Raw genomic sequence first — 72,089 nt, forward strand, 5'->3', positions numbered from 1 at the left:
AGAGCTTCAAATAGAAAATGTGAAAAATAGAATGAATTGATTTCAATTCTGTGAGTAATTTCAACTCATATATCTGCTTACTCATCACTCTTGTTATCAGAAAAGATTCTAGTCACTACTCACTAAGCTTCTTACACAGTCTTATTATCTTGATATTCTTTACTGAAAGTAGTACTTAATTCTCTATCAAGAACTTCATTGAAAGATATTTTCAATTATAGTATTTTATCTGCTGCTTCTGAACATGATGAATGCTTTTCACTGTCTTCTCATGAATTTTGTTCAAAAGTTTCAATCTCACTTTTACTTCTAACACTGAGAAATACTTCATTCTCTGTACCTGTCTGATATTCTGACTGTCTATCTTCCCCTTTAAAATGTTATCTGTGATGTCACTGAGTAACAAAGGATTATATTTATAATAAGTATAAAAAGAAGATATCTTTAAGATTGCATTCTTTGCATTGTTATATATGAATTCAGTGATCAGAAGATGTTTGAGTCAATCATTCTGATAATATAAATAGAACACTCAAAGATGCTGTTCTAGTGTCTGATTCTGATATTCAGTCTGATCATCAGTCTGCAGATGAAATGCAGTACTGAGAAGACATCTTATTATAAGATGATAGCAAAAAGCTGATCAGTATTTGCTGATGAAGAGGGATTCTCAATCTATTATCAATGATTTCAGAGCACTGTGATCACAAATGATGATATCTAAAAACAGGTCAGTCAATTCAGAGGCTTTAACCTTTTTATGAGTAGAAATATATCTGATCATCTTTGTAAAGTGATCAACAATGACCAAAATCAAGTCATATTCTTTAACTCTTATTAACTTCAATAGATCAACTATGAAATTCATTAATAGATTCTGTCATGAGCTCTTTGAAACAGGCAGTGATGTCAACTTGCTGTATTACTTATACTGTGAGACCTTTATTCTTTGATAGATATTGTAAGTTTTAATATACTCTTTGACATCTGTCTGAAGCTTGTCTCAAATGTATTTATATTTTAGAAGCTTCTCAGTCTTCTCTAATCTGAAGTGCCCTGTATGAGAATTATCATGATGAATTCTTAATAACTCCTGACACACTGCCCTGCTATGAGAGATGAAGACTGAATCATTTAACAGTAGGAGTTTACATTCTTCTAGTTATCAGTGACTTGATTCCTTAGCAGCACTGTCTCACTCAGAGTCTGCCTCTTTCAAGTTCAAACTGAATTCTTTCTTCTTCAACTTTTGAATTTGAGCTGCAGTAGAGACATTTCTCTTCTATAACTTATCAATGAATTTCAAAAGTAGTTGAGTTGAAAGATTGTAGACTGTTTTGTTCTTTGTCAATTCAATAGTTGTAAGATGTGATATGAGAAGCTCATGATCTTCAGTGTCAGTTCTTCACAGAGACTCAGGTTCTCTTTCACCTTCTATACTGAGTTGTGCAGCTGTCTCTTCAGTGCTGTTCCTGAGCTTTAGAGAATCTCAACTCCCTACAGCCAGCTTCTTCTGCAGTGATGACAGAGATTCTTTTGTAGAATTCTTCTTCACATCAACAATATTATAATCAGGCTGCTTAGACAGTATATTGACAGGATTAAGCTGATCTGAATAGTATTGAATATAGAAATTATACTCTGAAAGCAGCTCTGCTCACCTGACTTGACATTCTGTCAAGCTCTTTGTTGTCAAGAAGTAACACAGATTTGCATGATCAGTGAGAACTTACACTGAGTACTTACTACTCTGAAGATAATGTCACTAGATCTTAAAGAATTCAATAATTACTAACATCTTCTGATCATAAATATCATATCTTCTCTGTGTGAGTGATAACTTCTTGAAGAAGAAGGTCACTAATCTTCATTTATGATATCTTGTAGACTCTGTGAAAAAGCCTTCTCTCACAGACAATTCATTGTCTGTTTTCTTAGAAATGATTATTCTCTGATTCTTTCAATATTGAAAGGTCTTCAATGTCAACTGTGAAAAGATTTCACAGATCTCATTCCTGAATACATCAGTCTCACACTGACTGAATAAGTCAGGGTTAAAATGATTCAGCATTGTGACATCTGTAAAAGCTTGTTTCAATTCTACAAATGTCTGTGCGGCATCTTGAGTGAGAATAAATGATTCTGTTTTTCTGTCTTTCACACTTCTCTTCAACAGATTTGTAAGAAGGGCAGTAATCTGTGAATATGCATAGATGAATCATCTGTAGAAATTCACAAATTCTAGAAACATCTGTATCTCGCAGTACATCCGCGGCGCTGGCCAGTTCTCAATGATGAAGACCCAGCTCCTGTTCATTGAAATGTCATTCACTTTAACAACATAATCTAAGAAATCAATCTCCTGCATGTAGAATGAGCATTTTTCAGTGTTTACATAGAGTTGATGCTGTCTCAAGTGACTCAACACTTCTTGAACATGAGTATCATGTTCTTTCTCTGATTTTGAGAAGATTAAAATGTCATTCAGGTATACTATGCAGGAGATGTCAACAAGGCCCTGCAGTGCCTCATTTATATAGATCTGGAAGATGGCTGAAGTGTTACAAAGATCAAAAGATAAAACAAGATATTCAAAATTGCTGTACTTGATATGAAAAGCTGTTTTTCAAATATTGTCTTTATTAACTCTGATTCTATGATAGACATTCTGTATATCAATCTTTAAGAACACCTTTGCTTCAGATAATCAATTGATCATCTTGTTAATTAATGATAATAAATAGTGATTCTTAACTGTCACCTTATTGAGGCCTCTGTAGTCTATGCATAGATGTAGCCTATCATTCTTCTTAAGTACAAAGAGTATAGACATCTCTGCTGAACTCTTTGATGAATATATTCAGTTCTTTGATTGTGCTTCTTCAAGATATTTGTGCAGAACATTCAACTTCTTTACAGACAAGTTGTAAAGAGGCCTGTACAGTGCTGTTACACTGTTCTCAAGGCAAATCTTATATCACATCTTGATGTCAGGAAACTTCACTGCTTCCCTTTCTGAAAAGACATTCTTAAAATCTGTAAAGAGACATTGTATACATCTGTCTTCAATGATAGATACTGCTGCTAATCTTGCAGCAAGAGTGATGACTTCTTCACCTGTTCTCAAGTCTCAATCACCTGCTACACAGTATATCAACTCAATCTTTTTCTCAAGATTCTTCTGATGAAACTCTTCAGATTTCTCTATCACTGTCTCTTTATCAGTGAGGCAGTACTGTTATGTCTGAGTGATTCAGTCAATGAGAGAATTGTTTTCTCTTAACTATGAAAGATCTAGAATGATGTTCTCATCTATAATATTGACTGTGTGAAGAAGCAGACTGCTCTTCTTGAAGATTTCTTCTAAGTCTGTAGTCACACACTTTGCTTGAATTATGTCAAAATGATGGTATTTCATTTCATCTGTAAATTTCACATAATCTGACAGATCTATCTTCTTTCAATTCTTCATTAAAGAAAAGAAATAGAATATGAAGTTAGCATTCACTCTGAAGTTGAGTAGGCATCTCACTGATATCTTCTCATTTGAGGTATACATTGTGATCATAACATGAACTTGAAGATATGAGAATTGTCAATTCTTTTCTTTCTCTTCTTTATCTTCCGTGAATACATTTATCAGAAGAGGAGTTAACTTTGAGAAGATGTCTTCTCAGTTCCTTCTCTTCTTCAGCTTCTTACAATCACTGATATAGTGATTACCAGCTCTGCAGTTGAAACAGAGATCTTTATCAAATCTTTTTTAATATTTCTTTGCAGTGAGTGAAGAATCAGAACACTTGAAATTCTTCTTTACTTTCTTCACACTGAAGCTGTCATAACACTGTTTAGATTTCATCATTGATTACTTAGAAGAGGTCTTATTAATCTTTTTCTCAGAGAATTGATTATTCAAATAGATTCAGAAAGCCAGGTTGACAAGCTCAGTGTGATTGATTGATGAACTCTGATACTGTGATATCATTGTCTGCACTTTGTGAGTCAGCTTCATGAGATAAAGCTGTGTTTTTAATTGATTCAAATCATTGATCAATTCCTCTCAATATTCTTCAAATCTTGTGTTGAAATTGAAAGAATTTTCATTATCTTATTAATGTAATGAGTTGAACTGCTGCACTGCTGTGAAGCTGCAATTGCAGTGATCTTCAATTTGATTCAGTAGAAAGTTCTTGAATTCTTTTCAAGTCATGACAGCATTGATATGCTCAAGCTTCCTCTTCTTAGTGGCCCAAGTAGTTGCAGAGATGCCTTCAAGAAGGTTGACAGTGTATATTACTTGTATCTCATGAGTATTATACTGGCTCAGGTTAAGGCGGAATTTCCATTCAAGGATACAGATAAAGCTGTGGAATTCAGACAAGATGTTTCTCTTATATCTCAGTGAATCTCCAATCTTAATCTCTCTATCTCCATGATAGATGTAGGTGTGTAGAGGCCACGGCGGTAGCAGGGCGGTTGAAGGGCCCATGTCAAAATGTGCAGCAGATTCAGAAATCTCGGATTCCTGCTGAGATAGAGATGTACACACTCTAGGGAATGATGTAGTGTTTCCCTCAGAGGGTGGGATTGAGTCAGTCTCAGTGTGAGTGTGTGGGGCCATATTAGTCTGTTAGAGCTTGACTGATTCAAACTTGTAATCAGGTTGAGTGATTTGAATTGTAATATAGCAGAACTGAAGCAGTGACTAGTCAGCAGTGATATGTAGAGAAAGTTGTTTGAGAAGCTGTATAAGTGAGCTTGACTATCTTGCTTAAATAGCAAGCTCATAGGCTACAGAGTTGTTGCAAGAATATCACAGATATAGTACTTAGTATACTAAGAAGATTGTATGAGACATGCAGTAACTCTTGTGTATATTTCAGTAGTAGCAAAACAAATCACTGACTTCTTTCATGAGAAGCCAGCATCTAGCTATTCTATATAGACAATGAGAGGATATCTTCTCTCATTTCTTGAGTGAGAATAGTCAGAGTGATATCTCAGCAGCACCTTACTATCAAGAAAAAGTAATCTGCTGACCTCATATAGAAGCGGGGTTCTCATATTCATCAATCAGATCTTTCTATGATATATCTGAATAATGTCATAGAGTGGTTGGAAACCGGTTCAGACAGGATGAAATCATTCGCATGAAAGCAATGAGTCGTGTGAAACCGCAACAGGGCCTTGGCGCGGCCGGGAGCGTGACAAATAGTTATAATCTACTATCTGATGATAGTGATTAGATTCTACTCTACTCTCTTTTAGTATGAGTATACAATAAAAACAACAAAAAAAGTTTAAAAACTCTTTAAAAATCACATTTATTCAAAATAATGTGAATAGAATCTCAAATTGCATTTATTCTTGTCTTCAAATTGCATTTTAATAAAAAGTTGATTTTATACTGCTTCAGGAGCTGAATTTTGATGCTGAGTAAAAATATGTCATTTCTCATTCAAGCTACTACTGCTTTTCACCTCAAAAGTCTGAGATAAAGTCAAGAGTAGTGATCTATGAAAGAAAGAGATCAAGATATTAATTTAATCTAAGATTTGATATCATGTCTGACCCTGATATTCTGATGAGTGATATTATAGATAAAGAGAATGAGTTTAATACTATACAGCTCATAAATATCTATAATGAAAAGTCATTGAAGAAAAATAATAACATCTGAACAATTGATAGAGAATTTCTGAACATAACTTCATTGCGAAACTCTATAATTGCAGGAGATTTCAATACACATCATCTCTGATGAAATTCAGAATGCAAAAGAGCAGTAAGAGCTGATAATCTGATTGAATGAATCTTTGAGCATTCAATAGATTTAGTTAACAAGTCTGATCAACAAACATTCTTTAGAAAAGGTATGAAACAGAAATCTATTATAGATCTAATCTTCATATCATCAAATCTAATAGAAAAGAGACTTGTAAACTGATTTATTAATTCAAATGAGACATCAGGATCAGATCATGAGATTATTCAATTTAATATTGAACTGAGTGAGGAATAAATGAGTGAAAATCCTCTTCTCTCTAATCAGTTTAACTTTGAAAAAGCTGACTGGAAGGCAGTTGAAGAAAGCATAAAACTGTTAAAATCTGAAAGACAGAGTGAGCTGTATTGAAATCCTGATCAAGATATCTCAAATGAAATGCTTGAGAATAGAGTGAAGCTCATTACATCTATTATTCTAGCAAGTGTTAAAGATAATATTTCAAAGAGAAAGTCTTCTGAGTATTTAAAACCTTGATGAAATGAGAATATCACATCTAAAAGAAAACAATTGACTACTGCTAGAAGAGATTGAAAGAATGATATAATTTCTGATAAAGAGTTCAAAGCTGTCAGAAATGAATATTTTTCAGATATTAAAAAAGCTAAAACAGACTGCTGAAATAAATTTCTTGAAGAAGTACAAGAAAAAGAAGTTTTTAAAGCTTTTAACTATACTAAAACAAGAAGTGTAGCAAAACTTTCAACCTTAGAATATGAGTTTCAGAATGAATCATATACAGCAAACTCTTTTAAGAAAAAATGTTAAGCTTTTATAAGAACTCTCTTTCAATACTCATCAGATTCAGATTCAGAGGAAGAGAATATATCACTTCTTAACTATATTGATGAAAATGACTGAGAATGACCTGATCTTACTCAAGATGAATTAGAGTCAGCTATTTTCTCAAGTTTAGTTAAGACTGCTGCAGAGCCTGATTCAATTAATCACTTGATTATTTAAAATACATACTTCTACTTAAAGAATGAATATTTTAAGCTCTTTTTCAATCTCTTGAAAAATGAATATTATTCTGAATGCTGAAGAGAAGCCACTGAAGTGATTCTTGCAAAACTTAATAGAAAAACTTCAATTCTTAAGTCATATAGAGTAGTATCTCTATTGAACTGTCTAGAAAAGGTTTTAGAAAAGATAATATCTACTCAACTATCTTTTATAAGCTCTGTCAGTAATTCTCTTTTATTCAGTGAATAAATGAGAGATAGAAAACAGTGTTCTACAATTGACACTGTTCTCTCAGTTGTTCATAATATTCAAATAGCAAAGCATGAAGATCTGGTCTCAACTGCAGTTTTTATTGATATAAAAGAAGCATTTGATCATGTTTCAAAGTCAAAGTTAATTCAGACATTGAAGATGTTAAAACTGCCACTTTCTCTAATAAAATGAGTTAACTGTTTTATATCTAAAAGAATTATATAACTTTTCTTTGATGGAATGAAATAAGACAAGACTGAGATAAAAATAGAAGTATTATAAGAATCTTCAATCTCACTCATTTTATTTGTAATATACACTGTATATCTATTCAAGAATAGAAATATGAGAATAGTGAGATCTCTGAGTTATGTGAATGATATTGATCTAGTCTACAGCTCAAAAACTATTGAAGAGAATTTGAAAGTGATTGAAGAAGCTGCAAAGAAAATCTTTGTTAGAGCAGATATCAATCAAATTCAATTTAATATGAATAAAACTGAGTTAATTCATTTCTTTTCTAGATTCAATGAGAAAGAACTATCTCTAACTCTTTTAAATAGAGAGATTAAACCCAGTGTAAATGTCAAATGATTAGAAGTATGATTAAACTTCAAGTTGAATTTTAAATATCACATTTAACAAAGAACTGTCAAGGCAGAAAGGCTATTAAACAACATAATCAGACTATCAAATACAGAGAGAGGTCTATTCTTCCAGGCTATGAGATAGTTATATATAGTCTGTATTACATCAGTAGCTGATTATGAAGTTCAAGTTTGATAAAATAATCAAGGAAATTTCACTGAACTCTTTCAAAGTCTGTAAAACAGAGTCTTGAGAAGAATTCTGAGAGTATTCAAATCATCTTCTATTAAAGCAATGAAAATTGAAGCTTCAATTCCTTCTTCTGCTATTAGATTTAAAAAGACCTGTATAAACTATGCTCTGAGAGTTATAAAGATGAGCTCAAATTATATAATCAGAGAAAGAGTCTCTTCTTCATTTTCATCAATTCACTCTGAAAATGAATTGAATTGAAATAGATTTCTTGATTGAAATGAAAATAATTCTTTAAAGAAAATGTCTTCTCAACTGTACAGACTATGCTCTCTGATTAAAAATCAATTTTCTTCTTTAAATATTGAAAAAGTGAATTATGAGAAGTTGTCTCTCTGAAGAGAAAAGCTTGAATCTCTTATAGACTTACAAATAAGTGAACTATCAAAAGAGAAAGAATATGAACAGTATTTAAAGAGAATTTCTACAATTAATATAAAAGACTCTATTCTGATTTATTCAGATGACTCAAAAAATAAGAATCTGAATAGATTAGACACAGGCATTGCTTATACTGAAGATAATATCAATTTTATCTCAGATTTCTGAAATCTAGGCTGTGAATCTGAAGTCTTTGATGCTGAACTATTTGTAATAGTGAAAGCTTTCAAACTCATAGAAATAAAATCTCATAAAAGAGGAAATAGTTTGAAAGAGATATGAATATTCTCTGATAGTCAAGCTGCTTTTAAAAGACTTAGAAATAGTCAGATTCATAATAATCAAATGAATCTTGAACTAATCTTAAACTCTGTTTTGAAAATTCAAAAGAGAAGAATATCAAATCTGATAATTCATCTGCACTAAGTTGCTGCTTATATGAATATTCATGACAATGAATTGGCTGATTCAGCTGTAAAAAAGAGTGCAGAATTAAGCAGATCTATTCAAAAAGTTATATTCTGATCTTTTATAAAGAGAAAAATAAAAGAATCTTGTTTAGATAAGTGAAATGAAAGCTGACAGAAACAAAAGAAGAGTATATATTATTCAAGATTTGAAATAAAACTCAAGTGAAAATCTTGTTCAATTAAATGTAAAAAGAAAATATTCTCATCTATAATACAGTTAAAACTAGAACATGACTATTTCAAATCTTATATACAAAGATTTGATGATAGATTTGACTCAATAGAATGCTCATTCTGCAATACAAATGAGAATGCTGAGTATATTGTAATGCACTGTGCATTATACAATAGTCTCAGAGCCAGATTGAAAGAGAAGTATGATCTAAATTAATTAAATATAAGATTCTTATTCTCAACTGAGACAGGAATTAAATACTTAATAGACTTTCTATCAGAAACTCAAGCAGCTACAAGAAAATAGCTAAATTCAGAATTATCTGAATATGAAGAGAGGGAAATCAATCAGATATAGTCTGTTAAAACAGCTATATACTATCTTTTAATAATTTGTTTTGTTACAGTCTTTCTTTACTTTATCTTTTTCTTTCAATTCCTTTCTGTCTATCTATTTAATATGTCTATCTTTAAGACTGTGTTCTCTTTTCCTTTGTCATGATATTGTCAAATGATTTCAAAATATCAGAAGATGTTAAAACACTGTAATTTGTAAACAGTTTTTGTATTCTGAGCTGAAATTTTCTGATTTTGCATATCTGAAATTGATGAATGTATTTAGTTAACTTTACAGATATAGGAAAAACTCTGAGAACTAAAAGTTCTCAGGTAGATGTCATAGTCTCTGACTGCATACATCTATAATTGAAGAATAATAATAATAATAAGAATGAGTATTAAAATACATTCTTAAAGTGAGATTATTATTATTTACTCATTATATCTGTTTAAAGTAAAAGCTTGATTAAACTCTATGTATCTTATTTCAGTCTGTAGTGATGTGAGTAGTAAATACAGAGATAATAAGAATTTACTCTTACAGTGTTAATACACTTAATTGAGAAGAAATTAAATTATGCTTATAAGTAATATAAATGAAATCTAAGTTTATACTTAGTTTGAAATTAATATAAAATATCTTAGCTTTATATTTCTTATCTGAACTAAAATTTGTAAGTTTTTCATTTACTTAATTTAATTCTTATTTAAATTACAGAATTCATTTCTTAAATCTAGTAACTAATTTATAAGAGAGATTTAAAGCTGTAAATCACTTTCTTATCTTAATTAAATAGATAGTGTAGAAAGATTCTTCTTCTAGAGTAAATACTACTTTAATATATTTAAAATCTGCTATAAAAGAGATTTTAATCAAGTGAGAATGTTTTTTATTCTGAAAACTCATTTAATATAGTAATATTATAATAGTATTAATTTTAAATTATATCTTAAAATAGAGTGATAAAACTAGAGAATTTTATTTTATAAGATTTTCATCTCTGTGAGTGAAAGATAAGATCATGAGAGAAAGTATATATAATAATTCACTACTCACTGTTAATATCTGAAAGAGAGATGAAGAAGCAGAGTAACTTCTATTTTTTAATATTTTAATTTAAAATATGAGATCTGATTAAGTTCACAGACTGAGAATAATAATAGTATAGTAATGTATTAATACAGATAAACTAAGTAGTGATAAAGATTGAGTGAAAGCAGTTAAATATATAATATAGATAATATTTTATAATAGTAATCTTATATTTATAAGTCTGTAATCTCTCTTTACTTTATCTTTTTCTTTATCTTTTTCTTTCAATTTCTTTCTATCTATCTGTTTAATGTGTCTATCTTTGAGACTGTGTTCTTTTTCTCTTTTCTTTTATCATGATATTGTCAAATGATTTCAAAGTATTAAAAGATGTTAAAATACTGTAATTTGTAAACAGTTTTTATATTCTGAGCTGAAATTTTCTGATTTTACATATCTGAAATTGATGAATGTATAATAGTTAACTTTACAGACATGGAAAAAACTCTGAGAATTAAAGTTCTCAGGTAAATATCATAGTCTCTGACTGCATACATCTATAATTGAAGAATAATAATAATAATAATAAGTCTGTAATCTTTATATAGTAGCTGTTACTAGAAGCTGTAATTACTATCTAATCTGAGATTTAATCATGACTTGATCTGAACACTAGGACGCGTATGTAGACATGCTATCATATATAATGTTATTCAACAAAGTTGAATTCCATTCTCTTCTAGCTAGCTAGGATGGGGGAGAATGAGAATATATAAAGGAGGAAAAAGTGGGCGTTCTGAGGATTACACAGGCATGATGGGAAATACGCGTATGACGCGTAACGTGGACGTGTAGCGCGTAACAGTGATAGAGGGATTAGAGAGTGAAAGTGGTAGAGAGCTCCACAAGCCACAAAGTGGGTGTAAGCAAGCATTTGATGTTTGTTGTTATGATGATCTATCTCTCTATTTCAACTATCCTACATAGTGTCAAGACCCTCAAAAAGGAAATTCTCCACCTTTAATGACCAGGGTTTTCATCATATATTTTGCTTCAAATATAAAACCTATTAACTCCAGTCGTATGATGCAATACAGACTTTTTCTTTTTTCTTTCCTGTAAACACCCCAATAATGTAGACTAACTACATGTACAATCCCAATATTTTAACCAATGGTCCAGCAAAATGAACAATCCTGAGACGTCAAAACAGTACGAACACAATATGCACACGCATAACTAACCCTGCACTTCCGATTGTTCGCCCGAAAATTGTAATTCCACCCACCCCCAATTTAACGACGCCAAAATGTAAGTCATCTTAATTTCCATACCCATGCCATCCTGGCTAATGAAGGCTACATACTGCCAGTTAAGAAGAAAAAAGAAAAAAAAGAATATATAAAAGCAAATAAAATGTAGCGTGTACGAAGCAGGAGAAGGAACCCAGCCCGACGTTAGTAGAGTAGTAGTCTTTTTTAAGAACGACGACGACGACGAAATAGGCTAGGAAATGACCAACTTGGGCCATTCAACAGTCCCATGTACGCAGGGTCATTCTTGAAATCCTCATCGCGGAATTTCTACCAATGCCCGCAGGAGAGAGCGCAGTTAGTAAAACTTCAAATACCCTAAATAAAAATAAATAAAAATAAAAATCGGGGGAGGGAGGACATCAATCATACCATCCCCGGCCACCTCCTAAAATCCCCACTATCCTCCGTCATCATATTCCACCCTTCCTCATAGTCATACGTGTTGCCCTCCGGATCCGTCGAGCCCGGTGGGTAAAACGCAACCCCATCCAGCGGCCTGGCATGCCAAATGCAGTCCGCGATCTTGCCCGGCGGGGTGGCCTTCAGCGCCTCCTCGTTGGACGACTTGAGGGCATCGATAGGGTTGTAGCTGTGGCAGGATCTGTTTCTGTAGGGGCTGGCGGCGTCGTAGGGGCCTTCGTGGTGGTAGTGGAAGGGGGTGATGTTGTCAAGGTAGTCGATGACGTCGGGGGGCACGTAGGTGCTGTTGTGGCGGGGGCGGGAGCGGTGGGTGTGTTTGGCGTTGGGGAGGGGGAGGGGGTTGGAGTGGGAGTGGGTGGGTTTGGGGGGTCTTCGGGGTGTGGTTTTTGCGTCTGAAGGGAGGGAGGGGATTGGTTGTGTCGGTGCTACGGAGGAGTATGGCGGTGGAGGAGGGGACCTCGTCGGAGCAGTTGGAGGTGGCATGGTTGTTGGATGTGCTTGTGAATGCATGTAACACTTTGTGGAGAGAAACAAACAAGAATAAATTAAAAGAAATGTTTGTGGGAATTTGATGGCAAGATATTATATTTGACTTGGGTAGTAGTAGTAGTAATTGAAGTCACCGGCGATGTGTAGGTAAACATGTAGAATTTATGAATTTATGGCTGTTGAAGAGTGGAACAGGAGAAAGGTACATGCACAGTACAAAGCTGATTGCTATATTTATTCAAAGTGACAGAAACCAAATTAGGCACAGCCCCTGGGCAAGACATGGTGCTGATATATGAGTATATATATATAGAATATGAGAAGTTTATCTGAGATAGCCATCGCCGCATCACTGTGATATCATATTTGCTTTTTCAAATCTAAGTTTATTAACTAACTACTAGTCTAGACAGAGAATCCAAAAGATTAAGAATTTAAGCTGCAATGCTGTTATTATTCTCATTCTTAAGCACTCTGAGGTTTAGGCTAGCTGACATCTGCATATATGAGATCTCTGATTGATTCAGAAATTAGCAAAATTTGATAGAAGTCTAAAGAAGTTTACTTGCTCATAGTAATCCAAAAATATCAAGAGAGGCTGAGCATGCGGAGGTAACATGGTACAGCTCCCTAATAAGCTCGGCGACCAGCTTAGCTCTCTCCCAGCTATTTGCAACACTTTACTCTAAGCGATAGACGGACTGACAATACAGGCATGGCATCTCGACTAAGCGCGTGGGGAAACACTCTGCGGCAGAAGCCTTCATCATCGAGAAAAACTCCGAACGTTTCGTATTCTACTCTACCGTTTGGGATCTATGTGGAGGAGGAGACTTTGCCTTAATATAAGCCTGTGCAGTTCCTCACAGTCAAAATTGGAGACATATTCGAGGCCAGATACCAGGTCTCAGGAAAGATTGGTAATGCCCCTAGCAACCGCTCCTCTAATAATTCAAAATGCTCAGGGAAAATAAATATACACTATTGAAGGTATCCACGTCGCTGCCCACATACCCAACAAGCAACCGATCGCGAGTTAAAGATCTATGAGCATCTGAGAAAGTCAATTCTTCGCATCCTGGTCAATCACTCAGCCGTGAGCTTTACAATTCATTTGATATTCAAGGTCCTGCTGGCAAGCACCGCTGTTGGTGCTACAACCAATGCTCATGACACTCCTTGAGATGATGAGACAGAATCCGAGGCCGCTTGACCTACCCCTCCTCAAAATGACTGTCAAGTGACTACCATTGGCCCTTGACTTTTTGCACACTGAAGCTGAGATAATCTATACTGGTATTCAGCCCTGCCACTATATCGCGCGAACAACTCGTTTCTGACTCGAACTACCTTTAAAAACTGACAATTTGATGCTCAGCCGGAGGATAACAGCATGCTAGCGGATTTAGCAGAGACAGAGGCCGAAAATCCAATCCTCGGAAGAAGATCCATGAGTCACATATCATCTACCAGAGTAGAAGATTCCGTCGCCCGGCTGGAGAGGTAAAAGTTATGCGCTCCCTATACTGTGTGACTTTGGCGAGGCACGAATTTGGAGAAAGACAGGAGTTCGGCCCATTCATCCAACCACATATTTATAGAGCACCGGAGATAATATTTCAGATGCCGTGGGGGAGTTCTGTCGATATTTAGAACCTAGCGGGTTTGGCAAGTAACTATAGCGCTTCCTTCTGTAGCCGCCATGGAGGTCCTTTGCTGATCACTCGGTAGATTTGGGACCTCTTTGAAGGGGGGCATTTGTTTGACGATAAATTTGGCACGAAGGGAGGCTATGACCCGATCAAACATTTGGCGCTCATGGTTGAGTTGATGTACCCACCACCACAAGAATTTGTCACACGGTGGTAAGTATCTTGTGTCTAACGTGTGGAAGGTGTAAAGCTTGCTTGATTGAAAAGGTTGCTGGCTAGGTTGGTGTATACAGAAAACTTGACCTCGCTAAGTGCGCCACTTGACCTCGTTACATAATCATGACCCCGACCTCGCATAATACAGTAATAACCGTGCCATGCTTACTCACTCTCTGTAGTGAGTGCGCCACAGTGTATGGAAAACCACACTGTAAAGAAAATATTTTCAATATCTTTATTCTTCATCTTCAAATAATCATCATTAATTATAACCATGTCTAAATCTTCTAATTACACTGAGAAGCAGTTGCAAAGAGCTGTTGATGTGTACAAAAGTAATTCAAAATTAAAAATCATGTCTCTGTCACAAGAATTCAAAGTCTCATATGTCACCTTGTATGAGAGGATCAATGGGAAGAAATCAAGAACTATGAGAGTTTCACTGAATTGAGTATTGAATGACAGTCAGAAAGAGACAATTAAGATATGAATTCATCAGTTGAACATTAATTTTTACTCACTTATCATCAAGTATATCAAAGCTGCTGTGAATCACATATTGAGACAGTATTATACAGATTCAGAGACTGCACCTCTTACAGTAAGCAAGATATGAATATATCAATTCATCAAATGCCTGTCAGATTATAAATGAGTTAAGCAAAAACTCATGAATTCAAAACAAGTGTCTTGTGAGAATATAAGCTTTATTATCAACTGATTTGATTAATATGAAGCTGTCTCAGTATAATGACAGACAATTTCTTACTAATCTGAAGAGTATCTGACTACAAGCATTCAAATCTGACACTGTGAGAGCTGGCTTTGCTGACTGTGAAATGTATCCAGTTAATCATGATATAATTCTCAATTGATTGAGACCTCTTATCATTGATGATGCTCTGAATCTCAACATATACAATGATGATGATAATGTATGCAATTACTTTACTCTGCCATCTGCAGATCAACTGTCAACTGCCTTCTCACAATTAACCTTCTCAGAGACAGTTGCAAAACTATGTCATTAAATTAATACAGCAGTCAAGATCTTAGAAGATGTGAAGAATACTCTTATATCTGATTTGACAAGGCAGTTGAACAAGATCTTCAAGAGTAGTATGATTCAGGCAGAATTGAATACATATCATGAGAATGAACTTGCAGATTATTATTAAACAAATAGATATCAGGTTATCAAATCCTCTCATAGACAGATACAAGTAGATGAAGTTCTCACTATTAAGAATGTCAATCACAAGATCACAATCTGTAGAGCAGATAAGATGAAAAAGACATTTAATAAGACTCTTTGATCAATTGAAATCAAATCTACAAAATCTACAGTCACTCAATCACAATAAGATAATTCTATAGAATCTTAACTTACAGTGAATTCTACATCTTCTAATAAGTATATAGATAATATTTATATTATAGATAGATGTAATGATGATTATTAATTAATTTTTGAAGATTACTATATTCAAAATATTTTCTTTACAGTGTGATTTTCTGTACACTGTGGCACACTCACTACAGAGAGTGAGTAAGCATGACACAGTTAATCAGTTGATAATTAACTTTCAACCTTTTAATTCACTTATTCATTCAGCTCATTAATTAATTAAAGCATGTATAGCTGATTCATAATCAATTAAATAAACAGATAAATTCATATAGAATATAAAGAGATGTTTTACAGAATTTTAAAATATATCAAGATAAAAATATTTAATAATTAATTTTAAATTGATTTTAAATTGATTCTGAATTGATTCTGAATTAATTATAGTAATAAAAATAGATTTAATCTATATATTTAAGTAATTAATAATTGATTGAAAATCAGTTAATAATCAATTCAGTATTATTATTAAATTCAAGAATAATTTCAGTATTAAATTGATTTTAAATTAATTTTGAATTGATTTTAAATTGATTCTGAATTAATTATAGTAATAAAAATAGATTTAATCTATATATTTAAGTAATTAATAATTGATTGAAAATCAGTTAATAATCAATTCAGTATTATTATTAAATTCAAGAATAATTTCAGTATTAAATTGATTTTAAATTGATTTTGAATTAATTAAGAATTGATTGTAGAATTGATGGTAAATAATTGAGTAGTTTCAAATTACAAGAAAAGATGTATTGAGCGAGGTCAGGTAGTGGCACGGGCCACATTTGCGAGGTCAGCTTACATAACGAGGTCAAGTGGCGCACTTAGTGAGGTCAAGTTTTCTGCTTCCTGCTAGGTTGTGGGAAGTTATATGGTGGAAGGATTAGTAAGCCGGATCATGTGACCTGACATAACGCGTAACTATGCACCTTTTATTAACCTCTGGCCGCAACCGCGAGGACACAATTAGCGTATTTTTTAGCGTGTACATTAGTGTATTAAATATACAAAAACTCCCGAATAATATGAGCTCCAGGTGAGCCGCGAGCTCGCGTTGTAATTGCAATCCATTCTCTGTGGCGATTTCTTCCGGGGTCATGAGAGAACGCCGCTCTTGCTCTGCATTATGCTCTGCTAGCCGCCTTTTCCAATATTCTCTGTCGGTGGCCCTTATGGCATTTGCCGGAAACTCAGATCTCCGGCGTTTGGGACGGACGGGTTTCTCGACCATTTTATCGAGCGAGGGGTAAAATAATAAATAAACTAGTTATGAAAGCTAGCTGAGCAGCAGCTCTCTGAGAGAATCATAATCTCTGAAACAGATCTGAGAGAACAGAAATGATAATCAGTTATATAAAGTGTTAAAATATGTATATAGTTTAAAGTATAAACTGCAGATACCTTGTTCTGTAGATTTTTAAAACTGTTTTCTTTTATTTATTATATCTGGAAAAAATGATTCAAGTTATTAAAATGTTAAAAATATTGTAATTTGTAAGAAGTTTTTATATTCTGAGCTGAAATTCTCTCATGTAAGAGGCCTATGCTGAATAGATCAGTATTATATTAATAGGTCTTATTAGACTGACCGTGTGACCATGTCTGAGACCAGAACCAGATTTTTTGATAGTTTCATTACCAATTCAACTGATCTTATTACACAGTTTTAACATTAGATAGTAGTCTCATACTGTCTCAGTGAGACTTACTGTCTACTCTTGTCACATTTTTCAAATGAGATCATGATTTCTACTTCTCAATTTAAATTATTTTTATTGCTTTAAATGACTTTAAATCTCATTTGAGTGTTATCAAAAAGCATTACTTTTTAAAAAATTAAAAATAGTCTAAAAAAAACCTTAAAATGTCTAAAAATAGTAACTTTATGTCAAGAATGAGACTAAATGAGATCAAATGAGATCACTTTCTCATTTTTTTCAAGTCATGGTCTTATTTTAAAATCTGATATATAGTCACTTTGTATGTTTTTTTGATAGTCAGTCCCAGCGGGATTCACATCAAGAAATGTATGAAATCAGATTAAATGAGATTAAATATGAAATTCATGATCTCAGCAGCCAGTCTAGGTCTTATATAATAAAGAGAAAAATGTTAGAGAAGAAAAGAAAGAGAAAGTATGAGAATCAGCAATTGAGATGAATATTTATACACATATGTGATGGCTGAGAATCAGTGATTAAGAATGGCTGAGAATCAGAGCATATGTACTTATAACAGCTAAGAATCAGTGATTGAGAATGACTGAGAATCAGAGCATATATATTCATGATGACTGAGAATCAGCAATTAAGAATAACTGAGAATCAGAGTATATATATTCAAGAGTGAACTAGAAGAATCTATGAAGTGTAATAAAATAGTCTATATAATTGATCAGATGCAGTCTGTCACATTAATTCTCTTCTTCTAGAAGTAGTTCTCATCAGTCAAGAGCTGCTGTTTTAAATAATATAAAACTCAGAGTTTAGATTAATTAATTATAGTTAACTCATTTTATGAGATATTTTCAGCTGCAGCTGTGAAGTCTCTTATTGAGAATATTTTCAATCTCTTACTCAAGCTCATTATCTTCTTCTATGATATCTGATGACTGTCAGTTAGAAGTTAGTTGAGAAGAGAACAGATCAGTAATAGTACAGTGAAATAAGCTTATATAAAATATATTATAAATCTCTGATGATATGTTAAGATAGTAGTTATAACTATCTAGAACTTCTATTACTTTATATCTGATATAACAGTAATTTAGTGTATAAGATAAATATATAATTTATATATTCTTAAGATTCAATTATATCAGATCTTCTATCTTATATTATTCAGCAGAGTCTCAGTAAATATTGATTTAATTCTCTTAATCTTATTTTACAGTTGTTATAAAGATCTCTGCTCAATCACAGATAGACTGGTCACTGAGATCATGAATTTCATATTTGATTTCATTTGATCTGATCTCATACATTTCTTGGCGTGAATTCTGCTGAGACTGACTATCAAAAAAACATGTAAAGTGACTATATATCAGATCTTAAAATGAAATCATGACTTGAAAAAAATAAGAAACTGATTTCATTTAGTCTCATTTAGTCTCATTCTTAGTATAAAGTTACTATTTTTAGACATTTTAAGGTTTTTTTTAGACTATTTTTAATTTTTTAAAAAGTAAGACTTTTTGATAACACTCAAATGAGATTTAAAGTCATTTAAAGCAATAAAAATAATTTAAATTGAGAAGTGAAAATCATAATCTCATTTGAAAAATGTGATAAGAGTAGACAGTAAGTCTCACTGAGACAGTATGAAATCACTATCTAATGTTAAAACTGTGTAATGAGATCAGTTGAATTGATAATGAGACTATTAAAAAATCTGGTTCTGATCTCAGACACGGTCACACGGTCAGTCTAATCACAGATAACTCAGAGCTTTATTACTAGACTGGCCGGTGAGACTATGAATTTCACATTTGATCTCATTTGATCTGGTCTCATACATTTCTTGGCGTGAGTCTCACCAGGACCAAGCCTCAAAAAAATCTGAAAATGAATCATTTCTGAGAGAAATGGCATGAAAAATGACCAGATTTAATTCAAGAACAGTGAAATGAGAGTAATTTTCCAGAATAAACTGTGAAAGATGATCATTCTTTCAAAATCAGAATGAGACTGAGACTGAAGATTAAAATCAGTCTCATTCAGTTCATTCAGTGATTACTTATATAATCAGAATTTGATAACAATTATTGATAACACTCATGAAACAACTAAATACATTCTTGTGCAAGTTTATTCTTCACTTTCTTATGAAAACTACACTTCTCTGATATACTGTGATCAGAGATATTAAACTGTCTGATAATTTCATATTTTACAATCATGAGTTTCTTGATTGTTTCTCCTTGTAATTGTTCTCAGTGATAGTGATAAATATCTTAACTTGAGTTGAACTTTCACTTCATTCTCACCTCTGTCAATGAAATTGCTAGAATATCATATATCATCAGTGCAACAGTTGAATATATACTCTCAACAATTTTTCATAACTCTAGAATTGATTTGATGTGTAAATTCATTGAATTATCTTGAAGATAGCAGTCAAATTCAGTTTTACAAGCATGTAGTTTTGCCTGATTTTCAGTTGCAATCAATGTATGCAAGTTCTGTTTCAAAGTTAGTATTATAGTTCTATGTAATATGAAGTATTATCAAAGATCATTACTTACTAGAGAATTGTATTTCACTGTTTTCACATCTTGAACATCTGCTCATTCAAATCTCTGATAGTTGACATTGTAGTAGTCTCAGACTAATTTAACATATGAGTCTTATTTCTCCTCTGTTCAATCTTGAGAAGTGTAGATATTAACTCAATGAGAGAGATCTAGTAGAGCTGCTACAGCATAGTACTCTGTAAAAGATTATTTCATTTTGCTGTAGTAATATGCCAGTTTATCTCTTACAGTAACAATAGCATGTGCTATAGTGTTATCTCAGACTGAATTTCTTTTTAAGTGATTCAACTGCTTCTTAAGATGAGTAAATAAACTGTTATATACTCATCAGACTGACTGCAGTATTGATATACAAGTGATTGAGACTGTCTTTATTATCTTATAAAACTGAAACAGTAAATCAATCACATATTTCAACTGAGTTCACTTTATATCAGAAAGTTTTAATATCTGAATCTTTTCTCAATCAGAGTGTTGCACTCAATGATTAATCATCTGACACAATCAAAGAGTCTGAATAGTTATCTTATATGTTGAACTTCACTGTGTTCTATCATTCTGTATCATATTCAGTGATGTGACTGATTTATTTATTTATTAAATATCATGAAATCATTATTATTATTTAGAAGAGGTACAAATTGCATTAGCAATGTTTTGAATCTATGATATTTAAATTATTAGTCAATCTATTCAAAATTAACAGTAGCATTATCAAAAAGTGTTATTAAAAAATAATATCAAAAAGTGTTGTTAAAAAATATTATCTTTTGCAAAGTAAATGTAAAAGTTACTTGAGTAATTACTTTCATCTCATTTTCATCTCAAGTATCAGTCATCTCATTATTCTTCATCTCAATGTTAAGATTCTTTATCAGTATTTGTATCACAAGTTGAACCACATGAGCAATGCAGGAAATATGACCTTGTTTATCATTTCAGAAATGCAAAGCCAATTTTTACTTCAAGCTCTTCATCATAGTGTAGTTATTCACAGCATTATCAGTTGTAATTGTAAGAAGACTGAGACTAATATCTCAATAGTTATTTTTAATCACAGTCATTAATATCTCTGCTATATAATCCTCAGTATGACTACTGATCAATGATTCAAATTCAATTAATATCTCTTGATAAGTTCAGTTCTCATCAATATAATAACATATAACTCTCATAAATGTAAGATTGTTTGTACTAGTTCATGCATTCACTGTGAGAGATACTCTTTAATGATTCTTCAACTCTGATTCTAGATATTGTATATTGACTTTGTAATATGTCTTGAGATTGAACTGAAGACAGAATTGATGTAAAATATGAAGATTTGAATTAAGCATTTGAAGAAGTGTTTGAAATTCGGGGTTTTCAATTGATCAAAGAGAAAGATTCAGAGATATACACATGTGAAGTAATTGTTCATGAAAGTTATCAGATAAGAGTTATGAAATCAGAGTACTGATACAGGGTTGTTTTTGCATGATTTTCTTCAAATTAGAAAGTTAGTGTTATCAAAAATTGTTATCTGATAGAGTAACTTATCAGCTCAGTAGTAATTTTCTAATTATTTTTCTTTTATTGTCTGCATTCTGATGACTTCAGATGTCAGGAAATTCCTTCAGAGTCATGATCAGTTCATGATGAATATTTCTGAATAAAGTTGCAGTGATTACAGCAAAGAGATGACTCTTCAGTAATCTGCAATATAATCTATTGATAATTATTTCATAGTTCATCTTGATATTTGTGTTGAGTTTTTCATAAATTTTGTGACCTGAAATCAGATGTGAAGAATGAAGTGATCATTCATTATAATGGAAAAAGAGTATTCTGTGTTGAATTATAAACAATGTAGACTTTGTAATTCACAGTGATTTCTTAAAGAGTTTATGAATCTTCAATAGAAGTAAAAGAAGTGAAAGAAGTGAATTCAGAAGATATGATAATAATTTAAGAAAGATAATAATTTATTTTCAATAACTGATCACTGATGTGTGTAAGAAGAATTAATATAAGAGAAAATAATCTTGTTTCTTAGCTTAGTTATAATTTTAGTACTAACTCAGATTGAATATTATTAATGTATAAAAGTAAATAAATAATCTTGATTAATCTCTGTCATATTTCTTGAAATATATTAATATTGTGAAAGAGAGTGTTATCAAATTGTATTATCAGATGATATTATTAAAAATATATTAATATTGTGAATATCAATGTTGAAAAAATGTTGATACTTATACATTATAGTGATTTGTGAATCATGATAGTTAAATATATATATATATATATATTATTCCTGACTTGATTACAACTTGTACAATAATTTTTGAAAACTTAAAATCAATTTTAATTATTAATAATTAAAAACTTAAACTTATAACTAACTAATATAAAAAGAAAAAAATCTACTTCTTCTCTTTCTCATTCTTCTTATTATTCTTCATAATTCACTTCTCATTCTTCTTCTTCTTCTTCTTCTTCTCTTTCTTTTTCTTCTCATCTGAGGTGATAATCACCTCAAAATCTCTCTTCACTATCTTCTCAGAGAAGGGTTTCTGCTGCTCTCTTTCAGCCAGGTCAATCTGTATCTCAAAATCCCACATTTTCTGATCTACTGTCTCAGATTTCATTTCAGCAGTAAGCAGATTGACATGCTCAGAGAGTAGAGCTGTCTTCTCAATATTCTGAATCATGAAGCATATTCAAGACCTGAATAAGACCTCAATTCTCTTCTTCTCTGTCAGCTTCTGCTAATCAATTAGAGAACAGAAGTATTATCAAAAATCATTATCTCTTAATAAAAAACTTATCAGTTTTGACTTCTTTATCTTCTGCTTTAATATCTTCTCAATCTTCTTCTGCTGTTACTTATTTACAGTAATACTCTTCTTCTTTCTCTCTCTCTTTATCTTGATCTTAAATTATTCTCAGAACTTCTTCTGATCTCACTGCTACTGTATAAGACTCTTCACTGTCTTCTTTTTCAATCTCTCACAGGTGATGTCATCTGCATTATTTCTATACTTAGTTCAGTCTAAATCTATCAGAAGTGTTACTTAAAATTGTTATTATTCTACTTTCTTATAAAGTCTCTTCAAGGCATTATAACATGTCTTACAATCTGTCTTCTCACACTTGAATATCTTCTTCTTCTCTCTCTTCAATCTGTAACAGCGCTCACGCGCCTTGATGGTCCGCAGGACCCCAGAATATTTGAAGAGAAATGACATAATTGATTTTAATGAGTGTTGAGAGAGAGGTGAAGACAGGCAATGATATAATAATAATGATGATAATGATGATGATGATAATAATGATAATGATAATGATAATGATAATGATGATGATGATGATAATGATGAAAGAGAGAGTGCATCAGAATATATTATTAACTTATCAAATATAAAGAGATAAAGAAACTATTAACAGCTTTCAGAGATGTACAGAAATGACTACAGTGTTACATAGCAACATTATCTTTATTCAATACATACACTATTGATATTCTTTGTATGCATTTATCATATAATCTATATCAGAGATATATGCAGAAAACAGATCTTTGTTACTAGAAAGAATGATTGCAGTGATTCTCTGTTTTCATATTATAAAGATAAGTTATTCTCATTTCTTTCTTCTCTCTTTTCTCTTCTTCTTCAACTCACTACTAAGTTCAAGCTGGTATGAAAACTATTAAAACACTCATAGAAACCCTCAAATTGAAGAGTATAAACTAATCAAATTTTAAATGCAGATGAATTAAATTAATTCAATAATACTAATTATTCATTTCTTCTTTAATAAAACAACAGTCATATCTTTCTTCCCTCCCTCTAAATGAAACATGGCTCGCGAAAAGCGAGTACCATGTCAGGCTATAATGACTAACACAGTCCCAGCATGCAGAGCTGTATACACACAGTGTGTACTGAATTAAGAGACTGTGTGAGTTGCAAACTGATGACAGCATCTCAGAGAGAGCTGTGCAGTGTGAGAAAGCTGCAACTCTCAGTCATGTATGCAGAGAATGAATTGCTGCAGTAAGTGCATGTGCATTGCATGAAAGTAATGCTTTTTAATAACACTCAGTCTCTGATATCATGAAAATAGAGTCTCTTCATGAGATTCATTTTTATCAGAAGTTGAGAGATCTTATATTTCTCAAGATCATCTTCACACATCTTGTCTGTGAAATTGATGAGAGAAATTATCAATTTCAGTATTCTGCTCTTGATATCATTTAAGTGACAGCAGAGTTCACCCTGGCCACACTTTTTGAGTGTATGTTTTCTAATTATTCACATTTATACAGATATATACTGATTATTTATTAAATGATGTTAAGATAATAACTCATCATGACTGTGTTATTCTCACTGTGAGAGATACACAGTTGATAATAAATATTATAAAGACTCTGAGAAGTGAGTATTTTAAGAGTGCTGCAGCTCTGTAATCTTGATTTTTTTTATTTTTATTTTTTATTTTTTTCTTTTTCTTTTATTTTTTTTTTTCTTAATGTGATTTTTTCTTGTGTTTGTTTTGTTTTTTATTTTTTGTTTTTTTTTATATTTTATGTTTTTTTCATAATTAAAATTATATGAATTATGATCTGTATTCACAAAAGTAATGATATTTAATAATACTCTCTGTTGAATTTTCAACAAATGAGTACTATGTTATGATATTATGTAAGTGAGAAGTGATTTTATAGTCTCATTTAATGTCATTCTCAATAATGAGATCAGAATGAAAATGTGACTAAGAATTCAAATATATTCTTTATTCAGAATTAGATTTTTATTTGAAAAGTGAATCTGAGATCTTTAATATTTGAAATAATGTGATTTGAAATCAATGTGATGAACACAAATCATGATCAGAAGTAATGCTTTTAGACAATATGACAACTGTAAAGTTTGATCCTGGTCTCAGACACGGTCACACGGTCAGTCTATTTATTACTATATTATCAGTGATCTGAATCAGACTGCAGAGATTCAGTGTGAACTATATAATCTCTAGAAGATTTAATATCTTTATATAATAACTATATATAAGAAAGAACAGACTTATATCTGTTAAAATAATATCTTATTCATTAATAGTAATCTCTGTATATAGAAGCAGATTATGTTAATCATCTTATAAGTAATTATAGAACTTATAAAGATAGTTCTTTATAGTCTGAATTATCTATTCTAATGCATTATCAGTCTCAGAGTGATAAATAGTTAATAGACAGTATATAATCTTAAGAACTTGATAGATTCTTATTCAGAGAGTACTCATGAATTAGTAACTTTAATTCAATACTATTAATCTCAGTAACTTATACATTTAATAGAATAAACTCTATAAGAAGACTTCAGTGACTTATTCAGTATTTATTTTATTATAAGATTTCAATATTATATCTTTACTTAGTTAGTTAATAATGATTAGAATGTTTCTATAACTCTTACTCTTAAATAGATTAATAGCAAAGTCAATCACTATATCTTATCAGATTCTATCAGAAATATTAAGTGATTTCAGTAGATCTTTTCTACAGTTCTTTTATAGAATAATAGAAGAATAGTAATTATAGTTTCAGATAAAGTATCTGATACTGTTTAATATTTTAGATTAATAGAACTCTTAGAAAATTATTCTATATAGTTATTCATAGTCTGAATAATTAGTTATACATAAATCATACATCTCTTATGTTATTCAGATGTGTAAGAGTTCAGAGTGAGAGACTCAGTGTTATTTATAGAATTATAGAGTGTTATTATTATTAATTAAACATTCTGAAATGTTAATTGTTACACATAATTCTGAGAGAACTCAGAGTGCTTCTTATTATACTGCTTCAGTGAGTGCTTGAAGAAGTTCATTAATTTAAGCTACTGTATACTATAGCTTATCTAATATAGGTTCAGAAGAAGTTGAGATATCAGTAACAGTTCTAATTGAAGAAGTATATATAGTATCATGAGCTGTTTTATCTTGATTAACTAGTATCTTCAGATTTAAGAGCTGATACTCTCAGTTCATTCAGTAAGTATCTATTACATCAGATAATATATCTTTCTCTTATTATAAGAGAGCATCTATCATTGAGTACTGACTGTCAGAATGATAGTGTATTATAAAATGAAAGTAACTTAAGAACTCAGATTATTATATCTGTTATTCAGTTAGTTTACAGATAGTTGTGAAGTATTTGAGATTCTTATAATCTATAACTATCTCAAATTCAGAGACACTTTGAAGTTCAGAGTCTCATTCTTCTAAACAGTGTATGATTGTAAGAAATCCCGCTTCTCGCGAATTCTTTACCTTTATTCCTATCTCTCATGTAATCAATAGAGTTAGTGGCCCTTGACTACACACAACTATATAGACTGAAGTTCACAAATACTATTCACAACTCAGCTTGAATACTATTATATATTTAATTTCTACATTTTATCTTTCTACTGTGACTACTTCTAGTAGTTAATAGTACATATTATGTCAAGCTGCAAACATCTGAATAATTGTCTGTAAGTACTTATTCTTACATTTCAAGCTCAGTCAGTCAGTAATCACTTATTATAACTGAAAGAACTAGAAACTTGTAAGCTTTAATCTCTGTGAACTCTACTACAGACACTCAGAAGCAGTCACTCAAATCATGAATAATCTTCATAAAAGAAGTCTCAGAGAATTTATTAATTACTTATAAGATATTATTCTCTGCATCTATGACAGAGAAACTCTTCAATTCAACAAATGAATTAATCTCAGTGAAGAACATTTTTAAGCATCTTCTGCAGAATCAAGCTATTTTTCTATAAGAAATACTTACTGTCTGTAAACACTCTTGAACTGAGTCTCTAGACATGATTTTCAGAAATATCTATGAACTGAAAAGAAACTTTCTTAAGCTGTGATCACTTAAGATCACTTATTGAATTACAATTAGACTGGCCGCTGAGATTATGAATTTCATATTTGATTTCATTTGATCTGATCTCATACATTTCTTGGCGTGAATCCCGCTAAGACTGGCTATCAAAAAAACATGCAAAGTAACTATATATAAGATCTTAAAATGAAACCATCACTTGAAAAAAATGAGAAAGTGGTTTTATTTGATCTCATTTAGTCTCATTCTTAGCATAAAGTTACTATTTTTAGACATTTTAAGGTTTTTTTTAGACTATTTTTAATTTTTTAAAAAGTAACACTTTTTGATAATGCTCAAATGAGATTTAAAGTCATTTAAAACAATAAAAATAATTTAAATTGAGAAGTGGAAATCATGATCTCATTTGAAAAATATGATAAGAGTAGACAGTAAGTTTCACTGAGACAGTATGAGACTACTATCTAATGTTAAAACCATGTAATGAGATCAGTTGAACTGGTAATGAGACTATCAAAAAATCTGGTCCTGGTCTCAGACACGGTCACACGGTCTGTCTAATTACAATCTATAAAAGCTTTTGCAAGTTTGTATTTAAAATTGACTCATAAGTCTGACTGTGTGATATAAAAGATGAAGAAGCTGTTATCTATACAATGACAGATCTCTACTACACTGAAGTCAAGAACTGGCTGAATTATCTAGAGAATGATTATAAGAGATTCTGCTGATCTGTTCTCAAGATCTATCTAGTGAATAAGTTGAGAGACTCTGTGAGTCAGACAGAGAATATCTGAGCTGTGATCATCAATATTAGAAAAAGAGGTGAGAAATCTGATAAAGATTACTCACAGTATTTCATAGAATTGTAGTATGAATTGACATCTGTAAAAACAGAGCTCTGAAACAAGATCTGAATAATAATGTTTATAAAGAGACTGAATAACAATACACAGAACAAGCTCATTGAGCAAGACTTTAAGTTCTTAACTCTGAAGAAACTGATAACTCTTATTCACTGCTTACAGATTACTGTAAGAGTCACAGACTTATGAAGAGTGAATTATCAATCAGTTCTGTAAGAATCAGAACAACAGAGAATAGATTTATCAGAGAAAGATAATAAGATATAGAGAGATTTATATCTGACTGCTAAGTAGAGAGAGAGAGCTTCACAAGCTTCTGTAAACAGAGTGTATAATAGAGAGATTAAGAAAAAGAGTCTCTGCTTTATCTATTCTAAATCAGAATATCTTCACATAAACTATTCAGATAAATTAAAATAGAAATTTGAGAAGTTATGAACAGAGTCAGTAACAGTCTTCTTAAGAGTCTTGAAGCTGATATCTGAATCTGTTACTCTCTTAATGAAAATGCTTACTTATGAGAAGAGACTGCACTGCAGTGCTACTGCTCTGCAAGTATGAAAAGTATTGATAAACTCAGAATCTCAGGTCACTGTAGTGTCTCTAAAGCTTACAGAGTAAATGAGCTGAATAATGAAACTGAGAATCTGCTCTTATAATAAGCAGAGTGTGAGAACTCAGACCTGAGAGCTGAGAGACTCACAAGAGTCATCTTTGAATTGCAAGATCTCTTCAGAATCTGAAGAAGATTTATGAAAACTGTAATTATCACAGACATCACAGATGATATATACTTGAGACTTGTATAACTTCAAAGACATAATTCACACATAGCTGTTCATAAGTCAGGTTTATACTTCTGATCAGTGTTGACAGACTCACTCACAGAGATAGAATCAGTTAATATTACAGAGTTAATTAGAGAAGACAAGCTCATCTATATAATAACTTTATAAATATCTGAGAACTTTGCAGTTATAAAAACTGAGCTTCAGATATCAGAGAAATACTGAGATCTTACAGAGATATTCAGCTTAGTAAAGATAGCTGAGCTTTCTTCTCACTATGAGAAGAATCTGATAATATATTTGATAGAAGAATAGAAACTCTTCTGAGAATCAATATATAAGCTCTCTCATCATGAGACAGAGGTCTTGTCACTTGTAAGCCTATATAAAGAAGAATCTGAAGAATAACTTTAGCTGATCTTCACAGATCTCTGTGAAAGCCTCTGTGATATTCATGAAGAAGAAGAATAAAGATCTTAGATTATATATAGACTACTGTGATCTGAACTTTAAGATAATAAAGAGTCACTATTCTCTGTCTCTGATTGAGAATGTAATCAACTGTCTCACAGAAGCTGTTATATTCACACAACTGAATATAATTAATATATATACACAGATGTGAATACAGTCTGAGAATGAATAAAAGACTGTCTTTAGAACTACACTGAAATTATTTGAATATCTAGTGAGGTCTTTTAATTTCACTAATACTTTCACAGTATTTCAGTCTTTTATTAATAAAACACTTTATACATATCTGAATATCTTTATAATAATATATCTGAATAATATGATGATATACTTTATAAAGAAGAAAGAATACACTGAGTATATATAAAGTGTGTTAAAGGCTCTAGATAAGACAGAACTGTATATTAAGCTTACAAAGTACAACTTCAGTACTTATCAGATTAATTTTCTAGAATATATAATCACTGCAGATAATATTCAGATGAAATCTTCACAGATTAAGACTATTCTATTATGATTAGAGTTAACTAGTATTCATGAGATTCAGATCTTTCTAAGCTTTGTGAATTTCTATAGACAGTTTATCTTTGTATTTATAAGAATCTCTTTAACTCTTACAGACATGCTGAAGAGTAGAAATAAGAAGAAGTCATTTTATAAATAGAGAATGAAAAGATTATTAAGAAGAAAGAGCTGTGAGAACTTTCTTATCTTAGAAGCTTATGAGATCTTTACAAGATTGAAACAGATATTCATGCACACAGTGATACTGTTTTACTTTAATCTCTTACTCTTAATCAGACTGAAGACAGATGTCTTCTTGTTTATAATTTCAGAAATAATCTTATAACTACAGTTAAATGAGAACTAAGTTTCAGTGATCTTTTTCTCATAGAAGATATAACTCACAGAGATCAAGTATAACATCTATAATCAAGAGCTTCTTATAATAGTCAAATTCTTCTATCACTAATATCACTACTTTGAGAGTCTTGTAATAGTGATTACTGTTAGAACTAATTATAACAGCTTATAACAGTTTACTTCAATCAAGAAACTCTTACAGTGACAGATTCACTGAGCTTAGAGACTGAGTAAGTTCTGTTTCAACATAGAGTATATTAAGAGAATTAAGAACTCAGTGAATGAACTCTCTCACAGATCAGACTATGTTAAGAAGATCAGAATAACAGATATAGAGAGATTAGAGAAGATAGAAAAGCTTCACAGAATGCTTAAACTGAGTGTTATAAAGAGATTGACTAAAGAGTCTCTTAATTCCCTGTAAAAGAAGAGAGAAGAGAGAGAAAAGAAGCCTGTACAACTACTCTGTATAACACTGAGAGTTAATACTCTGAAGATCTCTGTGAGAGTTCTTGAAGAGAGTATCTATAATCTGAAGAGTTTGCAGGCTTTGAGAAGTGCTGTGAAAGATCTGATGTAGAAAGAAACAGAGTATAAGTCTTTATAAGATCTTCTATTCAGATTGTTTGAACTGCAACTGAAGAATGAATATACTCAGTATATTTAGAAACTGCTCATAGCAGAAATTAATTCTACAGAAATAAAGAATTGAAGAGACTTAAATATTCTCTTATAAAGAGAGAGCTGAATTTATATACTTATAAATGAGTTTCTATACATAGAACTTATTAAAAAATATCATGACTCTTCTCTAATGAGTTATTTTACAGACACTAGAACTCATAAGTTGCTCATAAGAAAATACTTCTAACTGAAGATGTGAGAACTTGTAAAGAAGATAGTGAATTCTTATACTATTTATCAGAATTCACAGATAGTACAGTTCAGATTATATGAAGAACTTAATTCTCTATTTATTCTACAGAAACCTTGAAAATAGCTAGAAATGAATGCTCTTATAAGTCTCTCTAAAAGTAAGAACATATATGATGCCTGCTTTGACAGTGTGCTGATGATAGTGAATCACTTTATCAAGATAACACACTTTACACTCAGCTGCAAGAACTTGAAGTTAAAGAATTTAACTTATATCTTTATCTGTGATATGATCTGATTGCATGAATTATCTGTGAATATTATCTCAGACAGAGAATCAATCTTTGTAAAAGAGTTCTAATCTGATCTGATAATTATACTGAAGATCTTATGAGATCTAAGCACAGCTTTTCATTAACAGACAGATGATCAGATAGAATATCTAATAAGTATATTAAAATAGTATCTGCAGTGCTTTGTTAATTACAATCAGAATGACTGAATATATTAATTATTACTTATAAAGTTTGTATATAACAACTTAAAGCATGTTAGCATAGATAAAACTCTCTTTGAGATACTTACTGAGACTCACTTACAGATAATCTTGATAAACCTGTGAGAGTACACTATAGAGTGTGATAATATCTGTGATCAGACTGAGAGAATTCAGAATATCAGAGAGAAAGTCTGTAAATTCTTGAGAAAGACTCAAGAGTATCAGAAGAGATACTATGACTTTAAGCACATTATAAAGAGTTTTAAGAAAGATAATAGAGTTTGACTAAGTTTACAAAATATTATCATACAGAGATCTAGTAAGAAGCTGAATCTCTTATAGACAGAGTCTTATAAGATTATAAAGAAAGTTAACTTATAGTTTTACAGATTAAAACTGTTATCTGAGTTATAGATATATAATGTTTTTCATGTCTCTTGACTTCATGAATATAAGAAATTCTTAGAAGAGAACTCTGTGACTCATTACTCTGTTTATCAAGTACTAGAGAGTGAAAGAGAATATCAGATTAAAGAAATTATTAACTTAGAGAAGTGAGATTACAAGCTCTGATTCAAGATTCAGTGATAAGAATACTGTCACGCTCCCGGCCGCGTCAAGGCCCCGCTGCGGTTCCACACGGCTCATCGCTTCCATGCGGATGATTTCATCCATTCTGCAGACTGTCTGAACCGGTTTCCAACCGCTCTATAACATCATTCGGATATATCATAGAAAGATCTGATTGATGAATATGAGAACCTCACTTCTATATGAGGTCAGCAGATTACTTTTCCTTGGTAGTGAGACACTGCTGAGGTATCACTCTGACTATTCTCACTCATGGAATGAGAGGAGGTATCCGCTCATTGTCTATATAGAATAGCTAGATGCTGGCTTCTTATGAAAGAAGTCAGTGATTTGTTTTACTTCTACTGAAATATATACAAGAGTTACTGCATGCCTTATACAATCTTCTTAGTATACTAAGTATCATATCTGTGATATTCTCACAATAATTCTGTAGTTTATGAGCTTGCTATTCAAGCAAGATAGTCAAGCTCACTTATACAGCTTTTTAAATAACTACTTCTATGTGATGCTGCTGACTAGTCACTGCTTTGATTCTGTCACATTACAATTTGAATCACTTAACCTGATTATACATTTGAATCAGTTGAGCTCTAACAGACTGATATGACCTCACACACCTGTGCTGAGACAGACTCAACCTCACTCTCTGAGAGAAACACTACATCATCTTCTAGAGTGTGTACACCTCTACCCCGGCAGAAATCCGAGATTTCTGAACTGTAAGAAATCCCGCTCCTCGCGGATCCTTTACCTCTATTCCTATCTCTCGCGTAACCAATAGGGCTAGCAGCCCTTGGCTACACACAACTATATAGACTGGAGTTCATGAATACTATTCATAACTCAGCTTGAATACTATTATACATTTGACCTCTACATTTTATCTTTCTATTGTGAATACTTCTAGTAGTTAACAGTATATATCATATCAAGCTGCAAACACTTAAATAATCATCTGTGAGCACTTATTCTTACATTTCAAGCTCAGTCAGTCAGCAATCATCTATTATAACTGAAAGAAATAGAAACTTATATGCTTCAACTTCTGCAAACTCTACTGCAGATACTCAGAAGCAGCTATCTGAATTATGAATAATCTCTGTAAAAGAAGTTTCAGAGAACTTATCAATTACTCACAGAATATCATTCTCTGTATCTATGACAGAGAAACTCTCTGAATTCATGAATAAACTAATCTCAGTAAAGAACATTCTTGAGCATCTCTCACAGAATCAAGCTATTTTTCTATAAGAAATGCTTACTATCTGTAAACACTCTCAAACTGAGTCTCTAGACATAATCTTCAGAGATACTTATAAACTGAAAAGAAACTTTCTTAAGCTGTGATCACTTAAGATTACTTATCAAATCATAATCTATAAAAGCTTTTACAAGTTTGTATTTGAAATTGACTCACAAGCCTGACTATGTGATATGAAAGATGAAGAAGCTATTATCTATATAATAACAGATCTCTATTACACTGAAGTCAAGAACTGACTAAATTATCTAGAGAATAATAATAAGAGATCTCACTGATCTGTTCTCAAGATCTATCTAAAGAGTAAGTTAAGAGACTTTATAAGCTGAATAGAGAACATCTGAGCTATAATTATTAATATTAGAAAAAGAGATAAGAAATCTGATGAAGACTACTCACAGTACTTTATAAAATTATGATATGAATTAAGATCTGTGAAAACAGAGCTCTGAAACCAGATCTGAATGATAATATTTATAAAGAGACTGAATAAAGATATGTAGAACAAGCTCATTGAGTAAGACTCTAAGCTCTTAACTCTGAAGAAACTGATGACTCTCATTCACTGCTTACAGATTACTGTGAGAGTCACAGACTCATAGAGAGTGAATCACTGATCAGTCTCATAAGAGTCAGAATAACAGAGAACAGATTTATTAGAAAAAGATAATAAGATATAGAGAGATTTATATCTAACTACTAAGCAGAGAGAGAGAGCTTCACAAGCTTCTGTGAACAGAGTGTATAATAGAGAGATTAAGAAAAAAGAACTCTGCTTTATCTGTTCTAAATCAGAACATCTTCACACAAACTGTCTGAATAAATTAAAATAGAAATTTAAGAAGTTATAAACAGAGTCACTAACAGTCTTCTTAAGAATCTTGAAGCTAACATCTGAATCTGTTACTTCTTCAATGAAAATACTTACTTATAGAGAGAGATCACACTACAGTACTACTACTCTGTAAGTATGAAAAGTATTGATGAACTCAGAATCTCAGATCACTGTAATATCTCTAAAGCTTGTGAAGTGAACAAGCTGAAAGATGAAGACTGAGAATCTACTCTTATAATAAGCAGAATGTGAGAACTCAGATCTGAGAACTGAGAGACTTATAAGAGTCATTTTTGAATTATAAGATCTCTCTGAAATCTGAAGAAGATTTGTAGAAACTGTGATTATTACAGACATCACAGATGATATGTACTTAAGACTTATATAACTTCAAAGACACAATTCACATATAACTGTCTGTGAGTCAGGTTTATACTTCTGATCAGTGTTAACAGACTCACTTATAAAGATAGAATCAGTTGATGCTGCAGAGTTAATTAGAGAAGATAAGCTCATTTATATAATAACTTTATAAGTGTCTGAGAATCTCACAGTCATGAAAACTGAGCTTCAGATATCAGAGAAATACTGAGATCTTACAGAGATATTCAGCTCAGTAAAGGCAGCTGAGCTTCTCTTTCACTATAAGAAGAATCTGATAATAGATTTGATAGAAGAATAGAAACTCTTCTGAGAATCAAGCTATAAGCTTCCTCATTATGAGACAGAGGTCTTACAGATCTATATAAAGAAGAATCTGAAGAATAACTTTATCTGATCTTCACAGTTCTCTGCAGAAGCCTCTGTGATATTTGTGAAGAAGAAGAATAAAGATCTTAGATTGTATATAGATTACTGTGATCTGAACTTCAAGATAATAAAGAGCTGCTATTCTCTGTCTCTGATTAAGAATGTAATCAACTGTCTCATAAGAGCTGTTATATTCACATAACTGAATGTGATCAATGTATATACACAGCTGTGAATACAGTCAGAGAATGAATAAAAGACTGTCTTTAGAACTGCACTGAGATTATTTGAATATCTAGTAATATCTTTTAATCTGACTAATATTCTCACAGCATTTCAGTCTTTCATTAATAAAACACTTCATACATATCTGAATATCTTTGTGATAATATATCTGAATAATGTGATGATGTACTTTATAAAGAAGAAAGAACACACTGAGTATGTATGAAGTGTGTTAAAGATTTTAGATGAGATAGAACTGTATATTAAGCTTACAAAGTGCAACTTCAGTATCTACTGAATTAATTTCCTAGAATATGTAATTATCACAGATGATATTCAGATGAAATCTTTAGAAGTTGAGACTATTCTATCATAACTGAAGTTAACTAGTATTCATGAGATTCAGATCTTTCTGAGCTTTGTGAATTTCTATAAATGATTTATCTTTGTATTCATGAGAATCTTCTTAACTCTTACAGACATGCTGAAGAATGAAAATAAGAAGAAGTCATTCTATGAATAGAGAATGAAAAGATTCTTAAGAAGAAAGAACTGTAAGAACTTTCTTACTTCAGAAGCTTGTAGAGTCTTTGTAAGATTGAAACAGATATTTACAGATACAGTGATACTGTTTCACTTTAATCTCTTACTCTTAATCAGATTAAAGACAGATATCTTCTTCTTTACAATTTCAGAAATAGTCTTATAACTACAGTTAAATGAGAACTGAGTTTCAGTGACCTTTTTCTTACAGAAGATGTAACTCACAGAGATCAACTATATCATTTATAATCAGAAGCTTCTTATAATAGTGAAATTCTTCTGTCACTGATATCACTACTTTGAGAGCCTTATAACAGTGATTACTATTAGAACTGATTATGATAGCTTATAATAGTTTGCTTCAATTAAGAAACTCTCACAGCAGCAGATTCACTGAGCTCAGAGACTGAGTAAGTTCTGATTCAAGATAGAATATATTAAGAGAATTAAGAACTCAGCAGACAGACTCTTTTACAGACCAGACTATGTTAAGAAGATCAGAGCAACAGATACAGAGAGACTAGAGAAGGCAGAAAAGCTTTATAAGATACTCAGACTGAGTGTTGCAAAGAGATTGATTGATAAGTCTCTCAATCTCTTATAAGAGAAGAGAGAAGAGAGAGAGAAGAAGCCTGTATAACTACTCTCTATAATACTGAGAGTCAACACTCTGAGAATCTCTGTAAGAATTCTTGAAGAGAGTATCTATAATCTGAAGAATTTGTAAGCTTTGAGAAGCACTGTGAAAGACTTGATATAAGAAAAGACAGAGTATAAGTCTTCATAAGATCTTCTATTCAGATTATCTGAACTACAACTGAAGAATGAATATACTCAGCATATTTAAAAACTGCTCATAGCAGAGATTAACTCTGCAGAAATAAAGAATTGAAGAGACTTAAATAGTCTCTTATAAAGAGAGAGTTAGATTTATATATCTGTGAATGAGTTTCTATACATAGAACTTATTAAAAGGTATTATAACTCTTCTCTAGCAGATTATTTTACAGATACTAGAACTTATAAGTTGCTTATAAGAAAATACTTCTGATCAAAGATACAAGAACTTGTGAAGAAGATAGTGAATTCTTATACTATTTATCAGAATTCATAGATAGTGCAGTTCAGATTATATAAAGAACTTACTTCTCTACTTATTCTACAGAAACTTTGAGAATCACTAGAAATGAATATTCTTATAAATCTCTCAGAAAGTAAGAACATATATAATATCTGTTTTAACAGTGTACTGATAATAGTGAATCACTTTATCAAGATAACACACCTTATACTTACTTACAAGAACTTAAAGTCAAAGAATTTGACTCATATCTTTATCTGCAATGTGATTTAGTTGTATGAGTTATCTATAAATATTATCTCAGACAGAGAATTAATCTTTGTAGAAGAGTTTTAATTTAATCTGATGACTATACTGAAGATCTTATAAGATCTAAGCACAGCTTTTTATTAATAAACAGATAATCAGATAGAATATCTGATAAGTATATTAAAACAGTATCTGCAGTACTTTGTCAATTATAATCAGAATGACTGAGTGCATTGATTATCACTCACAGAGTTTATATATAATAATTCAAAGTATATCAGTATAGATAAAACTCTCTTTAAGATACTCACTGAGACTTATTCACAGATGATCTTGATAAACTCATGAGAGTATACTATAGAATGTGATAATATCTGTGAACAGGCTGAGAGAATTCAGAATATTCAGAAGAAAGTCTGTGAATACTTGAGAAAGACTCAAGAGTATCAGAAGAGATACTATGACTTCAAGCATATTATAAAGAGTTTCAAGAAAGATGATAGAGTCTGACTGAGTCTAGAAAATATTATCATATAGAGATCTAGTAAGAAGCTGAATCTCTTACAGACAGAGTCTTATAAGATTATGAAGAAAGTTAGTTTACAGTTCTACAGATTGAAACTGTTATCTGAGTTATAGATATACAATGTTTTTCATGTCTCTTTACTCTGTAAATATAAGAAATTCTTAGAAGAGAACTCTATAACTCATCACTCTATCTATGAAGTACTAGAGAGTAAAAGAGAATATCAGATCAAAGAAATTATTGACTCAGAGAAGTAAGATTATAAGCTCTGATTCAAGATTCAGTGATAAGAGTATTCTGACAAGATGAATAAGTTCACTTAAGAATCATTCAGACAGATAAGATATCTGTAGAAGCTGAGACATGACTTTTATACTGTAAATTCTGATAAGTCAGAATAATACAGTCTTTGCTAAGAACCTGATTATAATAAAGACATTAACACTGTTATTTGTGAATTCTAGTCTATAAGATGATGAGTTTCTACTGAGATGAACAGTCTGCAGTGTATGCAAGAGAAGAAGAAATCATATTCTCATTAAAGCTAAAAAATAAGAAAAATAAACAGAGTTATGAACACAATTTAGAGATTAATAAAGAAAAAACAAAGAAAACTCACACTTACATTCTTAACATCTGTAACACTCAACTCTCTTATAACTATCAATTTCTCTCTTCAAAGAAGTAGAGAGTATTATATCTATGATACAGATAATTATTACATTTGATGCAAAGACTGCTAGAAATGCACAGACTTCAGAGAAGCTGAATATCAGAATGTATACAGTTACAGCAGAGTCTTGAAAACTGATCATCTGTATATATGATCACATATCTCTTATAAAGCTGTATCTGCTCTCTCAGTTATACTGAAGTATTCAGTCTGAAAACAATTAAGATATGAAGAGAGAGCTTATCTGTTCAGATTAACTTCTGTCACAAATTCATGACATTTGCATTGTCTTGATTACCTGAATTTTACAGGTATCTGAGAACTCATCTCTCATTGATAATGAGATTGTGAAAATACACTGTGATGTGAGAATCATTGATAGAGAATCTAGATATATTTGCATATATCTGATCAGAAATTGTATGAGTAGGAAAGAAGTGATCATAGATCTGCAGAACTGCAGAAGACACTGACAACATCAGAAGCTTTATAAGAACTATCAGCTAGAGTCTGTAAGAAATTACTTATGAGAGAACTTACAGCAAAGAGAGAGACTATACTGCTTGAAGTCAGAGACTGATCTGAAGAAGGCAGAGAGTTGACCACTGATCTGAAGATCAGATATAGTAACAGAGCTGAAGAGAGTGAAGACACAGTCATGAGTAGCAGCACTTCTGCTTCATCAGCTAGTAAAAAGTGATTAGAGAAGTTATGAAAACACTCACAAGAAGCTCAGTAGCAGTCAGACATTGTTATGAAGATATTAAAATTGAAAAATTTTTATTCTTAAGAAGTTCTTGAATCAATATATGAATATTGTCAGAAACACTCTCTCTCTGTCATCTGAGTAAAAACACTTCATGAATAAATGAAGATACTCACAGTTTATAAGAATGAGAGCTGTTATAAAAAAAGAGAAAAGAAGATGAAATTCTATAGACAGATCTGAGATATTTATACTACTTTAGAGAGATTTACTTACACTGTGAGTGATTCTGTGAAACAGTCAGATTACTCTAGTAAATAAGAGTAATTGTAAATTACAGATCTGAATCTTTCTATATGATTATAAAGAGTGATTATAGACTGCAGACATCTTAATTCTACAATTCTATAGAGTTAGTAAAAGAATGAAAAATTCCTTACAATTCTACAGTGTTAAAGAACAATAATTTATAAGAATGAGTAAAAGATCAACTTATAAATACTTCTCTTTAATGAGAGTGATCTCATAGAGAGTGATTCATCTGTAAGATGAATCTATGTGATAGTTATATAAGAACTTTATGAAAATGATTAAGAGTCAACTGAAACTCTTCTGTATAAAAGATATAAGATGAATCTGTGTGATAGTCAGAGAAGAATCTGTAGACTATAAAGAATCTTATAAAATAAGAAACTGAGTGACAGACTCTTTTCTCTTCATGATAATAAGAAACTTTTCCTCACTGAGATTTTTATAGATGCAAAGAATTTTTAGTGAGTATCACTGCAGTGCTGAGCTGATTCTATGAGATTACTCAGTGAAAGGCTTCACAGACAAAGCCTTAGAGAGAAAGAAGTATGTAAGAAATCTCACTTCTCACAGATTCTTTATCTCTATTTCTATCTCTTATGTAATCAATAGAGCTAGCAGCCCTTGACTACACATAACTATATAGACTGAAGTTCACAAATACTATTCATAACTCAGCTTGAATACTATTATATATTTAACTTCTACATTTTATCTTTCTACTGTAAATACTTCTAGTAGTTAACAGTACATATCACGCCAAGCTGCAAACACCCGAATAATCGCCTGCGAGCACTTATTCTTACATGAACTCACTGTGTATTTTGGCATGAGCTCTTCAATCATTCTGCCACCGCCGCGGCCTCTACACACCTACATCTATCATGGAGATAGAGAGATTAAGGTCAGAGATTCTCTGAGATACAAGAGAAACATCTTGTCTGAATTTCACAGCTTTACCTGTACTCTTGAATGAAAATTCCACCTTAACCTGAGTCAGTATAATACTCATGAGATATGAGTAATATACACTGCTAACATCCTTGAAGGCATCTCTGTGACTACTTGAGTCATTAAGAAGAGAGATCTTGAGTGAATCAATACTGCTATGACTTAGAAAGAATTCAAGAACTTTTTACTGAATTAAATCAAAGATCACTGCAACTGCAGCTTCACAGTGATGCAGCAGTTCAACTCATTACATCAATGAGATGATGAAAATCCTTTCAATTTCAATGCAAGATTTGAAGAATATTGAGAGGAATTGACTGATGATTTGAATCAATTAAAAACACAGCTTTATCTCATGAAGCTGACTCACAAGGTGTGAACAATGATATTATAATATCAGAGTTCATCAATCAATTGCACTGAGCTTGTCAACCTGGCTTTTCAGATCTATTTGAATAATCAATTCTCTGAGAAAAAGATCAACAAGATCTCTTCTAAACAATTAATAACAGAATCTAAACAGTGTCATAATGACTTCAGTGTGAAGAAAGTAAAGAAGAATTTCAAGTGTTCTGATTCTTCACTCACTGTGAAGAAACATTAAAAAAGATTTGACAAAGATCTCTATTTTAACTGTGAAGCTGGTGATTACTATGCTAGTAATTGTAAGAAGCTGAAGAAGGAAAGAAACTGAGAAGACATCTTCTCAAAGTTGACTTCTCTTCTGACAAACATATTCATGGAAGATAAAGAAGAGAAAGAAAAGAATTGATAATTCTCACATCTCTGAGTTCATGTTACAATCACAATGCATACTCTGAATGAGAAGATATCAGTGAGATGTCTACTCAACTCTGAGATGAATACTAACTTCATATTCTATTTCTTTTCTTTAATGAAGGATTGAAAGAAGATAGGTTCATCAGATCATGTGAAATTTATGAATGAAATGAAATGCCACTGTTTTAGCATAATTCAAGCAAAGTGTGTGATCACAGACTAAGAAGAAATCTTCAAGAAAAGCAGTCTGCTCCTTCATGCAGTTAATATCATAGATGAGAATGTCATTCTAGATCTTCTATAATTGAGAGAAAACAATTCTCTCATTGACTGAGTCACTCAGATATGATGGTACTGTCTCACTAATGAAGAGACAGTGATAGAGGAATCTGAAGAGTTTCATCAGAAGAATCTTGAGAAAAAGATTGAGTTGATATACTGTGTAGCAGGTGATTGAAACTTAAAAACAGGTGAAGAAGTCATCACTCTCACTGCAAGATTAGCAGCAGTATCTGTCATTCAAGACAGATGTACATAATATCTCTTTATAGATTTTAAGAATGTCTTTTCAGAAAGAGAAGCAGTGAAGTTTTCTGATATTAAAATGTGACATAAGATTTATCTTGAAGACAGTGCAATGACACTGTATAAGTCTCTTTACAACTTGTCTGTAAAGAAGTTGAATGTTCTGTGTAAATATCTTGAAGAAGTGCAATCAAAGAACTGAATATATTCATCAAAGAGTCTGACAGAGACATCTATACTCTTTGTACTCAAGAAGAATGATAGACTATGTCTATGTGTAGACTACAGAGGTCTCAATAAGATGACAGTTAAGAATTGCTATTCATTACTGTTAATCAATGAGATGATTGATTGATTATCTGAAGTAAAGATGTTCTTGAAGATTGATATATGAAATATCTATCATAGAATCAGAGTTAATGAAGATGATGTTTGAAAAATGACTTTTCATATCAAGTACAGCAATTTTGAATATCTTGTTTTATCTTTTGATCTTTGTAATGCTTCAGCCATCTTTCAAATCTATATAAATGAGATGCTGTGAGGCCTTGTTAATGTCTTCTGCATAGTATATCTGAACAATATTCTAATCTTCTCAAAAACAGAGAAAGAACACAATACTCATGTTTGAGAAGTGTTGAGTTGCTTGAGACAGTATCAACTCTATGCAAACACTGAAAAATGCTCATTCTACATGCAGAAGATTGATTTCTTAGATTATATTATTAAGGTGAATGACATTTCAATGGACAGGAGCTGAGTCTCTGTCATTGAGAATTGACTGACACTGCGGATGTATCATGAGGTGCAGATGTTTCTAGAATTTGTAAATTTCTACAGATGATTCATCTATACATATTCATAAATTACTGCTCTTCTTACAGATCTGTTGAAGAGAAGTGTGAAAGACAGAAAAACAGAACTGTTTACTCTCACTTAAGATGCTGTGTAGGTATTTGCAGAATTGAAACAAGCTTTTGCAGATGTCACAATGCTGAATCATTTTAATCTCAACTTACTCAGTCAGTGTGAGACTGATACATTCAGAAATGAGATCTGTGAAATCTTTTCACAGTTGACATCAGAGGTCTTTCAATGTTGAAAGAATCAGAAGATAATCATCTCTGAGAAAACAGGCAATGAATTACCTGTGAAAGAAGGCTTTTTCACAGAGTTTATAAGACACTGTGAATGAAGATCAGTGATCTTCTTCTTCAAGAAGTTATCACTCACACAGAGAAGATATGATACTCATGATCAGAAGATGTTAGTAATTGTTGAATTCTTTAAGATCTGATGACATTATCTTCAGAGTAGTAAGTATTCAGTGTAAGTTCTCACTGATCATGCAAATCTGCATTACTTCTTGACAACAAAGAGCTTGACAGAACATCAAGTCAGATAAGTGAAGCTGCTTTCAAAGTATGATTTCTATATCTGATATCATTCAGATCAGCTTAATCTTACTGATGCACTGTTTAAACAGTCTGATTATAATATTATTGATGCAGAGAAGAATTCTACAAAAGAATCTCTGTCATCACTGCAGAAGAAGCTGGCTGCAGAGAGTTGAGATTCTCTAAAGCTTGAGAATGGCGCTGAAGAGGCAGCTGTGTGACTCAGTATAGAAGATGAAAGAGAATTCAGGTCTCTGTAAGAGACTGATACTGAAGATCATGAGCTTCTTGTATCATATCTTGCAATCATTGAATTGACAAAGAATGAAACAGTCTACAATCTTTCAATCTGACTACTTTTGAAATTCATTGATAAATTACAGAAGAGAGACATCTCTACTGCAGCTTGAATTCAGAAGTTGAAGAAGAAAGAGTTCAGTTTGAACTTGAAAGAGACAGACTCTGAGCAGGGTGATGTCACTAAGAAATCAAGTCACTGATAACTAGGAGAATGTGAACTTCTACTGCTGAATGATTCAGTCTTTGTCTCTTATTATTATTATTATTATTCTTCAATTATAGATGTATGCAGTCAGAGACTATGACATCTACCTGAGAATCTTTAGTTCTCAGAGTTTTTCCTATATCTATAGAGTCAACTATTATACATTTATCAATTTCAAATATGCAAAATCAGAAAATTTCAGCCCAGAATATAAAAACTGTTTACAAATTGCAGTATTTCAACACCTTCTGATAGTTTGAAACCATTTGGAAATATTATGACAAAAGAAAAGAGAACATAGTCTTAAAGATAGACACATTAAATAGATAGAGAAAAGAACAGAAGGAAACAAGTACAGTAAAGAGAGACTATAACAAAACAAAATTATTAAAAGATAATATATAGCTGTTTTAACAGACTATATCTAGTCAATTTCCACCTCTTCATATTCAGATACTTCTGAATTCAGTCATTTTCTTGTAGCTGCTCTAGTTTCTGATAGAAAGTCTATTAAGTATTTAGTTCCTGTCTCAGTTGAGAATAAGAACCTCATAATTAATTGATTTAAATCATACTTCTTCTTTAATCTGACTCTGAGACTATTGTATAATGCACAATGCATTACAATATGCTCAGGATTTTCATTCACATTGCAGAATGAGCACTCTGTTGAATCAAATCTATCATCAAATCTTTGTATATAAGATTTGAAATAACCATGTCCTAGTTTCAGCTGAATTATAGATGAGAATATTTTCTTTTTACATTTAATTGAACAAGATTTCCACTTTGGTTTTGTCTCAAATCTTGAATAATGTATACTCTTCTTTTGTTTCTGCCAGCTTTCATTCCACTTGTTTAAACAAGATTCTTTCAAAAAAACAACCGCTCCACCACGAACTCGCTCAATTTTTCGAATAAGAACCCGCCGATAGATCCATCGAAAAGCCCTCGATCATACGAGCATTCTGACCCCATCGCTGACCGCATACCCTGTGTGGTGGTGGAGTTATCCAGCCAAACGTGAACCGGACGTTGTTCGAAACTCCTGTGTGGGAGTATCCCCCGTTCTCCCCTACCACACCACAACCCCGGGCCAAAGTGCCATACAAATTGTAAGGTGAAGAGACCTAGCCATATGCACCAATCTTCTCGATTTTGGAAGATCCCCGATCTGTAGTTGTGGAGATATCTGAGGAGCGACCTCCGCGAAAACCCTGTCCATCTTTGATGTTCCAAAACACCAACGCCAAGTCCCACCGTTGTACCGCCCTTCCTAATCTGGCCCATCCCCGGCAGAAAAATACAAAAAGATACCTCGGCGATAATATCAAGCACATAACCAACGGCCACTTCTGAAGTGCAACCTCCGCGGTCTGTCTTCAGTGTATCTGGACATCAACGCCAAGTCTCGCCCTCGTACCACCCCTCTCAATCTGGCCCATCCCCGACAGAAAAGTACAAAAAGATACCTCAGCAACTGTACTCAATACATAATCAGCAGACACGACAACTATAAAATCAGTATACCCCAAGGTCTGACTGAGCCTTTGATCCCTGCACAGTGAGATATATTAAATCTAGTTTTAATACCTCAATATTCAATAGATTCTGCAAGGGATTGAGAACAGCAACACTAGATTTCTATTAAATTTGAGAATTAACTCTATATTGATATAATCATTGACAAAGTCTTCTATTTTGAGATATAAATAACCAGTTCCTCTACATCTCGCTGGCAATATTTATATTATCATATAGAAACAGACTTATATTCTCTATAATATCAAGACTCTGAAGAGGGAAAGTCTTGATAGAGGGTATACAGTAGTGCATATCTTAGCAGTTTCTATCTCATTCTTCTGCAGCAGTTAATGCAAAAAAAAGATTTTAGAAATAGTTTTTTACTTCTCTTAAAAAAGTAAGGTGTTTTTCTCTGGGTTTTATACAATATTCTTACAAAGAATTAAAAACAGAGTTGTTTTCTGTCATAATTTCATATTCTTTTAAGTAAGAATTACTTTTTCAGTGGCTGAAGAGCTTTCATTAATACTTAATTCTTTTTTACACTCTTTATTAACTGATTTGAGTTGCACACCTGTTGTGTGAGGAGAATTGGATAATTTAGAATAAAATTGAATAGTTTTAATCAATTTCTCTTCAAAAAATTGATTTATTTTTTGTCAGTTTTTCTCTCAAAAACTGTCATATCATCTGATTTACTATCAATTGATATCATACTTTTCCTCATTGTATCCCAAGAAAGAGATTGTAAAGATTTTATTGATTTATCTTAAAAATCAATTTTAGTTTATTAGATTCTCTTCAAAAATCTAACCTAGTTACTGAACTAGTGTGAAAAAAATCAGGTGTTTTATACACAAAAGTCTGCAATTCTTCTTTTGAAATAGTCTGACCAACTTTTCAATTGAAAACAGACTTAGAAACCTCTTAATTGAAACAGTCTGACCAACTTTTCAATTTAAAAAGAGTTTAATAAATATCTCAATTGAATTAGTCTGACCAACTTTTCATTGAGTAAGAACAATGAGTTCAAAAGTACACTCAGTTGATGTGAAGAAAGATGCTTTCTCAAATGCTATTCCTGAGATTGAAATTCTGAAGAGAAGAAAGAAAGAAGAGATAGAGAAACAACAAGTTCTTAAAATACAGAAACTTGAAAAAGTAAGTAAAATTCTTGAAAAGCAGTGTCTGAGTGAGATGAATGAAGAAGTTCTGTTAATTCTTCATACTCAGGCTAGACAACTACAGGAAGTGATCAAGTTCAAACTTGGAATTTCAAACACAGTTCAAAAAACTTTGAAAATTTCTAATACAATCACTGACTCTTCAGTTTGCTCTTCTTTCTTTTCTACTTCTTCTTCTTCTTCTTCTTTGAATCAGAAGAAAATGTATGCTCAAGCAGCTGAATCTGCTGCCTCTAAACCTGCTGTCTCTAAACCTGCTGTCTCAAAATCTGCTCAAAATCCTGAGAAAACTGAGAAGAATACTGCTCATGCCTCTATTCATAGAAAAGTGGAAAAGAAAATGCAAAAAGAGAAAAACTTTCAAATCTCCAGAAATAGAAGACTTATTCTCAAAGTCTCAAACCAGGACATTCTGCAAAGAAACAAGCTAAACTCAAATCTCATTTTCAGAATCAGAAATGAAATTAACCAGCAGTTCTTTTCTCAGTTAATGACTGATATTGAAGTTCAAAAACCAGTTATAGCTTCAATTGAATCATCATTCTTTAGAAACTTCATCATTCTGACTACAATGCCTGAATTCAGTGCTGAATTCATTATTCAGAATGAGAATCTCTGAAAGTCAGCAGTAGAATCTTTGTTAAACACAATAATTCTATCTGAAAGAGATGAAAAGTGGGACAAATTCATTCTTCATGATATTTCAGTTGAAATTTTTGACTGTGAAGAAGAAATGCTACTTCTTAAAAATGAATTGAAAGAATACAACTCTATTCAACTGAGAAAGAAGCCTGTATGACTAAATTCAATTGAGTTCAGACAAAGCAGGAGAAATGCCTCTGTTCTAGTATATACAAAAACACTTGAACAGTCAAAGATCTCTGAAGTAAGAGTAGCAGGTTTGAAAATGAGAGTTCATGAATACAAAGACTCAAGGATGAACCTCAAAGCTCAAACACAGTGTTCAAACTGTCAAAGATATGGACACTTTGCAATCTCATGTTTTAGAGACTCAAAATGTGCATTCTGTGCCAGAGATCACAAAACTAGTGAGCATAAATGTGAAACATGCTCAAAAAGAGATGAAATTTATCAACATACTCTGCTTAAGTGCTCTAATTGCAAAGAAAAACATGCATCTAGCTCAAAAGAATGTATATTTACTCCTAGAACTCAAAAGAACTGAAGAAAAGATGAAGCTCAAAGTCAATCTAGAACTGAAGAGAAGAGTCAAGCCAGTAAACTCACAACTGCAAGCTCAAAAAGAAGAAACTCTCAACTATCTAAGTCTTCAAACTCCAACTCTTCAGCTAAATGTAAACAGAACTTGAATTCTCAAACTCCTGTTAAGATTAGAGAATTGAGAAATGACTCTGATGATAAACTAGATATAATGCAAGCAGTTGAGATTCCTACTTTTCAGAACAGTTATAATCTACTATCTGATGATAGTGATTAGATTCTACTCTACTCTCTTTTAGTATGAATATACAACAAAAACAACAAAAAAAGTTTAAAAACTCTTCAAAAATCACATTTATTCAAAATAATGTGAATAGAAACTCAAATTGTATTTATTCTTGTCTTCAAATTGCATTTGAATAAAAAGTTGATTTTATACTGCTTCAGGAGCTGAATTTTGATGCTGAGCAAAAATATGTTATTTCTCATTCAAGCTACTACTGCTTTTTACCTCAAAAGTCTGAGATAAAGTCAAGAGTAGTAATCTATGGAAGAAAGAGATCAAGATATCAATTTAATCTAAGATTTGATATCATGTCTGACCCTGATATTCTGGTGGGTGATATTATAGATAAAGAAAATGAGTTTGATACTATACAGCTCATAAATATCTATAATGAAAAGTCATTGAAGGAAAATAACAATATCTGGACAATTGATAGAGGATTTCTGAACATAACTTCATCAAGAAACTCTATAATTGCAGGAGATTTCAATGCACATCATCTCTGATGAAATTCAGAATGCAAGAGAGCAGTGAGAGCTGATAATCTGGTTGAATGAACCTTTGAGCATTCAATAGATTTGGTTAATAAGTCTGATCAACAAACATTCTTTAGAAAAGGCATGAAACAGAAGTCTATTATAGATCTAACCTTCATGTCACAAAATCTAATGAAAAGAAGACTTGTAAACTGGTTTATTGATTCAAATGAGACATCAGGATCAGATCATGAGATTATTCAATTTGATATTGAACTGAGTGAAAAACAAATGAGTGAAAATCCTCTTCTCTCTAATCAGTATAACTTTGAAAAAGCTGATTGAAAAGCAGTTGAAGAAAGCATAAAACTGCTAAAATCTGAAAGACAGAATGAGCTATATTGGAATTCTGATCAAGATATCTCAAATGAAATGCTTAAGAATAGAGTGAAGCTTATTACATCTATTATTCTAACAAGTGTTAGAGATAATATTTCAAAAAGAAAATCTTCTGAGTATTCAAAACCTTGGTGAAATGAGAATATCTCATCTAAAAGAAAAGAATTAGCTACTGCTAGAAGGGATTGAAAAAATGATGTAATATCTGATGAAGAGTTCAAAGCTGTCAGAAATGAATATTTTTCAGATATCAAAAGAGCTAAAACAGACTGCTGAAATAAATTTCTTGAAGAAGCACAAGGGAAGGAAATTTTTAAAGCTTTTAACTATACTAAAACAAGAAGTGTAGCAAAACTTCCAGCCTTAGAATATGAGTTTCAGAATGAATCATATACAGCAAACTCTTTTGAGAAAAAATGTCAAGCTTTCATGAGAATTCTCTTTCAGAACTCATCAGACTCAGATTCAGATTCAGAGGAAGAGAATATATCACTTCTTAACTACATTGATGAAAATGACTGGGAATGGCCTGATCTTACACAAGATGAATTAGAGTCAGCTATCTTCTCAAGTTCTGTTAAAACTGCTGCAGATCCTGATTCAATTAATCACTTGATTATTCAAAATATATATTCCTACTTAAAGAATGAATATTTTGAGCTCTTTTTCAATCTCTTGAAAAATGAATATCATTCTGAATGCTGGAGAGAAGCCACTGGAGTGATTCTTGCAAAACCTAATAGAAAAACTTCAATTTCTAAGTCATATAGAGTAATATCTCTATTGAACTGTTTAGAAAAGATTTTAGAAAAGATAATAGCTACTCAACTATCTTTTATAAGCTCTATAGATGATTCTCTTTTATTCAGTGAACAAATGAGAGATAGAAAACAGTGTTCTGCAATTGATACTGTTCTCTCAGTTGTTTATGATATTCAAATAGCAAAACATGAGAGTCTGGTCTCAACTGCAGTTTTTATTGATATAAAGGGAGCATTTGATCATGTTTCAAAGTCAAAGTTAATTCAGACATTGAAGATATTAAAACTGCCACTTTCTCTAATAAAATGAGTTAACTGTTTTATGTCTAAAAGAATTATACAACTCTTCTTTGATGGAATGAAACAAGACAAGACTGAGATAAAAATAGAAGTACCACAGGGATCTTCAATCTCACTCATTTTATTTGCAATATACACTGCATATCTATTCAAAAATAGAAATATGAGAATAGTGCGATCTCTGAGTTATGTGAATGATATTGGTCTAGTCTACAGCTCAAAAACTATCAAAGAGAATTTGAAAGTAATTGAAGAAGCTGCAAAGGAAATCTTTGTTAGAGCAGATATCAATCAAATTCAATTTGATATGAATAAAACTGAGTTAATTCATTTCTTTTCTAGACTCAATGAGAAAGAACTATCTCTAACTCTTTTAAATAGAGAGATTAAACCCAGTGTAAATGTCAAATGATTAGGAGTATGGTTAAACTCCAAGTTGAATTTTAAATATCACATTCAACAAAGAACTGTCAAGGCAGAAAGACTATTGAACAACATAATCAGACTATCAAATACAGAGAGAGGTCTATTCTTCCAGGCTATGAGACAGTTATATATAGCCTGTATTACATCAGTAGCTGATTATAAAGTTCAAGCTTGATGAAATAATCAAGGGAATTTCACTGAACTCTTTCAAAGTCTGCAAAACAGAGCCTTGAGAAGAATTCTGGAAGCATTCAAATCATCTTCTATTAAAGCAATGGAAATTGAAGCTTCAATTTCTCCTCCTGCTATTAGATTTGAAAAGGCCTGTATGAAATATGCTCTTAGAGTTGTAAAGATGAGCTCAAATCATATAATCAGAGAAAGAGTCTCTTCTTCATTTTCATCAATTAACTCTGGAAATGAACTGGATTGGAATAGATTTCTTGATTGGAATGAAAATAATTCTTCAAAGAAAATGCCTTCTCAACTGTACAGACTATGCTCTCTGATTAAAAATCAATTTTCTTCTTTAAATGTTGAAAAAGTTGATCATGAGAAGTTATCTTTCTGGAGAGAAAAGCTTGAATCTCTTATAGACTTACAAATAAGTGAACTATCAAAAGAGAAAGAATATGAACAGCATTTGAAGAGAATTTCTACAATCAATATAAAAGACTCTATTCTGATTTATTCAGATGGCTCAAAAAATGAGAACTTGAATAGATTAGGCGCAGGCATTGCTTATACTGAAGATAATATTAATTTTATCTCAGATTTCTGAAATCTAGGCTCTGAATGTGAAGTCTTTGATGCTGAACTATTTGCAATAGTGAAAGCTTTCAAACTCATTAAAATAAAATCTCATAAAAGAGGAAATTGTTTGAAAGAGACATGGATATTCTCTGATAGTCAAGCTGCTTTAAAAAGACTTAGAAATAGTCAGATTCATAATAATCAAATGAATCTTGAACTGATCTTAAACTCTGTTTTGAAAATTCAAAAGAGAAGAACATCAAAGCTGATAATTCATCTGCACTGAGTTCCTGCTCACATGAATATTCATGATAATGAATTGGCTGATTCAGCTGCAAAAAAGGGTGCAGAATTAAGCAGATCTATTCAAAAAATTATGTCCTGGTCTTTTATAAAGAGAAAAATAAAAGAATCTTGTTTAGACAAGTGGAATGAAAGCTGGCAGAAACAAAAGAAGAGTATACATTATTCAAGATTTGAAACAAAACCCAAGTGGAAATCTTGTTTAATTAAATGTAAAAAGAAAATATTCTCATCTATAATACAGCTGAAACTAGGACATGGCTATTTCAAATCTTATATACAAAGATTTGATGATAGATTTGACTCAATAGAATGCTCATTCTGCAATACAAATGAGAATCCTGAGCATATTGTAATGCACTGTGCATTATACAATAGTCTCAGAGCCAGATTGAAAGAGAAGTATGATCTAAATCAATTAAATATGAGATTCTTATTCTCAACTGAGACAGGAATTAAATACTTAATAGACTTTCTATCAGAAACTCAAGCAGCTACAAGAAAATGACTAAATTCAGAATTATCTGAGTATGAAGAGGAGGAAATTAATCAGATATAGTCTGTTAAAACAGCTATACACTCTCTTTTAATAATTTGTTTTGTTATAGTCTCTCTTTACTTTATCTTTTTCTTTATCTTTTTCTTTCAATTTCTTTCTATCTATTTATTTAATGTGTCTATCTTTGAGACTGTGTTCTTTTTCTCTTTTCTTTTGTCATGATATTGTCAAATGGTTTCAAAGTATCAAAAGATGTTAAAACACTGCAATTTGTAAACAGTTTTTGTATTCTGGGCTGGAATTTTCTGATTTTGCATATCTGAAATTGATGAATGTATAATAGTTAACTTTACAGACATAGAAAAAACCCTGAGAACTAAAGTTCTCAGGTAGATGTCATAGTCTCTGACTGCATACATCTATAATTGAAGAATAATAATAATAATAATAATAATAATAATAAACAAGATTCTTTTATCTTTCTCTTTATGAAAGACCAGGACACTGTTTTTTGAATAGATCTGCTTAATTCTGAACCCTTTTTTGCAGCTGAATCAGCCAATTCATTGCCATGAATATTCATATAAGCAGGAACCCAATGCAGATGAATTATCAGTTTTGATATTCTTCTCTTTTGAATTTTCAAAACAGAGTTTAAAATCAGTTCAAGATTCATTTGACCATTATGAATCTGACTATTTCTAAGTCTTTTTAAAGCAGCTTGACTATCAGAAAATATTCATACCTCTTTCAAATCATTTCCTCTTTTATGAGATTTTATTTCAATGAGTTTGAAAGCTTTCACTATTGCAAATAGTTCAGCATCAAAGACTTCAGATTCACAGCCTAAATTCCAGAAATCTGAGATAAAATTAATATTATCTTCAGTATAAGCAATGCCTGCGTCTAATCTATTCAAATTCTCATTTTTTGAGCCATCTGAGTAGATCAGAATAGAGTCTTTTATATTAATTATAGAGATCTTCTTCAAATACTGTTCATATTCTCTCTCTTTAGATAGTTCACTTATTTGTAAGTCTATGAGAGATTCCAGCTTTTCTCTCCAGAGAGATATCTTCTCATGATCAATTTTCTCAACATTTAATGAAGAAAATTGATTCTTAATAAGTGAACATAGTCTATACAGTTGAGAGGGCATTTTCTTTAAAGTATTATTCTCATTCCAATCAAGAAATCTATTTCAATCCAGTTCATTTCCTGAGTTAACTAATGAAAATGAAGAAGAGACTCTTTCTCTGATTATATGATTTGAGCTCATCTTCATGACTCTCAGAGCATAGTTCATACAGGCCTTTTCAAATCGAATAGCAGGAGGTGGAATTGAAGCTTCAATTTCCATTGCTTTAATAGGAGATGACTTGAATACACTCAGAATTCTTCTCAAAGCTCTGTTTTGTAGACTTTGAAAGAGTTCAGTGAAGTTTCCTTGATTGTTCCATCAAACTTGAACTTCATAATCAGCTACTGAGATAATACAGGCTATGTATAACTGTCTCATAGCCTGAAAGGATAGACCTCTCTCAGTATTTGATAGTCTGATTATACTATTCAGTAGTCTCTCTGCCTTGATGATTCTTTGTTGAATATGATATTTAAAATTCAGCTTGGAGTTTAATCATACTCCTAGCCATTTGACATTTAAACCGGGTTTAATCTCTTTATTCAAAAGAGTTAGACTTAGTTCTTTCTCATTAAACCTGGGAAAAAAGTGAATTAACTCAGTTTTATTCATATCAAATTGAAATAGATTGATATCTGCTCTAACAAAGATTTCCTTTGCTGCTTTCTCAATCACTTCTAAGTTCTCTTTGATTGTCTTTGAACTGTAGAGTAGACCAATATCATCTACATAACTTGGAGATCTCACTATTTTCATCTCTCTATTCTTGAATAGATATGCAGTGTATATTGCAAATAAAACAGGTGAGATTGGAGATCCTTGTGATACTTCTATTTTTATCTCAGTTTTATCTTGTTTTCTTCCATCAAAGAATAGTTGTATAATTCTTTTAGACATGAAACAATTGACCCATTTTATTAGAGAAAGTGGCAGTTTTAACATCTTCAAAGTTTGAATCATCTTAGACTTTGACACATGATCAAATGCACCTTTTATATCAATAAAAACTGCAGTTGAGACCAGGCCTTCATGCTTTGCTACTTGAACATCATGAACAACTGAGAGAACAGTATCAATTGCAGAACATTGTTTTCTACCTCCCATTTGTTCATTAAATAGAAGAGAATCACTAATAGAGCTTATAAAAGATAATCTAGTAGCTATTATCTTTTCTAGAATTTTTCCCAAACTGTTCAACAGAGATATTACTCTATATGACTTAGGAATTGAAGCCTTTCTATTAGGTTTTGCAAGGATTACTCCAGTAGCTTCTCTCCAGCATTCAGAATGATAACCATTTTTTAAGAGATTGAAAAAGAGCTCAAAATATTCATTCTTCAAGTAGGAATATGTGTTTTGAATAATTGAGTGATTAATTGAATCAGGCCCTGCAGCAGTTTTAATTGAACTTGAGAATATTGCTGACTCTAGTTCATCATATGTAAGCTCAGGCCATTCCCAGTTATTTTCATCAATATATTCATGAAATGACATATTCTCCTCTTCTAAATGTGATGATGAGTTTTGAAAGAGAATTCTCATAAAAGCTTGACATTTTTCCTCAAAAGAATTTGCTGTATATAATTCATTCTGAAATTCATATTCTAAGGTTGGAAGCTTTGCTACACTTCTTGTTTTAGTATAGTTGAAGGCTTTGAAAAGTCTTTGTCTCTTATAGTAGAGTGATATGTCAGAAGTTATTAAGAATTCATTATAATGATTTTCATGCAGGGCACTTCAGATTAGAGAAGACTGAGAAGCTTCTAAAATGTAAATACACTTGAGACAAGCTCTGAGCAGATGTCAAAGAGTATATTAAAACTTGTAATATCTGTCAAAGAATAAAGATTCTGCAGTATAAGTAATACAGTGAGTTAATATCACTGTCTATTTCAAAGAACTCATGATAGAATTTATTAATGAATTTTATAGTTGATCTGCTGAAGTTAACAAGAGTCAAAGAATATAACTCAATTTTGATCATTGTTAATTACTTTATGAAGATGATTAGATATATTTCTACTTATAAAAAGATTAAAGTCTCTGAATTGACTGACCTGTTTTTAGATACTATCATTTGTGATCACAGTGCTCTGAAATTATTGATAACAGATCAAGAATTCCTCTTCATCAGTAAATACTGATCAGCTTTTTACTATTATCTTATGATAAGATGTCTTCTCAGTACTGTATTTCATCTGCAGACAGATAGTCAGACTGAATATCAGAATCAGACATTAGAACAGCATCTTTAAGCATTCTGTTTATATTATTAAAATGATTAGCTCAAACATCTTCTGACTGCGGAATTCATATATAATAATACAAAGAATGTAATCTTAAAGATATCTTCTTTCTATGCTTGTTATGAATATAATTCTTTGTTACTCAGTGATGTCACAGATGACATTTCAAAGAAAGAGATAAACAGTCAGAATGTTAGACAGATACAGAGAATGAAGTATCTCTCAGTGTCAGAAGTAAAAGCAAGATTGAAACTTTTGAATAAAATTCATAAGAAGACAGTGAAAAGCATCTACTGTGCTCAGAAGTGATAGATAAAATACTATAATTAAAAACATCTTCTGATGAAGTTCTCAATAGAGAATTAAGTACTACTTTCAGTAAAGAATATCAAGACAATGAGATTATATAAGAAGCTCAGTGAGTGATAACTAGAATCTTTCTCAGTAATAAGAGTAATGAGTATGCAGATATATGAGTTGAAATTACTCACAGAATTGAAATCAATTCATTCTGTTTTTCATATTTTCTATTTGAAGTTCTATAAGCAACACTTCAGAGCAGAGCTATCTTGACTGAATAGTATTAAGATTGAGAGTGATACTGAATATCTTGTGAAGAAAATATTGAATAAGTGAATATATTACAGCAAGCTTCAATATCTTATTAAATAAGAAAATTATTCATTGTCAGAGAATTTGTGAGAATCACTTAAGTATTTAAAGAATGCTGAGAAAGAGATTGTAAGTTATAAGACAGTTAGTAGAGATCACTCTGTTATATATCAGAGACATTGAGTAAGAAATACTGCTTAAGACTTCTTATTTTTCTTAAAGAGTTTTTTAGAGATAATCTTACAGTAATAAGCTGATATCTTGTAGACTCTGTAACACTCTTCTTCTATTTTCTCTTAAAGGATTTTTTAGAAGTTTAATAAGACTATACAAGTATAAAAATTCTGAAGCAGTTAGAGAAAAGAGATATTGAAAACTAATAAAAAGATTAATATTATTAATCTACAGACTACTGCTATTCTAATAGAGCTGCAGCCTGCTGAAAAAGTAAAAAGAAAGAATCTCAGAGTCTACTTATTAATAATTACATTCTTATTAAACTCATTCTTCACTGTTGAAGTCTTCAGTACTGATATCTTTATCTGCTGAGAAGTTAGCACTGTGACACTGCAGAAGAGTATAAGAAATGTATAAAATATCAACTTATTAACTTATAAAGTATCTCAGTTATCTGCTTCAGTTAAAATAAGATTCTCTTCAATCAGTGATTAATCTCTGCAGTACTTTCAATGATGATATCAGCTGATTTCTTCTTAAGATCAGCTATTCTGAGATGTTTTTTCATCTCAGAGATTCATACTTTCATCTTCTTTTACAGATGAGTAAGAGAGATCTTCTCAGTCTTGATAGAATCTGTCAATACTTAAAGCTCTGAGACTCTCACTCTGTACTGCTTAAGTATCTAGACTTCTTATCAGAGCTGATATAATGTCTTTCTGTGAGATAATACTTACAGAGAGATAGAAGTTATTATTACAGATATAATAGAAATAATGAGAGTAAGAGAAGAAGTGAATATATAAAATCTCTTCTTTCTTCAGCTGCTTAGCATAGTACAGATAAGTGACAGTGCTGAGCAGAGACTGCATCAGAGCCTTCTCACAGAGAGAAGATAAAGAAATCACAGAACTCTGCAGACTCAACTCAGCAGTATTCTGAGCAGGGCTCAGACATATCATGAGAGAGAAACTACAGATTAGACTTCTCAGAGTCACTGTTCTCAGAATTAAGCTCTTTCTGAGATTCTCTCTGAATGATCACATGAGATCATACATCACTGTGTTGATTGAAAGAGGGGGTGATGTCACAACAGTGGTGAGAGAGGCAGAGGAAGAACCAGACACAGATGAACCAGCTGGCAGAAGAGACAACACCTCACTGCAAGGCACAGCTGCTACCACCACAGCTGTCAGAGATGTCAGAGAGAAAGAAGGTGTAGCAATGAGAGCAGTGCTCTCACAGCTCATTGACACTGCTGTCTCTGCCTTCAATCAGACTTTCTTGACAGTCACAGAGGCCGCAGCTGCATCATGAAGATGTTTATTTACTAGAAAATGTCAGAATAAGTTCTTTATTATTCTTCAAGAATGATACTCTCATGCACTCACTGTTACAATTGAGAAAGAGGAAAGAAAAATATTTCATAAAGAGAGAGAATCTTTTTGAAAAAATCCTGTCACTACTGTTAACTTTGTCTCTAAAATACATCACTTTTGTAGAGAATTCTATATATAGAATGAAATATGATGAAAGATCTGTAAGTTACTTATTAACTACATTTTTCACATTTTAAATTGATATATAAGGAACTCACTTATCACATATTTGATTTGAATGAAGATGAAAAAGAAAGATCTACACAGTTAGTAGAAAAACTCATCTATTTCTTTATATCACACACAGTATATGTACTGTGAAATCAGTTGATAACTATTACTATATAATAAAGATAATTTCTAATTTAGTAATTTTAAGAGTATAGAGACTATACTCTTAAAGAAAAGAGCATTGTCACACTCTCAGCTGTATCAAGACTCTGCTGCAATTTCACACAGCTCATTGCTTTCATGCAGATAATTCCATTCATTCTGTAGATTATTTGAACCAGTTTTCAACTGCTCTATGACATTATTCAGATATATTATAGAAAGATCTGATTAATGAATATGAGAATCCTGCTTCTATACAAGATCAGCAGATTACTTTTTCTTAGTAGTGAGACACTGCTGAGATATCACTTCAGCTATTCTTGCTTATGAAATAAGAGAAGATATCTGCTCATTGTCTATATAGAATAGCTAGATGCTGGCTTCTCATAAAAGAAGTCAGTGATTTGTTTTACTTCTACTGAAATATACACAAGAGTTACTGCATGTCTCATACAATCTTCTTAGTATACTAAGTATCATATCTGTGATATTCTCACAATAATCCTGTAGCCTACGAGCTCGCTATTCAAGCAAGATAGTCAAGCTCACTTATATGACTTCTCAAACAACTACCTCTATGTGACGCCGCCAACTAGCCACCGCTTCGGTTCCGCCACGTTACAAATACTCTGATAAGATGAATAAGTTCACTTAAGAATTATCTGAGTAGATAAGATATCTGCAGAAGCTGAGACATAACTTTTATACTGTAAATTCTGATAAGTCAGAATCATGTGATCTTTGCTAAGAATCTGATTATAATAAAGATATTAACACTGTCATTTATAAATTCTAGTCTATAAGATGATGAGTTTCTACTGAAATGAACAGTTTACAGTGTATATAAAGAAAAGAAGAAATCATACTCTCATTAAAGCTAAAAAACAAAGAAAATAAAAACAGAATCATAAACATAATTTAGAGACTAATAAAGAAAAAACAAAGAAAAAACAAAGAAAATTCCTACTTATATTCTCAACATCTGTAACACTCAATCTTCTCACAACTATTAATTTCTCTCTTCAAAGAAGCAGAGAGTATCATGTCTGTAATACAGACAATTGTTATATTTAATAGAAAGATTATCAGAAATGCACAGACTTCAGAAAAGCTGAACATCAGAGTATATACAGTTGCAGCAGAGTCTTGAAAACTGATTATCTGTGTGTGTGATCAGATATCTGTTATAAAGCTGTGTCTACTCCCTCAGTTGTGCTGAAGTATTCAGCTCAGAAACAATTGAAATGTGAAGAGAGAGCTTATCTATACAGGTTAACTTCTGTCATGAATTCATGACATTTGTATTACCTTAATTATCTGAATTTTGCAGATACTCAGAGACTTATCTCTTATCAACTATGAGACTGTGAAAATGTGCTGCAGCATGAGAACTGTTAATAGAAAACCTAGACATATTTGCATATGTCTGATCAGAGATTGTGTGAGTAGAAGAGAGATGATCATAGATCTGTAAAGCTGCAGAAGACACTGATAACACTGAGAGCTTTATAAGAACTGTTAGCTAGAATCTGTAAGAAATTACTTATAGAAAGACTTACAGTAAAGAGTGAAACTGTGCTACTTAAAGTCAGAAACTGGTCTGAGAAAGACATGAGATTAGCTGCTGGCCTGAAGATTGAATGCAGTGATAAGACTGAGAGAGATGAAGACACTATTATAAGCAGTAACATCTCTGCTTTATCAGCTGATAAAAAGTGATCAGAGAAGTTATGAGAACACTTATAAGAAGCTCAGTAATGATCAGACATCATTTATAAAGATATTGAAATTGAAAAATTTTTATTCTTGAGAAGTTCTTGAATCAATATATAAATATTGTCAGAAAAACTCTCTCTCTGTTATCTGAGTGAAAATACTTCATAGATGAATAAAAATACTCACAGTTTATAAGAATGAAAGCTGTTATAGAAAAAGAAAAAAGAAGATAAAGTTCTATAGACAGATCTGAGATATTTATACTACTTTAAAGAAATTTACTCACACTGTGAGTAATTCTATAGAACAGTCAGATCACTCTAGTAAATAAAGAGTGATTATAAATTACAGATCTGAATCTTTCTATATGACTATAAAAAGTAATTGTAGACTGTGAATATCTTGATTCTACAATTCTACAGAGTTAATGAAAGAATGAAAAATTCCTCACAATTCTACAGTGTTAAAGAACAATGATTTATAAGAATAAGTGAAAGATTAACTTATGAATACTTCTCTTTAATGAGAATAATCTCACAGAGAGTGATTCATCTGTGAGATGAATCTGTGTAATAATCATACAAGAATCTTGTAAAAATAATTGAGAGTTCACTAAAACTCTTCTATATAAAAGATGTGAGATGAATCTGTGTGATAGTTAGAGAAGAATCTATAAACTATAAAGAATTTTATAAAATAAGAAACTAAGTAACAGACTCTTTTCTCTTTATAATAATATGAGATTTTTTCTCACTAAGGTTTTTTTTTATAGATGTAAAGAGTTTTTAGTGAGTATCACTGCAGTGCTGAGCTGATTCTATGAAGTCACTCAGTGAAAGGCTTCACAGATGAAGTCTTAGAGAGAAAGAGATATGTAAGAAATCTCACTTCTTATAGATTCTTTATCTCTATTTCTATCTCTCATATAATTAATAAAATTAGTGACTCTTGACTACATACAACTATATAGACTGAAGTTCATGAATACTATTTATAACTCAGCTTAAATGCTATTGCACATTTGATCTCTACATTTTATCTTTCTTACTGCGAATACTTCTAGTAGTTAATAGTACATATCACACTAAGCTGCAAATACCTGAATAATTGCCTGTGAGCACTTATTCTTACAATAATTATGAGAAGTTTCTTATCATAGATCTCATAATTGCATTCAGCAGGACTCAGTTTCTTAAACATGAAGACACATGATTATAGAACACTTTCATCATTATATTATAATATTGCTTCTTCTGTCATATAGTCAGAGAAATCAGCTTTAATAACTATTTCATGATCAGAATTAAATGTTATCAGTAGAGAGATATTAATGAACATCTTCTTTATCTATGTAAATGCAGTGTCAGTATTCACTGATTATTGAAATACTGAGTCTTTCTTAGTAAGTTCTGTAAGTGATCTCATGATATCTGAGAAGTTTTGTATAAATTATCAATAGAAGTTAGCAAGTTTCATGAAGCTTTATACATCTTTCATAGTGTGCAGAGTCTTTCATTCAAGAATAGCAGAGACCTTCTCAGAATTCATTCAGATTCTCTTGCCAGCTTCTATGATGAAATCTAAGTATTTAGTACTCTTGACTTTGAAATCACACTTGTCAATATCAATTAATAGTTCTGCTTCTTGTAGTTATTATAATATCTTTTGCATATACTCCTGATATTTCTTTCTGAATTCATCAGTGAAGATGAGAATGTCATCTAGATAAGCAGATGCAAATTCATCAAGAAAGTCTCAGAGTGTTCAGTTGATATACTTCTGAAATGTACTGAGAATATTAATCAGTTCAAAGAGTGTGACTACTTATTCAAAGAGATCATATCATGTTCAGAATACTGTAAACTACTCATCTTCTTTACTAATGTGAATCTTATGAAACATGATGATGACATCTAACTTTGTAAATTATTGAGCTTGTTCAATACAAGCTAGAGTTTCATTGATAAGAGATTAAGAATAACAGTCTTTCTTTGTTAATCTGTTCAATTCTTGATAATTCACACAGAATCAGAGTTCTTCATCTGGTTTCTTTACAAAGAGAATAGCGGCTGCAGCAGAAGAGTTACTAATATATATGAATTCTTTATTCAACAGATTATTGAGTGTCTTTTAAAGAAGAAAGAGTTCATCTCAGAATATGTTATAAAGAGAGTCTCATGACAGTTCAGAGTTCTTATCATTCTTTTTCTCTAACTTGATACTGTGATTCACTTCAGAATCTTGTAAGAGAGGTATGTTTGTAATATTGTCTTATCAGAAGACATCTAGATATTCATGATATTATTGAGAGACTTTTGTACAAGAATCTGTTGTTGTAACACAGAATAACTTTTCTAGAGTCTTTTTAATATTGATCAGACTAGTGGAATAGATTGCTACATAGTTCTGCTGTCAGTGACTTCTTTTTCAGAGCATTTTATATGTGTTACCAGAGATCTGTGTCAGATTCATGATCTTGTGAATGTCATCTTTATGAATTCTATCATTATTAGAGAATATCAAGCTTCTGTTTTAAGTGTTCAATAAGATGCCTTGTTCAGATAGTCAGACAAGTTCTAACATAAGATTATAATCAAGATTATCAACTTCATATGTGTAGACATCTTCATGTTGATGTTCTCTCACATCTATGATCAACTACACTATGTAACAGGTATAAATATCTTTTGAATCATCAAATTTTATGAGAAGTTGAGGTTTTGATAAGAGAATATGCTGAAGATTATAATATCTTATGACTGAAGATTTTATCATTGCATAGTGACATAGACCACTGTCTACCATGACTTTCATATTATATATGTTATCAATCACAGTAGATACAAGAATTGCATTTATTATTATTTTCTCTTCAAATTGTTATCATCTGACCTCTTCAAGCTTCTGTTTGTGAATTTGAACAGAAGCTAATCTTTTCCCTGTTTCATCAGAGTATTTTTATAGTTATCTTTCAAATCTTCCTCTAATGTAACATGATTGGTGTGGACAGACACTAATTCATTCTTTAAATAAGAAGACATGTAGACTGATCAGCAGTTGAAAGTAATGTATTCTGATTGATTACAGTTGATGCACACTTTATATTGACATTGATCAGCTACTTCTTCAGAAGTGATTTCAGAGACTCAGAAGCCTGTTCAGACAGCAGAGACTCTTGCTTATGTATAGATATTTAAGTCTACTCAGTTCATATCATCTGCATCATTATTGTTATTCTTCAGTGCGGGTGTATAAGTGACTGAGGTGTAATATCTTCTGCCACTGTTCTGTATACTCTTAAGCTTGATAAGATAATCATTCAATGTTCAGAGCTGTTTGCAGAAGTCTTTATAAGTCTGATCTTTGTCTACACTTACAAGAGTCTGTAAGAGTTTGAAAGTTAATGTCTTCTTGAGCATGCTAGTCTTCATTCAATTCTCTCAAGATTGATCACCTGCTTCTAGAAACTTGATATTGAAGTCAGAAATGAATGTTGTAAGAGAAGTATTTCTCTGTTAAACACTCTATAATCAATCTAATACTTTCTGTTGTATGGCAGTGTCTTGAAACAGAATATCAAGATATTTGATAATATTATCAGGTGTTTGCAACACTGATTCACATGCTTTCATTCATGAATGAAACTTCTGTTTCATGTGATTCTTCAATTGTTCATTGATATATCAACTTTGATTGATTAATAAACTGATAACATGTTCATCTACTCTCAGTTTTGTGAGCATTTTTATTCTTTATGATGAGTAGAGAGTGAGATCAGAAGTATTGAAATATACAGAAGCATTTAAGTGTTCTTTCAGTGCTTCTATATTTGATTGTGTAGATGTTGAAATTGCATGAGTTAATTGTTGAATGTCTTCATATTGAAGTTGTTGAGTCGCGTGCATGTCTGCTATCTATTGTTGTTGTAATTTCAACATTGCTCGGAGCCACTGTTGCATTGCATCTATGCTCGTGTTTGAGAGTTTCATATTATCATTAAACATGATTATATCGCTTTGTTGAATGTGTGATATCTGTGAAATGTGAAGAAGTGTAATCATATTCTCATATATCTGAGTGTCAGAACTCTCGGGTCATTCACTAACATTCTTTTGTAAGATCTTACTCTCTTCATAAGATCTTATTACAGGGTCAGAATGACTAGCAAGCAAGCTTCTATCTGAGAACTCAGTGTTTACTTAACTGTTTGACTGTTTCTCTATTTCTTATACATTGTTATGCGTTCAGATATCTCTCAATGAATAATCATTTCTAATGAGAAGATAATGTGTGAATAATCATTTCTAATAAGAAGATGATGAATGTTTTTCTAGTGTAAGAGACCTACGCTAAATAGATCAGTATTATATTGATAGGTTCTATATAATAAAGAGAAAAATGTTAGAGAAGAAAAGAAAGAGAAAGTATCAGAATCAGTAATTAAGATGAATATTTATACACATATGTGATGACTGAGAATCAGTGATTGAGAATAACTGAGAATTGAAGCATATGTGTTCATGACAGCTGAGGATCAGTGATTGACAATGACTGAGAATTGAAGTGTACATGTTTGTGGCAGCTGAGGATCAGCGATTGAGAATGGCTGAGAATCAGAGTGTATGTGTTCAAGAGTGAAGTGAAACAATCTATGAAGTGTAATGAAATAGTCTATATAATTGATCAGGCGCAGCCCGCCACATCTCATTTTATATATCTGAAATTGATTAATATATATTAATTAGTTAAATAATTACTAGAAAAATCTGAGAACTTTCATATTATAGTCTCTGACTATATACATCTATAATTGAAGAGGAATAATAAAACTGACAAAGTGAAGTGTTAAAAACAGCTCTTTTTCCATCTTTCTAAAAACAAGAGTAGTGAGTGAGTGAGAGTAACTAAGAGTGATTAAAAGCTATAAAAATAAACTTCTAAAATTATAGTTATATATGAAGAGAAGAGTAACAGCTGTAAGAATAGATTTATATAACAATTAAGATTGAGTGATTAGTAGAAGTCTGAAAGTAGCAGTGAAAATATTAATTTTCAGCCTCTAACTTTGACATTATTATTATTATTATTCTTCAATTATCAATGTATATAGACTAGCTGCCAGAATTATGAATTTTATATTTAGTCTTATTTAATCTGATCTCATACATTTCTTGACATAAATCTCACTGAGAATAATCATTAAAAAAACATGTAAAGTGACTATTTATCAGATCTCAAAATGAGATCATGACTTAGAAAAAATAAGAAAGTGATTTCATTTGATCTTATTTAATCTCATTCTTGATATAAAGTTACTATTTTTAGACATTTCAAAGTTTTGTTTAGACTATTTTTAATTTTTTAAAAAGTAATGCTTTTTAATAATACTTAAATGAGATTTAATGTGATGGGCTGTGTCTGATTAATTATATAGACTATTTCATTATACTTCACAGATTTCTATCAAAGCTCTGATTCTTAGTCACTAATTCTTAGTTGAAAACTCACAGAATTTCCATTCTTCTGCTCTGATACTTTACTATATATATATATAAATATTTACTCTGATCACTGATTTCTGCACTTTCTATTTCTTTTTCTTCTCTAGCATTTGTCACTTTATTATATAAGACTTATAAATATCATACTGATCTATTTAGCGTAGATCTCTTACACTTGAAAAACATTCATCATCTTCTCATTAGAAATGATTTTCAACATTTATTATCTTCTTATTAAAAATAATTACTCACTGAGATATCTGAACATGTAAAGATGTGTAAGAAATAGAGAAACAATCAGTTAAGCAGACACTGAGTCTTAATCAGTTAAGTAAATATTAAGTCTCTAGATAGAAGCTTACTCATCAGTCACTTTGACTCTGTAACAAGATCTCATAAAGAGAACAAGATTTTACAAAGAGAATAAGATCTCACAAAGAGAATAAGAGAATGTCAGTAAAAGACCTGAGAGTTCTAATATATAATGACTTATCAAGATATCTAAACACATAACAATGTGTAAAAAATAAGAGAAATAAACAATCAGTTAAGCAGACACTGAGTCTTAATTAATTAAGTGAATACTGAGTCTCTAAATAGAAGCTCACATATCAGTCACTCTAACTCTGCAACAAGATCTCATGAAGAGAACAAGATCTTAAGAAGAGAACAAGATCTTATAAGAGAACATATCACACATTCAATGAATAATATAGCTATATTAACTGATAATATGAGAGAAACCTTGAATATGAGCATAGATGCAGTGTCATAGTAGCTTTAAGCAATGTTGAAATTACAACAATAACAGATAACTGATATGCATGTAACTTAACAACATTAATATGAGAAAATTCAATAATTATCTCAACTAGAAATCTCTGTACAAGCAATTTCAATACTGATTAAATCAGATATAAATATGTAAGTACTGAAGAAATATCTAGATACTTTTATATATTTCAATACTTCTGATCTCACTCTCTATTCATTATAGATATTGAAAATGCTTGTGAAATTAAGTATGAATGAAGATATCATCAGTCTATTAACTAATCAAGATTAGCATATCAACAGTTGATTGAAAGATTACATGAAACAGAAGTTTTATTCATGAATAAAAGCGTATAAATCAGTATTGTCAATATTTAATAATATTATTAAATATCTTAATATTCTGTTCTTATTATTATTATTATTCTTCAATTATAGATGTATGCAGTCAGAGACTATACATCTATCTGAGAACTTTTAGTTCTCAGAAGTTTTCCCATATCTGTAAAGTTAACTATTATACATTCACCAATTTCAGATATGCAAAATCAGAAAATTTCAGCTCAGAATACAAAAACTGTTTGTAAATTGCAGTGTCTTAACATCTTCTGATACTTTGAAATCATTTGACAATATCATGACAAAGGAAAAGAGAACACAGTCTTAAAGATAGACACATTAAATAGATAGATAGAAAGGAATTGAAAGGAAAAGATAAAGTAAAGAGTGACTGTAATAAAACAAATTATTAAAAGATAGTATTTAACTGTTTTAATAGACTATATCTGATTGATTTCCTTCTCTTCATATTCAGATATTTCTGAATTTAGCTATTTTCTTGTAGCTGCTTGAGTTTCTGATAGAAAGTCTATTAAGTCTTTAATTCCTGTCTCAGTTGAGAATAAGAATCTCATATTTAATTAATTTATATCATACTTCTCTTTCAATCTGACTCTGAGACTATTGTATAATACATAGTGTATTACAATATACTCAGAATTCTCATTTGCATTGCAGAATAAGTATTCTATTGAATTAAATCTATCATTAAATCTTTGTATATAAGATTTGAAATAGTCATGTTCTAGTTTCAGCTGTATTATAGATGAGAATATTTTCTTCTTACATTTAATTGAACAAGATTTTCACTTGAATTTTATTTTAAATCTTGAATAATGTATGCTGTTCTTTTATTTCTATCAGCTTTCATTTCACTTATCTAAACAAGATTCTTTTATTTTTCTCTTTATTAAAGATCAGAACATAATTTTTTAAATAGATCTGCTTAATTCTGTACTTCTTTTTACAGCTGAATCAGTTAATTCATTACTATGAATATTCATATAAGCTGAAACTCAGTGCAGATGAATTATCAGCTTTAATATTCTTCTCTTTTGAATTTTCAAAACAGAGCTTAAGATCAGTTCAAGATTCATTTGATTATTATAAATCTAACTATTTCTAAGTCTTTTCAAAGCAGCTTGACTATCAGAGAATATTCATATCTCTTTCAAACAATTTCCTCTTTTATAAGATTTTATTTTAATAAGTTTAAAAGCTTTCACTATTACAAATAGTTCAGCATCAAAGACTTCAGATTCACAGTCTAAATTTCAGAAATCTGAGATGAAATTGATATTATCTTCAGTATAAGCAATGTCTGTGTTTAATCTATTCAAATTCTCATTTTTGAAGTCATCTGAATAAATCAGAATAGAGTCTTCTATATTGATTATGAAAATTCTCTTCAAATACTGTTTCTATTCTTTTGCCTTAGATAGTTCACTTATTTGCAAGTCTATAAGAGATTCAAGCTTTTCTCTTCAGAGAGATATCTTCTCATGATCAACTTTTTCAATATTTAAAGAAGAAACTTAATCTTTAATCAGAGAGCATAGTCTATACAGTTGAGAAGCCCCGGTGGCCGAATGGTTAATGCGGCCACCTGGTAGCGCCTTGGCGTGGGAAACCAAGGCGTGTGGGTTCGAAACCCGCAGGGGATACATTAAATCCGGAACTCAAGCACCTCAGGTTTCTAATAAATACAGAGGTGTACAAATCGCTCCAATAAATCGCTTTATGTTCCTGGGCTGGGAAGTTATTATCGCATGTATCTAATTGTCACTCCTTTGTATTTCCTATGTTCTTGTTATCTTGACGTGGTTTCAACACCTGTATTTCCTCCTGTATAACCAACACTTGACCTGTATTTAACATCACGCAAGGACTCATCATAAGCTCCGCTTGCATATGAGTATAATGGAAGAATAATAATAATAATAATATACAGTTGAGAAGGCATTTTCTTTGAGAAATCATTTTCATTGCAATCAAGAAATCTATTTCAATTCAGTTCATTTTCAGAGTTAATTGATGAAAATGAAGAAGAGACTCTTTCTCTGATTATATGACTCAAGCTTATCTTTATAACTCTCAGAGCATAGTTCATACAGGTCTTTTCAAATCTAATAGCAGGAGAAGGAATTGAAGCTTCAATTTTCTTTACTTTAATCAAAGATGATTTAAATGCTCTCAGAATTCTTCTCAAGGCTCTGTTTTACTGTAAGAATAAGTGCTCACAGGCGATTATTCGGGTGTTTACAGCTTGGTGTGATATGTACTGTTAACTACTAGAAGTATTCACAGTAGAAAGATAAAATGTAGAGATTAAATGTATAATAGTATTCAAGCTGAGTTGTAAATAGTATTTGTGAACATCAGTCTATATAGTTGTGTGTAGCCAAGAGCCGCTAGCTCTATTGATTATGTAAGAGATAGAAATAGAGATAAAGAATCTGTGAGAAGCAGAATTTCTTACATACTTTCTTCTCTCTAAGACTTTGTTCATGAAGCTTTTCACTGAGTGACTTTATAGAGTCAGCTCAGCACTGCAGTGATTCTCACTAAAAACTCTTCATATCTATAAAAAATCTCAGTGAGGAAAAATTCCTTATCACTATAAAGAAAAAAGAGTCTGTCACTCAGTTTCTTATTTCATGAGATTCTTTATAATCTACAGATTCTTCTCTGACTATTACACAGATTCATCTTACATCTTTTATATAGAAGAGTTTCAGTTAACTCTTAATTATTTTCATGAGATTCTTATGTGATCATCACACAGATTCATCTCATAGATGAATCACTCTTTGTGAGATTATCTTTATTAAAGAGAAACATTTATAAGTTGATCTTTCACTTATTCTTATAAATCATTGTTCTTTAATACTGTAGAATTATGAGAAATTTTTCATTCTTTCATCAACTCTGTAGAATTGTAGAATCAAGATATTTACACTCTTCAATCACTCTTTATAGTCATATAGAAAGATTCAGGCCTGTAGTTCACAATCACTCTTATTTACTAGAGTGATCTGACTGTTTCATGAAATCACTCACAGTGTAAGTAAATCTCTCTAAAGTAGTATAAATATCTCAGATCTGTTTGCAGAATCTCATCTTCTTTTCTCTTTTTCTATAACAGCTTTTATTCTTATAAAGTGTGAGTATTCTCATTCATCTGTGAAGTGTTTCTACTCAGATGATAGAGAGAGAGTGTTTCTGACAATGTCTATATATTAATTTAAGAACTTCTCAAGAATAAAAAATTTTTCAATTTCAATCTCTTTACAAACAATGTCTGATTACTGTTAAGCTTCTTATGAGTGTCTCTGCAACTTCTCTGATCACTTTTTACTGGCTGATAAAGCAGAAATACTATTATTCACAACTGTATCTTCACTTTTCTCAGCTCTGCCACTGCATCTGATCTTCAGGCCAGTGGCTAACTCTCTGCCTCTCTCAGACCAGCTCCTGACTTCAAGCAGTGCAGTTCTTCTCTTTACTGTAAGTCTTCTCACAAGTAATTTCTTACAGACTCTAGCTGACAGTTCTTGTAAAGCTCTCTGTGTTATCAGTGTCTTCTGCAGCTCTGCAGGCCTATGATCATCTTCTCTCTGCCTGCATAATCACTGATCAGATATATACAAATATGTCTAGATTCTCTATCAATGATTCTCACACTGCGGTGTATTTCTGCAATTTCATTATTAATGAGAGATGAGTCTCTGAGTATCTACAAAATCTGAGTAATCAAGGCAATGTAAATATTATGAATTCATGATAAGAGTTAATCTGAGCAGATGAGCTCTCTCTCTATATCTCAATTATTTTCAGACTGAATACTTCAGCATAACTGAGAGAGTGAACACAGCTTTATAAGAAATATCTGATTACACATATAGACAGTCAGTTCTCAAGATTCTGCTGCAACTGTATACACTCTGATATTCAGCTCTTCTGAAGTCTGTGCATTTCTGACAGTCTTTGCATCAAATGTAACAATTATCTGTATCACAGATATGATACTCTCTGCTTCTTTAAAGAAGAAAATTGATAGTTGTGAGAGAATTGAATATCATGAGTGTTGAGAATATGAATTTGAGTTTTCTTTATTTTTTCTTTATTAATCTTCAAATTGTGTTTGCAGCCCTGTTTATTTTCTTGTTTTTTAGCTTTAATGAGAATATGATTTCTTCTTTTCTTGTATACACTGCAGACTGTTCATCTCAGTAGAAACTCATTATCTTATAGACTAGAATTTATAAATGACAGTGTTAATATCTTTGTTATAATCAGATTCTTAGTGAAGATTACATCATTCTGACTTATCAGAATTCATAGCATGAAAGTCATGTCTCAGCTTCTGCAGATATCTTATCTGCTCAGATAATTCTCAAGTGAACTTATTCATCTTATCAGAATACTCTTATCACTGAATCTTGAATCAGAGCTCATGATCTCACTTCTCTGAGTTAATAATCTCTTTAATCTGATATTCTCTTTCACTCTCTAGTACTCTGTGAACAGAGTGATGAGTCACAGAGTTCTCTTCTAAGAATTTCTTATATTCACAGAGTAAAGAGATATGAAAAATATTATATATCTATAACTTAGATGACAGTTTCAATCTGTAGAACTGTAAGCTAATTTTCTTCATAATCTTATAGAACTCTGTCTGCAAGAGATTCAGCTTCTTACTAGATCTTTATATAATAATATTTTCTAGACTCAGTCAGACTCTATTATCTTTCTTAAAACTCTTTACAATATGCTTGAAGTCATAGTATCTCTTCTGATACTCTTGAATCTTTTTCAAGAATTTACAGACTTTCTCTCAGATCTTCTAAATTCTCTCAGCTCATTCACAGACATCATCACACTCTATAGTATACTCTCACAGGTTCATTAAGATTATCTGTGAATAAGTCTTAGTAAGTATCTCAAAGAGGGTTTTATCTGTACTGACATGCTTTGAGTTGTTATACACAAACTCTGTGAGTGATAATCAATACACTCAGTCATTCTGATTATAATTGACAAAGCACTACAGATACTGTTTCAATATACTTATCAGGTATTCTATCTAATCATCTGTCTGTTGATAAAAAGCTGTGCTTAGATCTCATGAAATCTTCAATATAGTTATCAGATCAGATCAGAACTCTTCTGTGAAGATTAATTCTCTATCTGAGATAATGTTCACAGACAATTTATACAACTGAATCACATTGTAGATGAAGATATAAGTTAAATTCTTTGACTTCAAGTTCTTACAGATGAATATAAAGTGTGTCATCTTGATGAAGTGATTCACTATTACCAGCACACTGTCAAAGCAGGTATTATATATATTCTTGCTTTCAGAGAGGCTTACAAGAACATTCATTTCTAGCTGTTTCTAAGGTTCTCATGAGATGAATAGAGAAGTAAGTTCTTCATATAACCTGAACTGCACTATCTGCAAACTCTGATAAATAGTGTGAGAATTCACTATCTTCTTCACAAGTTCTTGCATCTTCAGTTAGAAGTATTTTCTTATAAACAACTCATGAGTTCTAGTGTCTGTAAAATGACCTGTTAGAGAAGAGTCATGATGCCTTTTAATAAGTTCTATACATAGAAACTCATTCATAAGTACATAAATTCAGCTCTCTCTTCATAAGAGATTATTTAAGTTTCTTCAATTCTTTATATCTGCAGGGTTAATCTCTGTCATGAGCAGTTTCTGAATATGCTGAGTATATTTATTCTTCAGTTACAGTTCAGACAATCTGAACAGAAGATCTTATAAAGACTTATACTCTGTTTCTTCTTACATCAGATCTTCTACAGCACTTCTCAAAGCCTGCAAATTCTTCAGATTATAGATACTCTCTTCAAGAATTCTTACAGAGATTCTCAGAGTGTTAACTCTCAGTGTTATAGAGAGTAGTTATACAGACTTCTTCTCTTTCTCTTTCCTCTTCTCTTACAGAGAATTAAGAGACTCTTCAGTCAATCTCTTTATAACACTCAGTCTGAGCATTCTATAAAGCTTTTCTATCTTCTCTAGTCTCTCTCTATCTGTTATTCTGGTCTTCTTAATATAGTCTGACCTGTGAGAGAGTCTGTTCACTGAGTTCTTAGTTCTCTTGATATGTTCTATCTTGAATCAGAACTCACTCAGTCTCTGAGCTCAGCAAACCTGCTGTTATAAGAGTTTCTTGATTGAAGTAAACTGTTGTAAGCTGTTATAATCAGTTCTAACAGTAATCACTGTTACAAGGTTCTCAAAGTAGTAACATCAGTGATAGAAGAATTTCACTATTGTGAGAAGCTTCTGATTATAAATGTCATAGTTGATCTTCATAGATTGCATCTTCTGTAAGAAAAAGATCACTGAAACTCAGTTCTCATTTGACTGTAGTTATAAGACTATTTCTGAAATCACAAAGAAGAAGACATCTGTCTTCAATCTGATTAAGAGCAAGGAATTAAAGTGAAATAGTATCACTGTATTCATGAATATCTGTTTCAATCTTACAAAGACTCTGTAAGCTTCTGAGATAAGAAAGTTCTCACAGTTCTCTCTTCTTAATAATCTTTTCATTCTCTGTTCATAGAA

General features: G+C 31.5%; 5 protein-coding genes and 1 pseudogene across 6 annotated transcripts; 2 read left to right on the forward strand and 4 right to left on the reverse strand.

Moving 5' to 3' along the window:
• Positions 1 to 10,941: 10,941 nt before the first annotated feature.
• BDCG_07991 (uncharacterized protein) lies at positions 10,942 to 12,979 on the reverse strand. Its single transcript, XM_045423765.1, has 2 exons — positions 11,926 to 12,979; positions 10,942 to 11,823 (listed from the first exon to the last, which is right to left on the reverse strand). Exons 1-2 carry the CDS (start codon positions 12,484 to 12,486, stop codon positions 11,719 to 11,721), a joined length of 666 nt encoding a protein of 221 aa, XP_045272627.1. The 5' UTR covers positions 12,487 to 12,979; the 3' UTR covers positions 10,942 to 11,718.
• Positions 12,980 to 16,660: 3,681 nt separating this feature from the next.
• Positions 16,661 to 17,301, reverse strand: BDCG_17706 (uncharacterized protein; the record flags this gene model as incomplete). The annotated part of the gene is made up of 2 exons (XM_045426786.1): positions 17,146 to 17,301; positions 16,661 to 17,068 (listed from the first exon to the last, which is right to left on the reverse strand). A coding segment is annotated over exon 2 (315 nt), but the record flags the coding sequence as incomplete, so codon positions are not given.
• Positions 17,302 to 22,443: 5,142 nt separating this feature from the next.
• Positions 22,444 to 22,689, reverse strand: BDCG_07993 (uncharacterized protein; the record flags this gene model as incomplete). The annotated part of the gene is made up of 1 exon (XM_045423766.1): positions 22,444 to 22,689. One exon carries the CDS (start codon positions 22,687 to 22,689, stop codon positions 22,444 to 22,446), a length of 246 nt encoding a protein of 81 aa, XP_045272629.1.
• Positions 22,690 to 44,044: 21,355 nt separating this feature from the next.
• BDCG_17707 (uncharacterized protein) lies at positions 44,045 to 44,570 on the reverse strand (the record flags this gene model as incomplete). Its single annotated transcript, XM_045426787.1, has 1 exon — positions 44,045 to 44,570. The coding sequence occupies exon 1, from the start codon at positions 44,459 to 44,461 to the stop codon at positions 44,045 to 44,047; it is 417 nt and encodes a 138-aa protein (XP_045282385.1). The 5' UTR covers positions 44,462 to 44,570.
• An 11,830-nt stretch (positions 44,571 to 56,400) lies between these two features.
• On the forward strand, positions 56,401 to 56,757 carry BDCG_07994 (uncharacterized protein; the record flags this gene model as incomplete). The annotated part of the gene is made up of 1 exon (XM_045423767.1): positions 56,401 to 56,757. The coding sequence occupies one exon, from the start codon at positions 56,401 to 56,403 to the stop codon at positions 56,755 to 56,757; it is 357 nt and encodes a 118-aa protein (XP_045272630.1).
• A 10,300-nt stretch (positions 56,758 to 67,057) lies between these two features.
• On the forward strand, positions 67,058 to 67,146 carry BDCG_17708 (annotated as a pseudogene). The gene has a single exon. The product of its transcript is annotated as a tRNA-OTHER (tRNA).
• Positions 67,147 to 72,089: the final 4,943 nt, after the last annotated feature.

The sequence above is a fragment of the Blastomyces dermatitidis genome (genome assembly GCF_000003525.1).
Source record: "Blastomyces dermatitidis ER-3 genomic scaffold supercont1.10, whole genome shotgun sequence".
Classification (NCBI taxonomy): Eukaryota; Fungi; Ascomycota; class Eurotiomycetes; order Onygenales; family Ajellomycetaceae; genus Blastomyces; species Blastomyces dermatitidis.

Bases quoted from the DNA above. Each gene is read 5' to 3' on its own strand.
- BDCG_07991 (XM_045423765.1), bottom strand. From the start codon at position 12,486: ATGCATTCACAAGCACATCCAACAACCATGCCACCTCCAACTGCTCCG. The intron at 11,824-11,925 runs GTATGATTGATG...GGGCATTGGTAG, and splicing joins TTAGGAGGTGGCCGGGGATG to AAATTCCGCGATGAGGATTT.